This window comes from Pieris napi, chromosome 3, assembly GCF_905475465.1.
Source record: "Pieris napi chromosome 3, ilPieNapi1.2, whole genome shotgun sequence".
NCBI classification, from domain to species: Eukaryota; Metazoa; Arthropoda; class Insecta; order Lepidoptera; family Pieridae; genus Pieris; species Pieris napi.
In genome coordinates this window covers 12852448-12924069 of record NC_062236.1, presented here as the reverse complement: position 1 = coordinate 12924069, position 71622 = coordinate 12852448, and the positions used below count along the sequence as shown (strand labels likewise).

The 71622-nt window shown below is 35.5% G+C and overlaps 6 protein-coding genes and 1 long non-coding RNA gene across 10 annotated transcripts in view; 3 read left to right on the top strand and 4 right to left on the bottom strand.

The window, feature by feature from the left end:
- Positions 1 to 5546: 5546 nt before the first annotated feature.
- LOC125063826 (chymotrypsin-1-like) lies at positions 5547 to 9564 on the bottom strand. The gene is made up of 4 exons (XM_047670475.1): positions 9414 to 9564; positions 9016 to 9265; positions 6282 to 6443; positions 5547 to 5861 (listed from the first exon to the last, which is right to left on the bottom strand). The coding sequence occupies exons 1-4, from the start codon at positions 9527 to 9529 to the stop codon at positions 5706 to 5708; spliced, it is 684 nt and encodes a 227-aa protein (XP_047526431.1). The 5' UTR covers positions 9530 to 9564; the 3' UTR covers positions 5547 to 5705.
- Positions 9565 to 21792: 12228 nt separating this feature from the next.
- Positions 21793 to 23542, bottom strand: LOC125048462. Its single transcript, XR_007116821.1, has 2 exons — positions 23335 to 23542; positions 21793 to 21901 (listed from the first exon to the last, which is right to left on the bottom strand). It is a non-coding gene; the product is annotated as an uncharacterized LOC125048462 (long non-coding RNA).
- Positions 23543 to 30524: 6982 nt separating this feature from the next.
- On the top strand, positions 30525 to 38021 carry LOC125063822 (chymotrypsin-2-like). Of its 3 annotated transcripts, none has more exons than XM_047670469.1 (5): positions 30525 to 30654; positions 33563 to 33731; positions 34603 to 34849; positions 36970 to 37119; positions 37841 to 38021. In XM_047670469.1, exons 1-5 carry the CDS (start codon positions 30603 to 30605, stop codon positions 37994 to 37996), a joined length of 774 nt encoding a protein of 257 aa, XP_047526425.1. In that variant the 5' UTR covers positions 30525 to 30602; the 3' UTR covers positions 37997 to 38021. The 3 variants fall into 3 exon arrangements, with proteins under 3 accessions (XP_047526425.1, XP_047526427.1, XP_047526426.1); XM_047670470.1 differs by lacking the exon at positions 30525 to 30654 and adding an exon at positions 32857 to 33105; XM_047670471.1 differs by lacking the exon at positions 36970 to 37119.
- Positions 38022 to 43957: 5936 nt separating this feature from the next.
- On the bottom strand, positions 43958 to 48100 carry LOC125063437 (chymotrypsin-2-like). Its single transcript, XM_047669865.1, has 5 exons — positions 48020 to 48100; positions 47471 to 47657; positions 47006 to 47255; positions 46628 to 46778; positions 43958 to 44058 (listed from the first exon to the last, which is right to left on the bottom strand). Exons 1-5 carry the CDS (start codon positions 48066 to 48068, stop codon positions 43958 to 43960), a joined length of 738 nt encoding a protein of 245 aa, XP_047525821.1. The 5' UTR covers positions 48069 to 48100.
- Positions 48101 to 51511: 3411 nt separating this feature from the next.
- Positions 51512 to 53622, bottom strand: LOC125063436 (chymotrypsin-2-like). Its single transcript, XM_047669864.1, has 4 exons — positions 53379 to 53622; positions 52163 to 52269; positions 51927 to 51936; positions 51512 to 51708 (listed from the first exon to the last, which is right to left on the bottom strand). The coding sequence occupies exons 1-4, from the start codon at positions 53619 to 53621 to the stop codon at positions 51553 to 51555; spliced, it is 516 nt and encodes a 171-aa protein (XP_047525820.1). The 5' UTR covers position 53622; the 3' UTR covers positions 51512 to 51552.
- A 7848-nt stretch (positions 53623 to 61470) lies between these two features.
- Positions 61471 to 64998, top strand: LOC125063817 (chymotrypsin-2-like). The gene is made up of 5 exons (XM_047670463.1): positions 61471 to 61543; positions 61905 to 62091; positions 62284 to 62533; positions 64265 to 64405; positions 64821 to 64998. Exons 1-5 carry the CDS (start codon positions 61495 to 61497, stop codon positions 64977 to 64979), a joined length of 786 nt encoding a protein of 261 aa, XP_047526419.1. The 5' UTR covers positions 61471 to 61494; the 3' UTR covers positions 64980 to 64998.
- A 3129-nt stretch (positions 64999 to 68127) lies between these two features.
- LOC125063821 (chymotrypsin-2-like) overlaps positions 68128 to 71622 on the top strand; it is a 6003-nt gene continuing 2508 nt past the window's right edge. The window contains exons 1-3 of one of the 2 annotated variants that reach the window (XM_047670466.1): positions 68128 to 68225; positions 70151 to 70319; positions 71568 to 71622. The exon at positions 71568 to 71622 is cut by the window's right edge and continues 192 nt beyond it. In XM_047670466.1, coding sequence (XP_047526422.1) covers positions 68168 to 68225; positions 70151 to 70319; positions 71568 to 71622 — 282 coding nt within the window. In that variant the 5' untranslated portion in view covers positions 68128 to 68167. Of the gene's footprint in view, positions 68226 to 69073; positions 69205 to 70150; positions 70320 to 71567 lie in introns of those variants that run through there. The other variant, XM_047670467.1, reaches the window with a different exon arrangement.

Sequence of the window (71622 nt, the reverse complement as noted above, 5' to 3'; positions counted from 1 at the left end):
TAACCATCTCAAACATATATGAAATGAAATGAAATGAAATGAAATGAAATGAAATAGTTTATTCTTGCAAGTAGGACTATATAAATCACTTTTACAATGTCATCCTAAACTAGATGAAGTCGACATTTCCTAACTGACTGCCCTGAGAAGAAATGTCGAAACAAACTCGGGGGTCTTAGTCTCTTTTATAGTCCAGATAATACAATAATAAATTAATAAATTGGTGTAAACAAATGCAGAGTATTTACTGGACTGGTCTTTGGAAGAAAGAACCAGATCGATCTGAGCAAGCCTGTGCCAGCAGACGGCTAGCATGCCCCGAATAGCTCATGCAGCTCAACCATTTTTAAGGGAGCTGCACAACCCGGTACACAACAATACCGCCAGTGGCACCATAAAAATATGTGGGGCAACAACTCACTCAGATCGCCAGCCCAAAATAACTATAGACTAAAATGTATCAAATTATAAATCAAGCAAAAGAGTTTATGATATACCCGCATAATGTTTACACTTACAATGGATACAAAATGTATTTTTAAGGTGTACCTTAAAGCAAGGAAAAAATAATGAAATTGAAAAATATAATCGAAATATAATCATTATTCACTTGGCATGTCAAAGTGTAAAATATTGTATGCAAAAGCACAAAACATGTCAGTATTGTAGAAAAAGAAAAAATGAATATGCACTAAGCACAAAACATGTCAGTAATATAGAAAAAAAAAAAAAATGTAAAAAAATGAATATGCACTAAGCACAAACATGTCAATAGAATAAAATAAAATGCATATGCAAAAGCACAAGACATGTCAGATTGTAAATATGTACAACATGCAAAAAAAAAAAAAAAAAAAGAAGTGAAAGACAGCTTACAAAAACACAAGCGATAGCTGTATAAGCGAGCAGCTCAATCCCAGGCGTTTCTATCATTTAAATAATCGGATATCCTGTAATATCCTTTAGTTAATAATTTTGATTTAATAAAAAATTTAAATTTCTTAAGGGGAAGTTTACGAACATCCATAGGAAGTTTATTGTAAAAGCGTATACATTGACCCATGAACGAGTTGCTTATTCTATGAAGGCGAGTAGCATGAACTGTTAAATTATTTTTGTTCCTAGTATTTCGGGAGTGAAGATCAGACAATTTGACAAAATCCGGTTCGTTTTTGTAAACATAAAGTAAATTTTCAAAAATATATTGTGAAGTTACAGTCAGAATGTTTATCTCTTTGAATTTCTCTCGGAGAGAAACTCTAGGACCTAACTTATATATAGCGCGGACAGCCCTTTTTTGTAATAAGAAGATTGTATTAATATCCGCACAGTTTCCCCAAAGGAGAATGCCGTACGTCATCAAGCTATGAAAATAACTGAAATAAACAATTCTGGCAGTATCCACATCAGTAATTTGTCTAATTTTCCTTACAGCATAAGCAGCTGAACTGAGCCTTCCAGACAATTTGTTAATGTGTGGGCCCCACTGTAGTTTGGCGTCAACAGTAATGCCAAGAAAAACAGTTGACTCAACAGGGTCCAACTCTACTCCATTCAGTTGTACATTGGTGCTTAACTGCCTCACATTAGGCGTAGAAAATTTTATTAATTTAGTTTTACTTGAGTTCAAAAGCAGATTATTAACATTAAACCAATGGACAACCTTAGATAGTGCCAAATTAACTTGGTCAAAATTTTCAAGTTGACGCTTAACTTTAAAAACAAGCGAAGTGTCATCCGCAAATAATAGGATTTTGTGATCATCCCTTACACAAAAAGGTAAATCATTGATATAGATAAGGAATAAGAAAGGACCTAGAATTGAACCCTGCGGAACACCCATAGTTACCACAGATCCTTTTGATTTTTTGCCATTAATATCTACACTTTGTATTCTATTGTCTAAATATGAACTGAGAAGTCTAAGAGCCTTATTTCTAATGCCATAGTGGTGTAGTTTCTTGATAAGTGTGTCATGGCAAACACAGTCAAAAGCTTTGGACAAGTCACAGAATATGCCTAAAGCATCCTGTGAATTCTCCCAAGCCTCGAATACATTTTTGAGTAGTTCCACACCTGCATCAGCAGTAGACCGACCCTTAGTAAATCCAAATTGTTTGGAGTGAAAAAGATTCTGTTTGTTAAAATGCTTTAGCATTTGCTTTAAAATTATTTTCTCAAAAATTTTGCTCAGTGTAGGCAAAATTGAGATAGGGCGAAAATTCGTAGGATCGGTTGTACTACCAGATTTGAAGAGTGGAATCACCTTGCTTAACTTCATTAAGTCCGGAAACACACCAGATGCGACACAAGAGTTGAACACAATTGCCAGAAATGGGGAAATACATTCAATTATTGAGGATATTATTTGAACTGACAACCCCCAAAGATCGGTGGACTTTTTTACTTCCAAATCTTTAAATGCATCTAGAATGTCCTTAGCACTAACAACTGTAAATTCAAAACTTGTCCCACATTCTGCGACACAGTCTTTAAGTATGTTGTATGCGGAGCCGGAAGATGACAACAAAGTTTGAGTTGTTAATACAGGAATATTAGTGAAAAAAGATTCAAACTCGGTTGCTACCTCCAAATCCGCCCTAACATCTATATCATTAATTTTAAGATCAAAATCATTATTCTTGACTGTGGTTCTTCCTATTTCAGAATTAATAATATTCCAAGTAGTTTTAATTTTGTTTGCAGAAGATCGTATTTTGTTTTTAATGTGTAAAGATTTTGCGGCAGCACAGGCTCTCTTAAAAGTCTTAGAGTAATTTTTAACATACTCCCTAAACCTTTCACTATGATCATGGTTCCTTTCATTATATAATTCAAATAATCTTATTCTGCTTTTAAAAATACCTGGTGTTGCCCAGTCACTAAACAAAACTCGATCACTAACAGAAACTGATCTAGATGTAAAAACCTTCTTAAACTGAGAATTAATCATGTTAAATAATGAAGAGTAAGCTTGGTCAGGGTTATTGTGATAAGGCAAACCAGGCAGTTTTTCATTTAAATTATTTTTAAAAAGTTTTAAACGATAACTGGTTACTGGAACAAAATTAACATTTTTTCGATTTGCTTTAACAATGTCTTTAGTAAATGAAACCAACTGGCCACAGTGATCTGAATTGAATATTGAATATTGAGCCCCAGACAACATGGATTTGTTACCGGAAGGTCAACCAACTCTAATATATTATGCTAACTACTTATTTATGTTCATCGTTCAATAATAAAAAGCAGATGGACGCTATATATACCGATTTTTCAAAAGCTTTCGATAGAGTGGACCATTTTGTATTGCTTGTGAAGGCTCAACATGTGGGAATCCATGGAAACTTATATAGAAGGTAAACTTCTTACCTGTTGAACCGCACACAACTCGTGGCTCTTAGTGGATATGAATCTGTGCCATTTTTAGTAACATCGGGCGTGCCCCAGAGGTCCGGTCAGTTGGGTCCTTTATTGTTTTTATGATTTGTGAATGACTTGCTAAGCAAAATTAGTAGTGAATGTTTGGCATTACGACATAAAAGTCTTCAGACGTATATCTGATGAAAGAGATTGTGTGACCCTTCAATCGGATATTAATACTTTATCTGCTTGGTGCGATGAAAACTCTATGGCTCTGAATATTAAGAAGTGCCAGGTTATAACATTTACAAAAAGTAGGAGCCCTATCCAGTATAACTATAATGTGAAGGGTATTCTTGTGGATAGAGTTGAGGTGATTCGAGACTTGGGAGTAATATTTGACTCTGTTATGTCGTTTAGACCTCATTATGATCATATCTGTAGTAGAGCTAATCGGATGTTGTCCTTTATTCTTAGAACCGCTAAACCGTTCAGGCGAGCCGACTCCTTGATTGTCTTATACAGCTCTCTCGTGAGAACCATGGTTGAGCACTGCTTAGCTGTATGGGCCCCGATATACAAAATTCATACAGATAGATTAGAATCAATACAAAGGCGGTTTGTTAGAGCTTTATGCTCAAAGTATGGTCTTAGGCGCAAATTAAAGCAATATGACCAGCGTCTTGACCATTTTCAGATGGTAAGTCTTGAAAAGAGAAGATGGATGAGCGACCTGTGCACTTTACATAAAATAGCAAATGGCTCCCTTGACAGCTGTCTATTGGATAAACTTGACATCAAGGTACCGATGCGTTCTGTGCGTAACCCACAACTATTTATGATACCCACAAGTAACAACAATGGTCCCAGAATGGTCCGCTCGCTAGAATGTGCAAGTATTATAATTATGTGTGTTCTCATTATGATATTTTTCACAATAGTAGTTATGAATTTAGAAAGATTATTTGCGGTGCAGACTTGCAACCAGAATAACTTAATTTTTTTTTTGGCATTGAATTTTTCTATTTCCTATTTTTTGTTGTCATTAAGTTTAATATAATATGTACATATTATATACTGTATGTAATTGTTAGTATTTGGTAAACCAGCACTGAAGATTCCACTAAAACGCTGTGTACAGATCTAATTGGAAGATAAACCACTCCTTACATGGAAATTGTTTTCGTTTTTACAACAAACTCCCAAGAGAATAATCACTAACTAAATTCAAAGCCCTTGTTAAATGTAAATGAATCAATAACGTTTTTTATAAATTTGACGAATATTTAAATGATCCTAATCCTTGGGATTGATTTGCTCCAGTTCAAACAATTTGTATGTCTCAAAATTTAGCGATTACAAAGAGTTCTTCTTGCCCGCTCTACGCCCTTCACTTGCGAACTGGTAGCAAAATATATATACTATAAAGATATATACATTATAGAATACCCAAACAATGGGCACGCCCATTGTTTGGGTATTCTGACATATTCTGACATAATTTTACTATATAAAAAGGTCTCTTGTTCGGATGTCAAATTATTCCATAGCGTTCCTGTTCCATTTGTATCCATTGAAATTCACGCTATTCTTATAATATCAAAGACTTGGCTGTATCCAACCCTCTCCCCTCACAGCTGTTCTAGTCCCGGTTTTAAACCATATCCCTTTCTCTATTATCAATATGTCTCTACAACCACCACCACCTAATGCATGCGAGCATCTTCTGATCGAGATCATGCTGAGTTAAACTAAACCACTCCACTCCTTCCCTACCGGACCTTATTCTCTTCCTCTGATATAATATATATTGCTAGATCCAAAAAAAATCGTTGAATAAAATAATATCTTTTTCTAACTTTTTAAATAAACAAAAGAAAAATCTGAAAAAAAATTGTTAAATTTTTTGGACTTCAGGATCTCGAATTTGCAATAATATGAAAACTATGATAATAGCGGTTATCATTTTGTTCTTCGGAGCCGTCGTATTAATTACTTAAAGTCTTGTAGAACATGTTGTAATGGTAACAGTTCCTTACAAACATTTTGTAAAACAAAAAAAGTTGGCGATTAAAAAGAGCGGCGAAGAGTTTATTACCAGTTCTTCTTGTCCGTTCTGCGCACTTGAGTTGATAACTGGCAGTAAATTCAAAATGAAAAGCATTTAATATTTAATATGCATTTAATATTCATAAGTGTACATGGTGTACAAAACCTAATTATGTATAAACGATTTTGAATTTTAATTTTAATATTGCTTATAATAAAATATACTTTTATTTTTTCTGTCAAATAATATTTATTTTAATTAGATGTAACCATCTTGAATTTTAAAAAGTAATTTATTTAATTTTGCTCTGTATCCAATCGTAGTAACCGTGGACTGAATTAAAAACATCAGGATACTGTTCGGCGCAGGGAACTACCCAGGACACGACTCCTATTTGAACAGTTTTGTTCTTATCGTCCTGAATAACGAGAGGACCTCCAGAATCACCCTGCATGAGAAATAAAAACATTTAAAGGTTTTGATTTACAGGAATGTGTTATATTGTTAATGAACACTTATTGATCGGCTTCCCTTACAACAACAATAATCCAGAAGTGTGTGATTGTGGCGTTCGGTCTCAGATCGAAATTTGCTCAATTGTTTTCAAAGGTGTGTAGATGATCAGTATTTTGTTCCATTAGCATAAGAAATCATAATTCCCTCACGATGTTTTAACTTCACCATAACGCTTGCTCATATGCAAGAAAATTAAATGCAAACATAGATTTTCGGAACTTTTGAAGACATTCTCTATCCAGGTACTATGATTGATGTGAACTTATATTTAAAACCATTTGATAAATCCTGATTGTAACGTGAGACTATCATATCATATATTACAAATGTTGTAGCATATTTCATTACTTACATAGCATGCACCTTTGTTGTTCGGGCGCTTAGCGCAGAGTTGTCCGGCGTTTACGGGCACCAATTTTGGGTAAGGCGAGCTTTTTAATTGTTTAGTGCAGTCGTCATTGCTTATTGTTTCGAACTCCAACATTTGAAGATTGTTTGGTAAAGTTTTCCCTTTCTGTAATAATGATGTTAAAATAATGGAAATAAACATAACTAATGCCACCTCTCGTGATTGTCCTTTTGTAACCCATTCGGCTTACACAAATTAATATAAAAAATAACAATAAAAGGTACTTAAATCTTAAATATAATAACTAAAGTATTTTATAGACAGGAGTCCCTTTAGGCAAGGTTCCGAAGATACTGGCAGCGCTCCTTCTTTGAATAGCTAGCCAAATTCTTTGTCTGAGGTAGCTGCCAGTGCTTCGATCTTCTGTGATGTCGACTAAACTTCTTGCTATTTCCTTAACAGCCATATAGTGCTAGGACTCCACGAACCAAGGATCTCGACATCGAATGGGCAAAATCATATTCGGAGACTAGACCCCTGTATTTCCATGCTTTAGCATTTTCAGCTTCTACACAAGCCGCACCAGCTCTGTAGTTGGTTCCATGGAGATGGGAAGGGGCCAGCGTGTCTGAACAGGTTGCATCCCATACTATCACCCGGCCCATCTCCCATGAAATCTAACTCATACCGTCCGGTCTCTTGCCATCGTTTCTTGCAATACCAGTTGGCTCAAGTAGACTTGGCACGTTGACGGTGGCATCAGAGCGGCGTTTGATATCGTTAAGTGCGGCATGTCTCGAAAATGCACACAAAACACATTTTTGGCAGGACAGTCCATGATGTCGTAGCTTGTCGACATCACTGTCACAGGAACATTTATGTAAAGCGTAGATCGGAACCCCAGCCATAGACAGGTCGCAAATCGGAGCGTGTCAAAAAATGATCCTGTATTTGACGAAGAGTAAGCGTAATGCCAGTAGCCGGCATCAATTGTACCCACGGCCAAAAGCCCAGCGCGTGCCGAACCTATACTACAGCTCAAAATATTGTCATAAGTCGATTTGCAATTTATCGTCTTTCCAGGTCAATTTAGAGAAAACGGATAATTTTGACGAGGCCATGTAATTAAAAAAGCGTTTCTAGCTTCTTCCAAGCCGCCAGTAATCTCAAAGTTTTAAGGAGATGCCCTTAAAATTTTACTTATGAGATTTGGTGAACTATGGCAGAAAACAGGAAGGCTGGTAAAGCGACACTGGAAATTTAGCGAATCCCTACCTACCTAACTTTCGGTTTAGGAATGCTTGGGTCCAAGATTGCTTGTTAAGCTGCATATTAAGAATAGATTTTAAGCTAATTTTTACGTCGTCTACTTGTGTCAGAGATCTGGGTGATTCCCAGAGAGAACCTAAAAGGTAAAGGGAATTCCTGTTTTACGACATTTAAATTTAAGTCGCAGTTATTTGTAAAAAGTTCGCATTAGCTAAAATTAAGCAATGGCTTCAAATTTATTTTTGGTTAAAAAAAGGCCCGACAACACATTATCCTCCATAGTATATCACTTCCTAGGGTTCCGTCGTCCAAATACCAAACGTTGAAATTAGAATTTAAATAACAAACCAATAATTGCAGGCCTAAGCGGATATCTCTGTTGACAACCTCCTTCCGAGGACAGTTCATTAGAACGATATAAGAATTTTGTTGGGTCAGCGTAACTGAGAAGAAAATAATTATATATTTCCAGTATATGTTGTTTTATTTCCGTCAGCAGGGTATCCCTATTTACCGAATTGAAAGCATTTCTAACATCGATTTTGAGCAACACGCCAGGCTGTCCGTAAGTTAGGAAAGAGCGTGGGGCATGGACGGCTGCCTCGCACCCTCCTTTTACACTGAAGCCTAACTGCACGGATTCAAATTCCAAATTTAATTATGATAAAATATGACGAACAGCAATTTTGAAGGCCAGACGTCGTAGTGTTAATCCAACAGCAATTGGTCTCACCCCTACGTCCTTTTTGGAGAGGGCAATGAGGTTCGCGCCGAAAAGAATTGGAACAGTTTCTGGATTGATATTACATAAAGTTTATTAATTTAGTGATCGAATTTACAAGTTGCTCGCCTGCATCAACCACGTAATGCAATGCTTATCATCGCATCTTTCAAATGTTAGGGGTGAGATTCTATCCAACCCTGCAGCTGAACCTAGTCTAAAAAATAAAATGGCAACAAAAGACGAGCGTTATCTTTAAGGTCTTCATCCGCTACAACGCGAGGAGCTTATAGCTCAGTTATTCTTAATCTTTTGTGTCAAGGAAAATTCGGTTCATCATTTTATTATACGTCGTGTGCTGTATGAAAATAAAAATAGGTTCTGCAAGTCTTGAGTACTTTGATTGACTGAATTTGAATGACTTGTTGCACTGCTTTTCTTAATTCACATAAATAAAATATTTTTTTAATCTTGTATCCCGCCACCTTTAACGATCATGTGATTGCCAACGACTAGTAGTCAGACGTAGGCACTCTCTTCAACTATAACATTGCATTCATTCGTTACATAGCAACTAACATTTCATTATTTTGCTTATATTCTACTGTTGTGGGCGTTTTTAGAGCGAGATTAGAGCAAAAATAAAATCCTCTGTTACTTAAATATTATTTAAAGCACCCCGATGACCCAGGAACACTGATAAATTTCTAAAAACATTTAGTTAATCAAATATAATAATCTACTCACAAGGTCTGTATATCCCCAGCCAGTAAAGAGACATTTTTTTCCAATGGGTGCCATTTCTTTTAACAACTCAATTGGTTGAACCTTATCGTTGTATTTGATTTTGCCTTGGATCTGTACGATGCCTATGTCATTCTTTACAGTCGGCTTATAATAGTCCAGATGAGGGATCAATTTCTTAATCTTGTATCGGTTACCACCTTTATCGATCGTGTGACTGCCAACGACTATTGACATTTCTTTCATGTTTTTCCTAAAAAAAATTTGTAAATCAATAAACTATCATTAAAGTTCGTCGTGACTCGTAAAACTAAATTAGTTGTAAAAGGTCCCGTATGTCAATAATGATTAAAAATGGAGGTCATCAGTGATGGAAAACTTTTGTCGAAAAATATACTCACCGATAAATACAATGAGCTGCTGTTAACACGTACTCTTCGTTTATAATAGACCCTCCGCAGGTGTGAAAATCTTTCCTTCCTCTATGAACCCGAATTGAAACTTGGTAGTTAGCCATGCCTGGAAGGGCATCTTTGCCCTATAATTATTATTCTGTTGCGGAAACCAAAGAAAGAAAGAAGGAATTCATTGAATTCAAATGACGGTTCAGATGGTGCGAAATTAAATAATTCTCGTAAAGATTAAAATTATTTGGAAACAGTACCATCATCGCATTAAAAAAATTGCAAACAGTGCATACTTTACCAAAAAATTAAACCCTTATTTGACTCTTATTCGCTGTTCAAGGCGTGGGTAAGAGTTTTGAATTTAGTCGCACGAATTTGATGATACTGATTATGCAGGAGTCTCGGGGCCTAGACTAGTTAGGTTAGGTTAGCATATTAATATTTTTTTTAAATAACTGTTTAACTGAAACTGATCAACTATGATTGATTTTCAATTATTTTTAATATTAAAATCTATTACAAAAATCGATTTTCACTTTTAAAGATATCGATTATTTTTCACATCCCCATTAATTTTATAAACGCAAACGGCCATTTCGAATGTGGATTTTAGAGGCTAGAACAGTGTGTGTTACAGTGCAGAATATCCGTTAGAAATCGTTACCTAAAAAACGATTATTAACAATCGATTAATTAAAAAGACGATTTTTAAAGAGAATGTCATATCTCTTATAACCAATAGAAAAGTAGAAAATGACGGATTGTTTACAAATTTCAATACATTACACAAAACTAAATTACTTGGAGGTTTTCAATCAAGGTTCCCCGAGACTCCTGCATAATCAGTATCATCAAATTCGTGCGACGAAATTCAAAACCCAACCCAACGCGTGTTTAAATACTTTGTAAGACTACACAGAACTGGGTATAAATTAATTAAATTAAATTTATCTTACCAAGGAGTCCTTGGGACAGCAGAAGTAGTATTCCAAAATGGAGAAACATTTTCCTTGGAGTCCTGTCCTTTCTCTGAAATTTCTAATTTTCTACTCTATATTTATACTAGAAAATTTAATTAAAAAATTTTTTTATGGAAAATTATGCAAAAGACGGAAATTATTTAAAAAAACATAATTAGTATTGGTGCTTAATGATATTGGTAATTATTATTGATTTGTATGTTCGTTACTCAATGTTATTTTATTCGTTTTCATCAACCATCCTTTAACGGGGAGCTGAGCCCAGGGATTGTGTTAAGGGAATTGGGCCGGCGCGTGGGATTGGTCGTGGCACGCAAAAGCTGCAAGCGGTAGTAATGCTACGTAGATGAATGTTTGAGCGGGGTGTCGCCCCTAGTCCAGAGAGCTTACAGCTGTCTCAGGACTAAAATTCCTATTGCTGCTCGGAGTAGGGTCTAAGACCGCGCCTGCCATGTCGTACTTCTCCTGTCGCAAAAGTATCTAATACGGCTACGCACAAGGACGAAAGGGAATCGGACGAGGCGAATTGATACTCGATATTCTGTGTGACAGGTGCACGAGTTCGGACTGCCCGAGCCAAACGAGAGCGCTGAAGTAACGCGCTCCTAGCGGCAAAAGGCAAACGGAGAGAGAGAGCACCTCGCCCGCAGTCCCGCAGTCGAATGCAAAATGCCTATGTCTGTATCTTGCTGTTGACCTGACAGCTGAAATAACCATACTCGGCTTTTCGCACAAGGGCGTGTCCAAGACTCTTACCTCAGCTACCGCCGCCGCGCCGCTGTCAATCGCCTGAAGGGCACCAGGTTTATAATTGTAAATATAGTATAGCGCTACAAATTTATCTGATCACCCGGTGGTGAAAACAGGAACTGAAGTCGCCATCTTGAATAAATCATTATGTTTTTGACGTCTGTATATTTAGACGAACCGTTTATCATGACTTTGAACAGTGAAAGTGAAAATATAGATTCTGCAGATGTTGAAACTGATCATTGTCATGGGTCGGGTTTTAGAATTCCTGGGAGTCGACCCATAAATTATTTAATTAATCATAATTATAATATTAAACTATATTTTTATAACTATAACTATAAGTTTTGTTTGCAAATTAGATATAGTCACAATAATCAAAAGGTGAATCTTTGTTTTTTTTATGATAATTATAAAGAGAAGATAAATACAGAATCACAGATTTTATCTGCCATCATCTGTCATCTGATTTCAGCTGCCCACTGAAATACTTCAGTGGGCAGCTGAAATGATGATGATTCCACATAGTGCCGGCAAACTCTGCCTTAAGAAAAGAAAAGATTTTCTTGTTTTCTAGGGTGATCAGATGTGAACACAGGTGTATGGAGCTATGTCTCTTGGATTAAAGATAAGATAGAAAATTATTAAAGTGCATAATAAATCCCGTACAAAAAATGTATAGTTTTTTTATTAAAAAAAACAGATGGGCTGAAAAGTTCGTAGGATAACATAGAATTTTTATGATTTGATTTGATTATTCAATAGCATTTGAGTTATAATATAATTAATACAACGATTATAGCGGTCATACAAGATTTCCATACTTTTCTAACTAACTCTTCATCAGCGCAAAATTAGACACGTGTATTTTAACTAAAAATCATATTAGCGCGCATAATGGCGCGTGAAACTGACTTGAAAACGTACTGGAAAGGTGTTTTCTGGTGTAGATATATCCGTACAGTTGACTTCATCATCAGTTTCGATTTACTAAATAGTGCTTTGAGAAATGTTGAAGGCTGTAGTCACCAAGTGTGAGCTTAACGTAATATAAAAACTCCGACGAATTGAGAACCTCTTCTTTGCGTATTTTACCGCAACTAATGATTAAAATAAGCAGAACTTTAATTTCGTCGCATTGGCTTATTTCTTACTTACGAATATATACATTCACACTCAGCCCTTACTTCTGCCGCTGCCGAAAATATTTGACTAAATACTTCTTGCTGCAATATGCTGCAGTGAGAATTCACACTGACTTCAATCTTTTACCGAACTACTCAAAACAATAGCAGCAGCATGAGAAGGGGCAGCACTGGTGACCTGTACACTTATACACGCTGCCCACTTCCCTGCTTAGTTTCTAGTCCTACAGGGCAACTGTTTTACTACTTTCTGTTATAACTAAAGTATTTTTTTATCAATTATTCATTTTGTCTAAGTTGCAGTAGAATTCGATGCATCCTTAAATAAAGGTATATAATATAGAAACCATCTAATAAGTATATTATGAATTGGTAATACATAGGTAAAATATTACAATTCTCAGTTAAAATATTATGACTTACCATAGCTATATAGCCTAAAATTAGTATATATCTTATCTTAATATATATAAATTACGTGTCACGTTGTTTTTCCGCTATGGACTCCTAAACTACCGAACCAATATCAATCAAATTTGGACACCGTGTGTAGTTTGATCCAACTTAAAAGATAGGATAGCTTACATCTCAATTTATACCCGCAATATTATTTTATTGCAAATATTTGTTTATTATTTGATACAATTCTAACAGATGGCACTGTGTTAAAAGTACCAACGTTTCACATAAGTTCTCCTACCGTTTCCCTTGAATAGTTTACTACTATGTAATATAACAAAAACCTTAGCCACAGCAACGCTTGGCCGGTTTTCTAGTTACATTTAAATATATATTTAAGTTAATTATTTTTAGATCTTATTTTACAAACTACGAGAATGCTATTTAACAGATGCGAGAAACGCGTGGTTAGCATCCAACCCAGACTTGAGTTTGCTTTCTAGCATCAACTTTCAAAGGAGCTGGGATGATCCTCTTTATTATATTTATTTTATTTGCTCAACGGTATTCCTACAGTTACCTACTTAACAATATTCTAACAATTACACTGTACACAAAAGCCAAAAACGGAATACACATATAAACATACACAAAGCACAGTTTCACCTATACAAATACAAAAAATATACACAGAATATATGTATTTATAATAAATTCTAAGTTCTAAGATTCATTGTTCATTAATTAGGTCACATTTCAATAACGGACCGCGCAAGGTTGGTGGCTATGGGGTCTAGGGAAGCCGGTCATTGGCTTAATGCTTATCCTTCTAAATAAGTAAATAAAATATGTTTATTATGGAACATAAGATACAGGTATCACTTATTCCACGTCATTAAATTTGAATCTGTAGGCATGCCTACTCATCGGCAAAGAAGACAGAGACGCTTAGGAGTGCCCATATGTACTCCCAAATTGCCAAAAGAGTGCAGGTCGTTTTTCTCGCCATGCCGCGCTCAACGGCATTAATAATAATAATGATAATAATGATGATAATAATAATAACAATGATAATAATAATTTATTTATTGCAAGAATATGGTTCAGATATGTGTAAGGTGGTACAATCGTAAGTTCGCATATTTTGCCACACACAATGGCGCGCAAATTTGTCTTAAGGAATTTTTAATTTTACATTTTTAGTCAAAGTCAATTCTTATATTAATTGTATTGTAGGAGATGTAGGTGTTCGTGTGTATTTAGGAAACACAATTAAACTGTCCTGACACTTCTACCACTGTTTATTCATCAAACTAAACTAATATAATTTACATCAAGCGTAAGCAAAAATAAATATAACAGAAAAGATAATTAACAAAAGCGTAAGCAGAAAGATTAGCGAAGTAAAGCAAGCGTGTGTCTGCCGTGAGCGTGCGAGACGGACTGAGGACAGCGGGCGCGCGCGTCACTGCGCCGGCGATCATTCGAGGCTTCCTTTGTTCTCACAAGTAGCGGGACTTCGTGCGCGCTCACTCGGTGCGACACGACACAAGGACGATCCGACAATGCTCGGGGACCCGACGATGCGGCTATATGGAAATTATATGTTTGTTGGATGTATGTTATGTTATGTGTTATTATGCATGTTTATATTTGTGTAATTAGTATGTAAAGTATTTATATATTATATTATTGTATTTATATAGTAGTTAGTTTAATTAATGTATTATTATTATAAATGTATTGTGGCTACGCCACATGACTCCCCCCTTGAGACCATCCTAGGATGGGCGATAATAGTCAGGGAATCTCACTCTTCTTCCTGAGCGAGTAATTCTTACTTCTTTATCTGTGCTTACAGGGTTTGGAATTTCATCTTCAAACGAACGAGTCTCTGAACGAGTATCTGGTGTAAATATATAGGCTGGTTTTAACCTCTCTATCGATACTGTCTGTTCTTTTCCTTTAACAAGTAGCTTAAAGACTTTAGTGTCTCGTTGCAGGACTAAGTATGGCCCAGTGTATGCCGGCTGAAGGGATCCTCTCACGGTGTCATCTCGGACGTAAACGTGAGTAGCAGAAGGTAAATCTCGGTACACGAAGATGTTACGTTTGCTGTGTCTTGCGGCTGGCTGAGGGCGGATATTGTTCATGATAGAACGCAGTCGTGCTGAGTATTCGATGAGGTCACTGGTCGTATGCTGGTCGGTTGGTTGCAGAAACTCTCCGGGAAGTCTGAGGGGTTCGCCGTAGAGGAGTTCAGCGGGTGATGCTTGTATGTCCTCTTTGAAGGCGCTTCTCATTCCTAGTAGTACTAGAGGTAAGCTTTCCGTCCATTTAAGACTTCCATGGCATATTATGGCTGCCTTAAGTTGTCTGTGCATCCGTTCCACCATTCCGTTGCTTGCAGGATGATACGCAGTGGTTCTGTTGCGTTGAAATCCGGCAAGTTCTGATAACTGTTTCAGCAGTGCAGACTCGAATTGCTTCCCGCGATCTGTCACTACTTCAGTAGGGCAACCGTGACGTGATATCCAGTTGCAAACGAGAGCTTTGGCGACTGTTTCAGCGGTAATATCTTGCAAGGGGATTGCCTCGGGCCATCTAGTGAATCTATCTACGGCGGTTAGACAATAACGGTAGCCATCCGAGAGAGGTAGTGGTCCGATGAGATCAATATGTACGTAGGTAAATCTACCGTTTGGTAGCTTGAAGTTGCCCATCTGTGGAGTTACATGCCTAGTGACCTTTGAACGTTGACATGGGTGACAGAGCTTGGTCCAATCGCGACAATCTTTGTTTACTCCTGGCCATACGTAACGCTGAGCCACTAGTTTTGCAGAAGCTTTAGCGCCAGGATGGCTAAGTGAGTGCAGGCTGTCGAAGACTTGTCTTCTGAACTCTTTTGGTACGTAAGGTCGTGGGTTTGGCGTGCTGTCGTCACAGTAAAGTTCCAGTTTTGTTCCAGGTACAATTACTTTGACAAGTTTAAGCGAGGTTCCACTTTTTAGGAGTTGCCTTAGTTCTGGGTCTTTACCCTGTGAAATGGCCAAGTTCTTTGTTTCGACAGGTTGTACTATTTCCTCTATTCTTGAGAGAGTATCGGCAACTACATTATCCTTTCCTGATATGTGTTTGATGTCAGTTGTGAATTGAGCTATATAATCTAAATGCCGAAACTGACGTGGTGAACACTTTTCTTTGTGACTTTGAAATGCGAAGCAGATTGGCTTGTGGTCTGTAAATACTGTGAAGTGCCTTGCTTCCACCAGGTGTCGGAAATGTTTTATTGATTCGTAAATCGCAAGTAGTTCTCTGTCATACGGCGAGTATTTCTTTTGCGATGGACTCAATTTACGGCTAAAGAAGGCGAGGGGTTGCCATTCCCCGTCTTTCTGCTGCTGTATAACACCGCCGATTGCGACGTCGGATGCATCTGTGACCAACGCTAGTTTGGCGTCCATGTCTGGGTGCGCTAGGAGAGCTGCTTGGTATAGACTCTTCTTGCAGTCTTCGAATGCCTGGAGTGCTTCTCCGGTGACGTTTATGGGGTGATTGCCTTTTATGGATCCGGTAAGTAAGCTATGCAATGGCGTCTGGAACGAGGCAGCGTTTTTGATAAAACGACGGTAGAAATTAATCATCCCCAAAAATCTCCTTAATTCACGAACAGTTTTCGGGGTGGGGTAGTCCTTAATCACTTTGACTTTGGTATCTAGTGGTCTGATACCTTTGCTAGATACGCTACAGCCGAGGAACGTTACCTCTTGTGCCCCAAAAACACACTTGGATGTGTTTATGACCATACCGTACTCCTTCAATCGCTCGAAGAGGAGGCGTAAGTGACGGTAATGTGTCTCCTCGTCAGGGGAGGATATCAGAAAATCGTCTAAATATGTGTAGCAAAAGTTCAGGTTTTGAGTCATTTCATCAACAAATCTTTGAAACGTTTGACCTGCGTTTCTTAGGCCAAACGTCATATAAGGAAACTCGTACATTCCGAAGGGCGTGGTTATGGCCGTTTTCGGAATATCCTCGGGATTTACTGGAATTTGATTATACGCCTTGATTAAATCGATTTTTGAGAAGATTCGGCAGCCAGCTATGTTCTGGGTGAAGTCCTGGATGTGCCGGATAGGATATCGATCAGGAATCGTCCGTGCGTTTAACATCCTGTAATCGCCGCATGGTCGCCATCCGTTGTCCTTTTTTGCGGCGAGGTGAAGGGGCGACGACCATGGGCTCTCTGACGGTCGTGCTGTCCCTATTCTCAGCATTTCTTCGAATTCCTGTTTTGCAATCTTCAGTTTGTCTGGGGCAAGTCTTCGTGGAGTGCAATATACGGGCGGTCCGGCGGTTGTTCTTATGTGATGAACCGTATTGTGACGTATGACCCGATGTGTACTTGCTGGTCGAGTGATTTCTGGAAAATCTCGAAGAAGGTTCAAGTACTTGGACTCGCCTGTTATTGTTTTAACTGAAGTTATGGCATCAGATGCAGGAACTGGATTTGCGTTTGCTGACAGGCTGGTCTTGTTTTCGATCAGGCGTTTGTTACGACAGTCTACGATTAAGTCGTAGTACGATAAAAAATCGACTCCGATAATAGCCTTTGTAACGTCAGCTATTATGAACTGCCAGGAAAATGCACGCCGAAGACCTAAGTCGAGTTCCATTTGTTGGACACCGTATATGGCGATTGGTGTTCCGTTCGCTGCGTAAACGTTGAGTTCGGTTGTGCGTGGTCGCCTTTGTTTCAGGGCGGAGCGGGGGAAAACGCAGATGTCACTCCCAGTGTCAACTAAAAACTGCGTTTTTGTCCTTCTGTCCGTTATGAATAAGCGACTAGTAGTAGGGCTACGGCAATCATGTGTCGCTACTGATGACTGCCTTTGGCATTTCCCGACCCTGATTTATAATCACAAGGTTTCAGGCATCTTCGTGCCTTGTCTCCATATCTGTGGTGGAAAATACAGGTAGGGAACTTCCTATAACTTGACTGGGAACGCGTGTTGCTTCTTTCCCGTTGACTTGTACTCCTCGACCTGGATCTCGAATCTCTTGCTGAGAGGGCCTGCACTTGGCGACTGAGTTCTGCAATCTCTCTTGACAGTTTCTCAATGATTGAATTTGGGACTGCATCCGTGGCGGCCACTTGTGGCGCGGGTGGTACAAGGTCGTGCACTTTATCTGCCAGATCTGCTAATGCTGAAAGTGATGACTCTGGCTGCGATGCTACTACAATTTGTATATTGCCCGGTAAGCGGCTAGTCCACACAGTCTTTATAAAATCATCCGGTATGCTCGGTCCTGCGAGATGCTGCAGGTGCCGAAGAAACGCGGATGGTCGCCTGTCTCCTAATTCCTCATGCATCAGCAATTGGGTTAATTCCTTCTCACGCGACGCTGATAACCTTTTGATAAGCTCGCTTTTGAGCTTTTCATATTTGCCACTTGTCGGAGGATGAATTAGAATATCTTTCACCTCAGCCGCGTAACGGTGTTCAAGCTGTGCACTAACGTAATTATATTTGGTGTCGTCATCTTTGACACCTGAGAGCGCAAAACTCCCTTCAATTTGCGCAAACCAGACTGCCGGTTCTTCCGGCCAGAAAGGCGGAAGTCGTACCCCAACACGACAAATGTCGGAAGGCATAAATGTCCTTTCTTTGGAATGCGAACTGCTTTCATCACTTTGTTCGTGGCTTTTAGGCATTTTAAAAAACTGATATTCACTAGCTTACGGTTTAAGTTGCGTACGTAATGTTGCTCCGTGATATGTTCTTGATTCGGGGTCACCAATGTAGGAGATGTAGGTGTTCGTGTGTATTTAGGAAACACAATTAAACTGTCCTGACACTTCTACCACTGTTTATTCATCAAACTAAACTAATATAATTTACATCAAGCGTAAGCAAAAATAAATATAACAGAAAAGATAATTAACAAAAGCGTAAGCAGAAAGATTAGCGAAGTAAAGCAAGCGTGTGTCTGCCGTGAGCGTGCGAGACGGACTGAGGACAGCGGGCGCGCGCGTCACTGCGCCGGCGATCATTCGAGGCTTCCTTTGTTCTCACAAGTAGCGGGACTTCGTGCGCGCTCACTCGGTGCGACACGACACAAGGACGATCCGACAATGCTCGGGGACCCGACGATGCGGCTATATGGAAATTATATGTTTGTTGGATGTATGTTATGTTATGTGTTATTATGCATGTTTATATTTGTGTAATTAGTATGTAAAGTATTTATATATTATATTATTGTATTTATATAGTAGTTAGTTTAATTAATGTATTATTATTATAAATGTATTGTGGCTACGCCACAGTATCGTACATATCATATCATACTTTATTAAATTTAATCCACTACAGTGTCTCACGCAAATAATATTTTTATTGAATAGTACATTCACATCAATGTTGCAACAATTTTGGAGCCAACAGGCATCGCTAGAGACGATGGCAAGCGGCCGGATGGGATGTCGTTGATCCCTTGGAAAATGGGACGGGCTTTAGTATGGGATGCTACTTGTGTGGACACGTTGGCCCCGTCTCACCTCCGTCGGACAAGCAAAAAAGCTGGGGCGGCCACAGAGCAGGCGGAAAATAATAAACGGCTTAATTATAAGTGTTTCCTCCAACATCGATTTTGTTCCCTTTGGAGTAGAGACTCTTTGTAGTAGCGTAGCTGGTGCTTTCCTCGCTCAACGAATAAGTATCGCAATACAGCGCGGAAATGCTGCCAGCGTTAAAGACACTGCCACAGAAACCAAATTTTTAAATTTGTTTTGAGTTTCTTTTTAATAATTTTTATTATTTCTTCGTAGGTTAGCAAATTGTAAATACCGTATACTTGATTGTTAATAATTATAAGCCTAAACAAAATGTAAGCAATCATCGCACATTTGAATCCAAAATGAGCTCTTTAGTTTTTACCACATTCATAAATTGAAACATTATCGCTTCCGATAATGTCCAATAACATGGTGTCACTTAGATTTACGAACTCTCGAAAGTCAAGTTAGTTTTTTGTTAATCCAGCGTCGCAACCCCACTAACCCTAATGTTTTTACCCAGCTTTGTTGTTACTTTGTTGTTACCCAGCTTCAAACAAAGTGTTTCTTATCTACAACAACCGCCACAGAATTTAATTCCTGTAAAGAACTTAAAACGGTAGTGCGTCACATTAATGTAATTGTTAGTTTTTTATAAATTGAATAAAATTAATATCTCTTTTGTGTTTCGTTAATTACTTTTCATTGACGTCATACATTACAATAAATAATTATTTATTGAAATTATTGTTAAGTAAATGGAAAGTTTAAATGATTAAGAGACAACCTTGAAATGAAAAAAAAACACATTAGTCGATATTATATATTATACGCGAAAAATAACACAAAAATGTTTTATTCTAGTTTCCAATGTTCTTCTTAATCCTGTCCACGCATGAATAAACTCTCGTGAAAACGTCAGGAACGCACACAGCACATGGAGCACCCCAAGAGACGAAACCCACCTGCTTTTGCTTTTACTAGAGGCCCACCCGAGTCTCCCTGCAAAGTTCAAAGCAAAATTGCTATTTAATTTGATTAATTAAGCTTTAGATTGATGCAAAACAGAGGTATACCGTATGATCATATTATGATCATTTTCAAACGAGCATGGGGAATTAGACAATGGAGTCTTTATTTATATATTTATATTTTTTCGTACGTTTAATGGGGTATGTTGGAAACATGACATTTTTGACGCAGACGAATTTGCTGACTCGAACCCAAGACATCTGGGTCTATATGCTTGTTTAGTTATAATATAGTTTTAGTTATAAGATAGTTTTTAGATCTAACGTGCAAGAGGTTATCTGGGACTGTGTTTTGGTTCTGAAAGTTAGAAAAAATACTTTGTTTGGGAGTGATTTTAGCTCGCAGGTCTCCGGTTTTATATAGTTAAAAGGCATTACTTGCTATTTAGCAATTTTTATCTAGAATATACTTGAAAATTTAAAATTGAATCTTTAAAAAAATTAAATCTATGATTATAAAAGATTACCATGTGGAAATCAATACCAAGCCTATAATTTATATTCGAAATCAAAGATATTTATTTTTAATATTATTTTATAGTAATTGTATAGAGTATTAATAATTGCGGATGTCTATGGTCAATTCACAATTGATTATTATTTTTAAATAATTATTTTAGTTATACATGAGAATGTAAATAGAATAGTTAGCTAATAAATGCTTATAAAACGATTTTATTTACAAAGTCGAAAGGCGTAATTTTAATTTCAGTTTTTTATAAATTATAGCAAAATATATATGTACATTGTACATACATCAGTGTCACCCCATCCTGTAACAGTGCACACCTCCCCAACACCGATGTCACTGGTAGGCAGTTCTATCGGTTGCACATTATCGCCGAATTTTATGGTGCCTTTCACTTTTAGTAAAGAAATATCGTGTTTTATGGTTTTGGGGTCGTAATCTGGATGATTTTGTATTGTTTCTATTTCATAAGAGTCTCCGCCAGTGGACAGTTTCATTGATCCTACAACTACTGTGAGTACCTATACCAGCTGGAACTCTAAAAATAATACCAAAAAGTTGGCAAGAAGACTAACAGCCTGCTGACGATTCCTTCGTTTTTGTATGACACGATTTAAAAATAAAATAAAAATAAATAAATCAGTGGCACTACGACGGTTTTAGGTCTGGGCCTCAGATTTCTGTATCTGTTTTATGATCATTTGTCAATCTAGTAGGCTAGAATTTTAAATGCGCACATAGAAAGAAAGTCCATTCGTAGCGTATTCGAAAACATCGTGAGGAATCCGGCTGGCAAAGACACAAACAGTCGACGGCGTGTGTCAGGCACAGAAGGCTGATAACTTACTTTCCTATTAGATTGACAAATAGATCATGGAACAGATTTATTATATTTTATACCTATATAGGAAGTCACAATAGCAATAGTCAGCCTAGAAAACGTTATTATCACACTTAAATATACGTACTGGTAAGTACAGTGCGCGGCGCTCAATATCCATTTGTCGTTCAATACAGAACCTCCACAGAAGTGTTTTTTCGGGACACCCTCGATGTAACCCAACCTGATCGATACATGATGAAGTGCTGACCCTTGGGCAGCGTCGTTTCCGCCAACTATACGAGCTCCTATATCAGGCTTTGCTTCTCCTACGAAGAAGGGTCACAAAAATTACTACAGTTTCCTATTATGCTTTTTTAGTCTATTTTAGACATAGATATAACATTTAACAGTAACAAAACACACACAGAAACACACCAAATAACGATAATCAAATAAAATATATAAAAATAATGAAAGGTAACATTCTTATTTCTTTTAAAGAACAAGGTACGTTTTGAGTGTGTAATGCGTGTGTTATTGTAATTGGCCTTAGCTCAGCATTATGCTGAGGAGCAGACTGTTCCACAGCGCTGGTCGTTCTCACAGAGACCATAGCAGCTAGTTTGCGCCTCAGTCGCAAAAAAAAGAAAAAGATTGTAATAATAATAATACTTAGAAAAAAATAATAATAGGTAAAATAATAATATTCGGTAGGCTTTAGGTAAACACATGTAACATGCGCGGACAGTGACGGTTGAAAATGTTTGCGAGGCGGTCATGAACAATAAAGATGGCGAAAAGGGGGAGCTTTATCCCTGAGCAAGTGGGCCGTCGCAAATGGGTTGCGACGGCGAAAGAAACCGCAACCTTGCGTAACTGTGAAAAAAGTGAAAAAGGGTTTTAGTGTGTATGCACAACAGCAAGTCCCACACAACCCTTCTGCACTGGTCAATCACGCCGGGGAATGCATTTTTTCTGTTATGAGATTTGGAATATAAATTGATACTTTATCGAGTAAATTAATTTTGTATGAAAGTATTGCAGGCAAATTAGCAGTGTATTTAAATATTATGTTCACACATGTACACGGACCTCTACACGGCCTACCCATTTAATGAAATATGTGGCTACATCACTACCGACTATATCTCGAAAATACAAAAAACATTTTAAGGCAGCACATGGTTGAACAATGTATATCTCGCAATATTTCTGCAACTGTGGACAAAAACTGCAACTGCAGCGTTTAAAAAGAAAAATTAAAACTAAAAAAACTAAGTAAAATGTAGATTCAATCTTATTTCAATACGCGTGAGAAGATATTTTAAGTCTGGAAATAAGAATCGATGAACAATTATTTATAAACTTTACACGAATTTCAATGACGAAATTAATTTAGATTTTAGACCAATGATACAAAGAAAAGATACTAACATGGGAAAAGCTATACCTGTTTTCACATAGCACGAAATAGGGACGCACTTAGAATGAAAAGCGAGACAGCAATAACATGGCTAAAAATATTGCAGTATTTTCAATTGCAAAGCGATCGTTCCTGCCATACGGCTGGGACAATAAACATTCATCGGACATACAAAAATATTTGGCAATATTTCCCGGCCATACTAAATATTGCCGAGTATTGCATAGTCTAGGCGTAAATGCTGGCTGATACTACCAGCCACACCATTGCAGCTATACATTTTCGTGAAAAAATAGCCTGTCTAGGAGCCCCTTAATAATATATTATTAAACTTACCCAAAATACCCACAGCAAGAATAATAAACGTCTCGTATGCATTTTAAATAGCCCAAATGAAATACTACCAATATTTTCTTGACGAATTTCTCTTTATAACATATTACAGTAACACAATTGATTGATTAAATAAGCAGAAAAAATTAATTATTAACAATATTAGTTTATAAAAATTAAAGATAGGTTATAACCGATTACTAAGTTGACCGTCTTTGTTCAGTAGTTTTTGGAAAATTTAATAATATCAAGACGGCAATTTTCGAACCGAATTTATTCTTAGGCCGAAAGACATACAAATTGTATTGAGGTATGTATTAGTGTTGCCCAAAATCGGTCTTGGTCTTGCAGTCTTGGTCTTGTTCTTGCGCTTTTGCAAGACCAAGACCAATACCAAGACCGCCTTATTATAGCAAGACCAATACCAAGACTGAACCCTGCAAGACTTGAGCAAGACAATACTTAAGCCTGCAAGACTCTTGCGTCTTGCAGTTAAGACAAACTGAGATTTGGGCGTTATTAAGTAGGTATTTGGTTTCAATCCCGATTTTGAGAAACGTTCCCCAGTATCAAAACCGTAGGTATCACAAATCATAACACTAAACTAAGGGCTGCAGTTGTATTTGTAAGTGGCAACGTGCCGCTCGTCTGAAAGCACCCTGAAACGTATTGTATATTGATTAGGTAGGTAAGTACTTATTATATTTCAACAATTTATTAAGTAGGTAGCGTGTTAATACTCACAAATCTGTTCCCTAATAACTTTCTAGCAAAGTTCATACCTTGTAGGTATCTACCTATAATAATATGTTATGCTTGTTTATGTCTAATGTGCAGATCTAACGTTAGTACTCGTAGGTTGGTATGTGCTTAAAATTATAGTTAACAAAATTATATAAACATCATGTAGGTGTGAAACTTATGTTTCAAAGTTTATATTATTCTTCTATTTAGCAAAATTTAAAACTAACAGCGAGTCGAGTAGGTCTAGTAACAGTTTCTACGGCAGCCAATACTATGGTACAGACGCCAGCACATCAAGCTACTACAATCTATCAAATTTCTTCAACAGATTTTCAAGTTTATCGCTAAAGAATTAAGGTTCAAAGTTGATTGGCGAAATGTGACGTTCTGCGAATAAACTGTTGGTCAGTCGGTGTATTAAATACCTACTTATTTGATAATTTACCGACAAAGACACCGCGGTTTGGAACAAGTGTAACACAGCATTTGACACTGAGCGCCGTATTCGCCGACAAAGAGTACGGACAGAGGCACACAAATTTTTACCTATTTTGGTAGGGTTGGTATAGGAGTATAAAATTAAATGACCTTGAAGATGTCCCAGCAGTATGTAGGTATATATTGAATGCTCTGAGTTTTTTTTATTTAAATACATTCTCAGACTGGCTTGAATTCGAACACTACAGCGTTAAAAGCTGTCGGGCGAGATGATAATTAATAACTAAGTAGGTATTGCATCTATTGAATTGCGAATATTTTGATTTCGAAATAATCATTGTTAATATCGGTAAATGATAGATAGTGAATGATACCTAGGTACTAAAATGTGAGCAGCAAGATTGAAAAGTGTATATGCCATGTCAGTGCTTTCAATAAGTTTATTTTAAAAAAGCTCTCTAGTAAGATTTAGAGTTTACCATTCAATTACACACAACATATTATTGAAAAACAAAAATTATGAAAAAGATATTTAGACTGAGTACTTAGGGTCGATTCGACCAAACAAGAGTAAATCTTAATCTTAGAATAAATCGTCAGTTAATCGAGAGTAAATAAATTTTACGTTTTACCAACTACAAATTCTAAGAATTCGAACCGTTTCGCACGGAATAACAGCTATTCCTAGAATAATTTAATGGCGTCAGTCAGTCCAATCAGCTGATTTCTGTCATTTCACAAATATGTATTCTGTGTTTTAATTTCAAGTCAACGCAACGCACTAAATTAATAGTCTGGCATTGTATAATGAAACGTTTAAACAATTTAGTATTTATTTATTTATTTTTAGATTTTTTATTTTCTATAATATTAGAATGAAATTCAACTAGGCTCAACAGAAGTTCCTTTTTAGACGAAAGCCTCAAACAAACAAGAAATAAAAACTTTTTGTTGTCGTTTAACACCTGTTAAAAGCTACTTTTTCACACTATAATACGGCAAAATCGAGTTGACATGATATATGCTCTTACACTGTCCCGTTGTAGAACAACATTTATTTGCCGAGTTTTATTTTCGTTCACCATTTTATTGCTATTCGCGTATTGTTATTCCTAGCGCAATTATACTATCGATTACGTGCACAAACGACTATGGATTTACTCGAGATTAAAATCATGGAATAGATTATTCTTGGTATAGTTACTCGTGTATAAATTGAAGTTTGGTCGAATCGACCCTTAGGAAATTAGTAGAAAAAATATTCTATCGTGGATACCTAGTTATTAAAAAGTGGATAAACGTTGTATTTACTTAATTTTATTTTTCTGTGCTAATGCCAACATTGACAACCCCACCAAAATAGGTAAACATTTAGTCCGCTTCTAGACTTTGTGTTGCCGCCGTCGCTTTCATGTCAAAGGTCGCCGCCACTGCCCATGTTCTAAACAATAAAATAAGTTTCCGGGTGCTCAGAACGGACGCAAATAGATTATGTTGTCCTCGCAAGGAAGAATGTAGTCGTAAGGATAGGTAGATTTTATAAAAATTGTTGTAAGTAATAAAAATATACCTAGTTTATATTATTACTAGCTGGCCTGGCGAACATCGTACCGCCTAACAGTCGATTCTTTATTTGTTTAAAATACTTATTCTGCTATTCGGGACACCGGTCTAGCTAGTAAGATAAAAAAAGAAAATTGATAAGACAACAAATACATTATGTCAAAAAATAAAAATTTACCTTCCCGGAACCCCTCCACTAACACTTGAACTTTATGCTATGGTATTAAAGTTCAAATTCACTTTTAAGTATTATTACGAATATTTTGTATGGGAATATAGAAAAGTGTTGTTTTTAGACTGATTCACTCAATTTTATTTTAATTTTTCTCCATAAGAACCATCTTCGTACTTCATGGTATATTATTTAAAAAAATCAGACAAATCGGTCAAACCGTTTTCATGTTATGTCGTGACAACGGAAAACGGGTTTCATTTTTATATATATAGATTACCTATTATACCTTTTTAAAGGACATTGCACTGCAAAATTGGAAGTGGGTGATTTTAACAAACTTGAAACGTGGAAAAGCTCCAAATATGAGCGACGTCATATTGCTTTACGCATTTTGTTTTAAAATCATCGAGAATTGCAGTGTCGGTTTATCAACTTCTATCGTACCTACTCTAGTAGCGACTATTGTCTTCAGCGATGATTTACTAAATAAATAAAAATAATCGTCGTGTAGGTACGACGATTATTTTTCTAAGGAATACAATTTTGTTGTAGTAGGTACCTACATCGTTTCTTACTTACACATACTTTAACGACAGTACCTACGTAGCAAAGCGCGACAGTCACGAGTACGACAAATTGCCTAAAAAATGTACCTACGCACACTGTAATGAAATCTGCTAATCTGAACACAATGCCTGTGGCCTGCCTGCTATTATTGGTTGATGTACAATACATTGCTGAATGCTCCAGGATAGCCCGCAAGCCCCCACAAATAGCAATAGGCAAATAGGTATTTGCAAGTCTTGCGAGACTTGCGAGACTCTTGCTGCAAGATCAAGACCAAGACCAAGACTGAGAGCGCAATACCAAGACCAAGACCAAGACCAGGTGTATTGACGCAAGACAATACCAAGACTGGCCTAAGTCTCGTCTTGGTCTTGCATTTGGGCAACACTAGTATGTATACTTAATATAAAAAAACTATTTATGAGATGTTCTACGATAAAACCAAACGTTTTTAATTATAAAATAATTTTAGAACAGTAACAAACATTCTTGGCTTACAGAGTTTTATTACAGTACAAAATATAAATGCTTTCTAAATAATAAAGATAAGATTCAAGATGACATTCGCTACGTATATACTTTTTTCCGCACGTTAATTAAAAATTCTACATAAAAAATGTTAGCGTCTCGCGACGCCCGACGGATCTGATAACTTATCATCTAAGTTGAACTATTTAATTCCTAATGTTCCTAGGATCATCTTCTGCTTCATTCGTCATATTTTTTATAATCACTTTCCAAATCGGTGATAGTTTAAGGTTACATTCTCACTGTTAACAGTAAATGTCTAACGCATAATAAACACTGGGTAGAGAGAGGGTAAAGCGTCTGTCCGAAATACAATGATCCTTTGGCGTTGCGTAGAGATGTGGGGTCGCTCTGCATCTTCTACCGCATTTACCATGGAGAGTGTTCAGAGGAGTTGTTCGGATTCTTACCTGCAGCTGAGTTTTATCATCGGGCGTCGAGGCAGAATACGAAATTCCACCTGTATCACCTCTACGTCCGCCGTTCCACAACACCACTTTGTGGAACCAGCTGCTCACTGAAGTATTTCCGAACCAATACGACTTAGGGTCGAGAAAAGAACGTACGAATTCTTAAAAGGCCGGCAACGCACTCGCGAGCCTTCTGGCATTGAGAGTGTCCATGGGCGGTGGTATCACAACATCAGGTGAGCCTCCTGCCCGTTAGCCCCCTGTTCTATAAAAACAAATACGGCTAGCACTGCGGGTTAAAGTGAGGGAGTAGGAGCCTGCCTACCACTACTGTATACGTGAGCGAAAATAATCTATTGTGACGTATCAATGTGTCAACTGTCCAAATCACAATCAAACAAACAGAATAAGCATTTTGTCTTTTGTTTTTAGATTTTCAACCTCGTCTGATCCTCTCGTCGATAACAACTGAAGCACTCGAATCATTAAGTAAATAATTAATTCAGGCTTAGTAACGTTAAAGATGAATATAAATTTATAGACTGATCAGATTGTTACTGTGTGACGTAGTCTGTAGCGCTACGTAGTTCGTAGAAATGCTACGCCGTAGACAGGAGGATAGTTAACTTTAAAATTATGACTACAATGCATACATGTTTGGACATAAGTCGATTAGTTAATATATGTAATATATTTGAACATATACGTTTTCAATAATTGTATCCTTTTTAATACATTTTGGCTTCTTTCTTAAATTGTTCACTATTAAAATAATATCTTTAAATTGATAGTAATGCTTCAAGTTTAAAATTTAAGACACTTTTTTAAAATAGCTTAATATGAACACTTAACGAATTAGTGTTTTTAAGTGCTAATCAGTAGTAAGTGAAAAAATAGAACATAAGAACAGAGTGTTCCTTAATAAAGACGGTAATTAGTGTTATGGGACATTTGTTTATGTTAATACCCTTACTAGTAAATAAGGTCAGGTTTGTATTAGATATTAGTCTTAAGTAAGGCTAAATCGTAATGTTCCATGATGTCTCAGTGATGACATTTATATTAAAAACAGTAAATAATCACAGTATCAGTACTCAAATGAAAAAAAATTACAAGTTCTCTTTGAAATACCATCCATTGCCTGTTGCCACCAGATTCTGTAAAGGCAAATAGATACAAAAATCTTAAATAATTTATTAATATTATCATAACTATATAAAAACTAACTTCCTTTGAAATTTTGTTTGTATAACATCTGCATATAACAAACAACGTGTCTGCTTACAAATATCGTAAAAGTAAAGGTTAATATTAATATATATTTTTTTATAACTTTTCGTGGATATTTATGTTCTGAAGTAATCTTTTAAGTGAATTGTTGATTGACTTAAAATACATTAGCTTAATTAAAATAAAAAAGGACAACTAGCGGCCTTATAGCTTTCGAGCGATCTCTTCCAGGCAAAAAACTTAGATAAGTAAGCACAATAAGATCTAAATTACATGAGATATGAACCAACATATTTAGAAAAAACTGTTATTATAATGATTAACAATACGCAATCTTTTTAAAAGAGTTGAAATGGCGCTTTAAATAAATTTAAATTCAAAATCTATATAGACCTTAGTAAAGAAATTTGGCCTTGAATAGATAGAAGTTTAACAAACATGTATAAGTATTATCATTGTGACAGTAATTTATGTATATATATTTAAAATAATAAGGCAATTGATCTAGAAATTACGATAATTAACTATAGTTATTTAAATATCAAAAATTGATGTTTAGTTGTCTCTCCCCACGAGTATGACATCAAAAATGTTACTTTATTTTTCGTTGCTGGCCTCTTTTGGACTAACCTACGGTGGGGTAAGTAAAATATATTAAGGTATAAAATGGTGTAGGTTTTAAGTTTATACTTGTAATGTTTATATTATGTTTTTAGTTTAGTTTTATATTATATTAAGTTACATTAAAAATAGAATATAAGGAAAAATAAATAAATAAATATTTTCTTCTTGTATTGAGAATTATTAATGTATAGGTTGTGTCAGATCTGTTTGGCATTAAATTTTTCGCTTAGTATAAATCAATCGAGCAGTAGTAGCCCAGTAGAATTCGAGTTTCATCCCGACGTTCGGAAGAAAATTTTTGCCGCGCACCACCACTGTATGGAACCAGTTGCCCAATTCGACTTTGGGTCCTTCAAGAAAAGTACCAATCCTTAAAAGGGCGGCAACGCACTTTCGAGCCCACTGGCAATTTGTGTGTCTATAGCGGTATCACTTAACATCAGGTAAGGATCCTGTCCGTTGGCCCCGTTCTTTGTTACATAAAAATACACTAAAAAAATTTTTTTCCAAGGACCTCTTACAGAGTATAGGCCTCCACCAACTGGCTCCATCTCTATTTATCTTGAGCATTTTTCTCTCAATCTTCCCCACCAACTTATTTAAGCTCATCAGCCCACCGTACGACCTCTCTTTTTCTCTTGTTACCCTGTTTGTCAATCTGCCATTTCATGCGAGCGAAGTGGTCCGCACATTTCCTCTTTTTGCAATGGGATAGTGCATTGTTTTCTTTCTTATGTCTTAGTGTGTCCTTTAGTTTTCAATTTAGTAGGTAGTGAAACCCAATAAGTAATATTATTAATAAAAATTTCTTATTACATATATTAAGGAAAGTAAGAATATTAATTTCTTTGATAAGAACTTAAAAACGTGTCACGTGTTGGGGATGTAATTAATTATATTGGTTTTTATCATTTTGGATTAATTGCCTTTTTCGTTTAATCACTTTTACTATTGACGTCAGAATAAAATAAATAAATGTACATTTTATTGCGATGTTTATATTTGAGATATACGTTTTCATTATATTATTTTATTCGTCCTCTGGTAAGTGTATTATAATTTTCGGTAAATCTGTCGTAGCCCGGCTCCAACTTAAAACAGCTCCTGTTTTTTCTGAGTATTAATAATAATAATAATCATTTATTTGCAAGAATATGGTATAAAAATCTTATGGTTGTACAATCTTAACTCCGCATATTCTGCCACATATAATGGCGTGCAAATTTATCTTACGTAATTAACAATTAGAATTTTACTATATTACAATCAAACCTTATGTGATTTTATAATCACATTATTTATTTTTTATATTAAAATCACTCTGCAATGGTGTACCATGCAATAATGTGGTAGCGCATGCTCTTTTACCCCATAGAAATTAATTAAAACATCATGATTTGTGAAAGAAGGTACAAATATTTAGGGGCCCCTTCCTTTATAACAAAATTTCCAAATCTATGGATTCTGAGATCGTAAAACTATCCAGATATAAACTAGCAAGTCACATAGAATTTACACTAGCCAAATTGGATTTCGAATCTACATATGCATTACTACATATCTTGGTATGACTTTGAGGTTTCATAAACTTACACAGACACAGTGCACGATCATATCAACTTTCAGCTACACTCTCAAAATTCAAATACATGCGCATACACACCTATTCACACACTCACTATTATTATTTTCTTTATTATCATCTTTTTTTAACTAATTTAAACATGTACCACGTGATAATTGTTTTCTAGTTACCCACAACACAGGGCCTCCCTAGTGTGGGGACTAGAGATATATGAATTCTGTCACAAACCCTTGTGTCATAAATAAAGTTTTTATTATTATTATATTTTTATTATATTTGGCTTTAATCTTACCAAACCCTATGTTGTATTCACTGGAATCCACTGGGAACTGAGACAATATCATTTACATTATGCATGTAATATTATCATTTTTTTTTCAAGGGCTAAAGCCATGCGCCTCCTTAATATTACTTGGTACATTCAAGTTGTAAAGAACGATAGTACAAAACATTGGAGCTATTTTAAGGCTTCCTGCCGCGACCACTTGCATGTCCATAGAGACCCAAAGTCCACAACTCCAAGTATAATGTTTCTTTTTAGTTTATATTATTGTTAAATCAATCAAAATTAAAATCAAAAATTTCTTCATTAAGTAAATAGTCTTAAATCTATATTTCGTCATAATCGTAGAACAATGTCGGATTTGAAAAAAATCCAAAATCCACTTTTTATCATATACCACATTGATACTACACTATATTGACTAAACGATACATGGATACTACATTGACTAAACATTACGGCAACATTTAAAACAAATTCCATGTGTTTTTGGTTTCAATTCAATCAGTCGGTAAAGTGAAGGATTTGATAGAAACATGTGATGTTTCTAGAAAACTGTGTAATTTAATGTTATTATTATTAATTTGTTTCAAAACAAACCCTTTTGTTTGCTTGTATGCCAATTTTCATACTAACAGAATATTCAGAATTAAAATAGTTATGACAAAAACTAACTTGATTATATTATTTTGAAGTGGCTGCCCTGTAAAGTTTACTATTTTTCAGATCCGTCACTATTCTACGACTATGACGATTTTACTACAGACCTTTTAAGTTCGAGAAGCTGTGTTAGGGATGATTGGTTAATATTTATTTGTCCATATTTTGTGTGATAATTCATGAGTATTTCTGGTATATTATCCATGTTCTTCTTAAGACGTCTGTAACTATAACACATCTTCGCGAGCATATGAAAATAATAATTTTGTCTCAATTTAATAAGTAATATCACTACATAGTATAAAACAAAGTCGCTTTCTCTGTCCCTATGTCCCTTTGTATGCTTAAATCTTTGTAACTACACAACGGATTTTTTTAATAGATAGAGTGATTCAAGAGGAAGGTTTATATGTATAATAACATCCATTAAATAGTGGAGAAGTACTGTTATTTTTGAGGTTTCTAATGTGATGTCGTAAATAATTACATTTTTTCCGCTTACATTGCAAACGCAGGCTGAACCCTACGAGTTTTATCAAAATAATGTACTAAGTATTGTACACATTGAAAAGGTCTACAGAAAAGTCCTTGATGGTATATGTCTATCTCTTATGGATAACCCACAATAACTTTTTTTTGTCATTTACTTTTTACGACAAATAATGGCTAATTTTCGAAGCGATTTTAACCAATACAGCATTAAGGCTGATTTACACAGGGTCAGTAGACCAGTCAGTCGCAGCGCCAATGTCGGCGCCGCGACTGACTTTAACTGTTTACATGAAGTAAGTAGTAGTGGTGCGTTTCTCACGATGAGCACACGTGTGTGAAGTCAGTGGGAAAAATGAATTCGCGAAAACAACTGAAACGACGATTTAATTATTTGTTGAAAAATTTATCAATTTTGCTGTTGAATGAGTTAATAGAAATGGTAGAAAATTAGATAACTAAAAATAAACGACAATGGGTAAGAAAATGGATTGACGATAGAAACGAAACTGGTGGCTCTGCTTTGTTGCTGAAGCAATTGCGATTTGAAGATCCTGCGGAGTACAAACTGGCCATATAATTGCACCAATTTTAAGGTTTCGTCTTCGCTAAGCTTCATTTTTATCGCCAGGGAAAAATCGTGGTCACTCTACAACGCAGCGGCAGTGACTAACCACGCACTGACTTGTCTGTTTACACGGGGTTTATTTGGCTGAATACATTGTTCATTTAATATAGATCTATATGGCCCTTTACAGCATATGATTTAAATGAATATTTCGAAGATATTACAAATTTAAAAATTGCGGGACGCAGCGCGTCGGAGGCGCGGTTCTCCCTATACTTTATAGCACTTTGAATTTAGTATCAGCATTGCATCCGTGCGAAGCCGGGGCGGGTCGCTAGTAATTAAATAAATGTTAATAATATTTTAGGTCTGAAGCTTGGGATTCATTCGGCTGATCCCAAAATTGTGGGAGGGGATGACGCACCAGATGGCGCTATAAAATATCAGGTGTCCCTCCAAAATGTGGGTAGTCACTTTTGTGGTGGATCCATCATAGATAAAAAATGGGTGGTCACGGCTGCTCATTGTACAATTGAGTAAGTTCAACGCAATAACGAACATATTATAACTCTTTGGGGTACCCACAAAAAACAAACGTAAATTATAAAAATAAAAAAATGTGTGTACTTATGTACACGCGTTAGATAAAAATATTTTCAAAATTTTTATCTTTCGCCTTATTCTACGTTTGTAGAAAAAACGACACTAACAATAGAAAAAACTAAAATGATGACTATAGCTAACTTCAGCGTGTCGGATTGTTGTGACGGGTTGCGCGCCACTTAAAAATTTACTCTCAACATTTTGCCCTAACGCGCCAAAAGTATAACTTCAAAATGATTAGAAAGTGTAGATTTATTACTCGTATAATAAAACTATCGCTATCTTTTATAAAAATAAATAAGTAAACTATAATTCTTAACTCTTATTACGAGTAATTCTTAACAAACTAATCAGTATTTCACAAGCGTTATTTGACCTAGTGCTGCACTAGCGTCTTTTGTTCTTTTTTAAAATCATATTTTTATTGCTTTATCCCAAACGTACATACTATATATATATATAACTGTATATTCAGTTACATAGTTATCTTGTGGGATTGGGACTTTAAAGCGTAAATTCCGATCGTCCGTTTAGCGTCGTGATCCACTTACAGTACAGTTTTTTAAACTATACATTGCGAAACACGCCGAAATTTCGTCTGTTGTCATTCTCACCATCCAACACAGGATACCTACTAAGAAATGGATGTTTTTCAATATTTTTTAACACAACCCATTAAGCATTCAGCAAAAAATATTAATAATAATATTAATATTATAATATATTAATATTTTTATTATATTTTTTTTTATTATATTAATATTATTCACATTATATTTTAACGATTCTCCTTTTTGTATACAGCCGTCCAACTAAATCTTTCAAAGTTGCGGTGGGAATCAATAAACTGTCAGACAAGGGTACAGAATATACACCTGATAAAGTGATAATCCACGAAAAGTTTGACAGGAAACTATTTACAAATGATATTAGCCTTGTGAAAATAGAGCCTGGGATAGAACTTAATGATAGAGTGAATCCAGTGGGTTTGCCTACTACTAACACCGATTCTGGAGCAACTTTGACATTAACAGGATGGGGCAGGATAAGTGTAAGTTAAAATACAAAATCTATATTTAAATCTTGAGGCTTTTTCAATCTCTTACCAATTTGTAGTTGGGAGCAGTGTTGGTCTAGTGACTTCAGCGTGCGACTCTCATCCCTGAGGTTCAACTATATCAACTGTTGATGCCAACCCCCACGACACCTCAGAGACTCGGGCCTGCACAGGATTATACGTTTAGATGTTCGTTTGAGAACACCCGTGCAGTAACCAAAGTAACCTCGGCGCGGCTTTGAATACCGGTGGGGTTTGACTACGTACGTTTTGTCGAGACGGTTTGACGTATCGCTGGCACCGCCTCAACCCACGCACCCTTGCTAGTGCGTAATTGTAGGATGTTGTCTTGAAATGAAACTGCGCCTTGTTCTTGTTTCTTGCTTCGCCGATTATTCGTAGGTCCCAGTTCGTTGTCGGAGGAAAGAGAATTTTGCGTAGATCTCGCCGAGCTTAAGTACTCCAACAGTATACCGCGACGAGAGCTGCGCTTACAGAAATCTGCGCGCGTATACTGCGACGAGAGCTACGCGACCCTTTTATTCGGCGAAGCATTTTATTAATTTATTTTACTGTATTTTTCCCTTAAATTATTTACATATTTTAATCTAACTTATTTATACTTAATTTCTACTTATGAGCTATCAACAATATTCTTATTTTACTTATACTTAAATACCACTTACGAGCTGCAAACAATATTCATATTTAACCTATAGCTCATACTTAATACTATTTAAATCTATGAGTCGCCAACATCAACTATATGTTTATGGCACCTGTATCCTTATTAAAAAAAATTAAAATAACTCTCTACATAGTAACTTATCATTTAATAAAATCAAATACACCACTACACGCAATACTCGTCGAGCGAGTTTGCTTATCTTGCCAAAGCCGCGCACAAATTATTTAAAGAGATCTATTAGGTGGTGCAATTGTTTAATCAGTTGCCGTCTAAGGTTCGTAACATTAGCGTGATTAATCAGTTCAAAAGGGCATTAAAGATACACATCAGAATGAGCCCATTAGACTAAAATTGGGCTAGCTGATGGCGACGTGTAGCTCGTTCGTATATAATATTAAATTTCTCATGAAATAAAAAATACTTTTTGTAATGAGAAATAAAGTTCTGTAAACATTAAACATTAGGTTCTATCCTCGGCTGTGCACCTATTAACTTTCTTTCTATGTGAACATTTAACAAAATACACATCAACAATCAAACAAACATCACACAAATGATCATGAAACAGATACAGAAATCTAAGACTCGGCCCAAAAAGGTTCTAGCGCCACTGATTTATTTTTTAACTGACATTCAAACTTTACTTACTGTGACTCGTCTCCGCTTTGGTGGAAGCACATGTATGAAAATCATCGTTACGAGTATAGCGGAGTCCGTAATGGATCCGTTCCGCTCGCAGTGGAAGGCGGGCATTTCGGTCAGACAGACTGTCAAAAGTTTTCGACGCTGCTTTATTTAAGGCCCTATCCCAGCACGAATTGCTGTGTCAGTGTCTCGGGGTGGACTGCGGTGCGCATTGGAGAGGCGCGTCCCGTTGGCCCGTAATAACAATTAGCTGTTATGTAAAACATTAAATTAATGTAATTTTATCATTGTTTTTTTCTGAAATGGATTACTTGGCTTGCGATTAAATATATCGTGTAAATTTCAAAGTGTTAAAAATTGGCTATGTTTGGATTTTTTGTCTATCGAGCGAAGTTATTTAAATCGTGTATCGTTCTTTTAAAATGGATACATAAACTACTCAACTCCACCATATATTTTTTCCATTCGCCCTACTTCAAGAAACGATGACGAAAAATGGAAAGAAACAATGTACTTTTTTGGAGTTTGGCGGATAGGATAGGTTTAGGATAGGTCCTTAAATCAAAACGTTAGCGAGTTGATTGAATATCGATCTTTAATTAACCGTCTAGAGATTCAATTAACTCTCTGATTTAACTGCTTTACTGCGACATATATACTATTAATGTGATCGATTCGGATTGTTTTTATAAAGCATTTGTTGATCTCCACGAAGATCTGCAATGGTGTCATACTATCTACGCTGGCGGTATCTTTCTAATATAAAGTGAAATATTTACAGAGCGATGGTCCACTACCAAATAAACTTCAGATTGTTGAAGTAACTTCGATAACAACTAAACAATGCAAGATGAAATATAAATCTTTCAAACAGCCAATTACGCCTTCACATCTTTGCACACACGCGCCACCTCGAGAAGGAAGCTGTCAGGTAAAATTTGTTATTACACAAAGTTCTTCGCTCTTCATGGGATAATATTTTATGATATCTAAATTCTTGAAATAAGTTTGGGAGCTTTTCATGTCATAAAAGCGTTCAGCCAATCCTCTTTGAAATTATTAACTGAGTTAGTTTTAATAATAATAGAATCTATATTCATGACAAATACGTTATGACAAAATTCATCTAACACTGAATCCCTATGTTGTGGATAACTTGTAATATATATCTAAATTGGCATCCATTTTGAGCAGGCCAACAGTGAGAACACAGTTAGACAGTCACAAGAACCTGAAATATTGTCTTCACAAAATGAATGTAGATATATTCTGATAAATGCAGACGTTCGCGACATCGTCGTCAGATATCCGTCCTATCGGATTAACAAGAGTTATGGAACAGTGAACACATACTTGTGCAGAATAATCTCCGACTGTTCATCGCAATAGAGCGTATCAAGACAGCCACCGTCATCATTAGAACTCGGGCTGGTAACGACAGCATTTTGAATGCCAGACTGTTTTGTGTCATGTCTGCCGTCTTTAAATTGCCCTTAAAAATGTTGTTAGTAAGTTATATTTATGAAGCCCTTTTTGGTATTTGATTTTGGAATAAAAAAATGAATATAGAAATTAGAATTATGATACTAAGCTGCGTTAAAATAAATGAAGAAATCGAAATATTTGAGTTTTTGACGACCACATTTTTACAGGGAGATTCTGGCGGTCCTTTAGTAACTAATGGAACTCTTGCTGCCCTGGTTTCCTGGGGGACAAGAAGTTGTGGTCACAGCCAAGTTCATCCCGATGTCAACACTAGAGTCTACTCTTTCGTAGATTGGATAAAAGATACGATGAGCAAGAATTGAAATGAATAAATATTTGCATTGAGTACATACGACTTTTAGTTCCCATTTATACTTACCAACATATTTAGGTACTGCTAAAAAAAATAAGATAGACTAAATCTAGTTCTAGTTTAAGACCAATAAGACAGAAGATTCTCTAAAACACGCCCTTTGTCGTTACTAATCTTTTCGATAACACTCTTCTTAAAGGCACAGACATAATCGGAATACTTGGCTTTAACATATCAAACCACGTCCAGCTTCGCGGTCATTTGGAAGGGAAGACTAAATTATCCTCCTAGAAACTTGGTGGGCTCAGCAAAGCGAGACGGTACTTCACTCCGGGCCATCGCAGCAACTCTATAAAGCGCAAATCGGCCTCACATGGAGTACTGTTCTCACGTCTGGGAGCTCTTCTGTACCAGCTCTTTCCACTTGACCTTCCTTCAACGAAGAACGGTTCGAATCATCGACGACCAATCCCTTTTCGAGCGGCTTGATCCTTTGGTGTAGGGATGTGGGGTCACTCTGCAACTTTTACTAAATTTACCTTTTTTTTTCATCATCATCATCAGTAGAATACAAAATTCAGTTAAGTTCCTATTTAACAGTTTCCATGGCCTTTTGAGTGGTTTCTTGAAAAGCCATCATTTGTAAATTGATCTCTAAAATTTGTCCATATCACGAGGTAAAGTGGCTTCAAACTATCCCGCTAAATTTCTGTAACTTTGAATAGCGGTAATACAGATTTTTGTAGGCAATTTATATGTAGTTCTCTCAATCAGAAATAAGGTAAGTGTTTTTTTTAATTATTATTATAAACAGAAAGTATAATTATATTCAATAAAGAAAATCTGCTACTTATGGTGTCGTACTCGTATTCGTGTATGCGGTGATGTTAGTTACTTAGAGACGCTCAGCGAGCATGGACTTTCGTGTAGAATATCTGACTATACTAGAATAGAAACAAAAAGTAATTTAATTACTCAACCTTGCATAGATCATATTATCTTCTTCCGCGTTCCCTCATTAGAACCGTACTCGGCGCCGTTAAACACCGTACTGGCCGACCACCGTGCTATTATTTTTGCCTGGTTAAGGTACATGCCCGTGCCTATTACGCCCACACAGGGACGTACTTGCAAACAAATTAATTACAAAACTTTATATAACGAATTAAAAAGGCTAATTGGTTTCAGACAAACACAATGAATTCTCCAAGAGAAATATATAATTTTATTCGCCTTTCCTTCGAAAACGCTAACAAAAACGCGACATGTAAAATCTCAAAAAAAATACCAAAGCAATCCCGAAAAGCTTAAGATACCTTGGATAGATGACAAAGTAAATAGCCTCTGCGACAAACGTAATAAATTATTTCAACAATGGAAGTTGTCACAGGACCCCGATATTAGGCTTAAGTATAATAGTAACAGGAATAAAATAGACAAAATTATAGAAAACGAAACAATTACTACAACAACCAAATATCAGAACACTTTAGAAATTCAAGAAAAGTTTATCAAATATTGAATCAAATGCTAGGACGAAGGACGCTATCTGTCGATGAGGCTATCGTGAAAGCTTTTGACTCGCAAGGTATCTCGGTTAAACAACTAGCTGACAATTTTGCCCTACATTTCAGCACTGCTGTTGAAAAAAGTGTCGTTGACTGTGATACAAAATTAGCAAACACGAAAATCATGTGTGACCACACGAACCAAAGCCTACGGTTCAAATACGCGACCGACGAACAAATTAATGAAATTATACTAACTCTAAATGCTCCGGGCCTTGATAGCATAAAAGTAACCGACCTAAAGTTAATAAAAACGAAGTTTCTCCTGCAATAAGAAATCTAATTAACCAAAGTATTAATTACGGGCTTTATCCAAACGATTTAAAACAAGGATGTGTAAGACCTGTCTTTGATAAAGGAAAGAAAGGTGAAATCATATAGGTAACATAATGTATACTTATCACTCGTCAGTAAAGAAATACATATTAATGCTTCTAATTTTACATTTACTGCCAGTTTTCAAATCAAGGGCGTAGAACGGAAGAGAAGAACTGGCAATGAACTCTCCGCCACTCTTTTTAATCGCCTTTTTTTTATACCACGTTTGTAAGCAGCTGCAACCATTTCACCATGTTCCACATGACATAATAATAATTAGAATGTTGTATACGCCTATAATTGGGGTAGCACTTGGCTTGTGTTTGTGTTTGTATTACATGCATGTTTTAGTGTCTACTTTGTTGGTGCAATAAATAAATATATAAAGATAAAATGTCGACCACTGAAAGGCCCTGGTTAGAATAGATATTCTCCACTTAGCTAATGCTCTGATCTGGTTTCATGGGATGATCATTGCCATCATCAGCCGTTCTGTGGTGTGATTACAATGATGATGTAAATGTCCGGTGTTGTGAATACCAAAACTGTTGGTCTTCTTATTCCAAACAACAGTTAAACTTTACGGTTATAATATACGAGATAGTTCGATAGCTACACTTAAAAAATCAAAGGCGCTACAACAATTTGGGCCTTAGATTACGATGTCTGTTTTGATTTATCTAAAAGGCAAGCGATCAGCAGGGCGATCAGCCTTCTGACTCTCCTAAGAGTCTTAAAGTTTCCTTCACCGTAAGAGCGAATGTTATTTAGACAGAACAGCCGTGAGGCCAACACTGCTCCTTATAATTAATTACACTTAGCCGCTTTTTAGCGCTAAGTTCCGAAAGTATTAATTGTGCTTTAAAATAGCTCACATTTTAAAGTACGACGTAATGTATGAAATTATCATCAATTTCTCTTTTATAATTTTCGATACAAATTTGAAAATTACCGATATATTAACGAAAAGTTATTGTGCTAGAATTTGGTCGCCATTTTGAAATTAGACTTTGACTACCTAAAAACCTCCTTGCATTGGGCCATTTTTAAGATTTGGCTTGTAGGCGTTGTTCCAAACTGTCATTATCTCCCCTTCATGTACAATCGTTGATGTTTTTTAAATTACGGGGTTAGTTGTATTTTTAAATGTTGCATATAATAAAATATACTTTTACTTTAAATGATATTTATTTTGATCAGATGTAACCATCTTGAATTATGTAATAATTCATTTAATTTTGCTCTGTATCCAATCGTAGTAACCATGGACTGAAGAAAATACATCAGGAAAGTCTTTGCCGCAGGGAACTATCCAGGACACGACTCCTATTTGAAGAGTTTTCTTCTTATCGTCCTGAATGACGAGAGGACCACCAGAATCACCCTGCATGAGAAATAATAACATTTTAGATTTACAAGAATGTATTATATTGTTTATGCAATTTTATTGATCTTCTTCTCTTAATAACAATATTATCCAGAAGTGTGTGATTGTAGGTTTTGGTCACAGATCGAAGAATTTGCTAATTTTTGAAGTGAAACTTCTTGAGGGTAAAATTTTTACGTTTCAAACTCAAAATATCTTTATTCAAGTAGGTAACTAAGTACACTTTTGAATAGTCAAGTTAAATTAATCGTAAATTTACATTTACTACCAGTTCGCAAGTCAAGGGCGTAGAGCGGGTAAGAAGAACTGGCAAGAAACTTTCCGCCACTCTTTTTAATCGCCAAGTATTGTCATACAAATTGTTTGAACTGGAGCAATTCAATCCCAAGGATTAGGATCATTTAAGTAGTCCTCAAATTTATAAAAAGCTTTGTTGATTAATTTTCGTTTAACGAGGACTTTGAATTTATTTAGTGATAATTCTCTAATTGCGCTTGGGAGTTTGTTGTAAAAACGAATACAATTTCCATATAAGGAGTGATTTATCTTTTGGAGCCTGGTTGGTCGTACACTCAAATTAGTTCTATTTCGCGTATTATACTGGTGAAAGTCACCATTTGTTTTAAAATCGTTTATATTTTTTTGGACATACAACAAGGCTTCAAGAATATATTGACCAGATAGTGTCATAATATTTAATTCCTTAAACTTATTCCGTACCGACTCCCTCGGAGAAACACAACAAATACCCCGAACAGCCCGCTTCTGCAGCACAAATATGGATTGAACCTCTGCAGCAGCACCCCACAATAAAATGCCGTACGACATAACGCTATGAAAGTAGCTATGATACACAATTTTAGCCGTGTCCTCATCAGTAAACTGTCGGATTTTCTTTACTGCATATGCTGCAGAGCTCAGCCTATTCGAAAGAGTCTCTATGTGTGGGCCCCATTGGAGTTTACTATCTATTGTTATGCCTAGAAAAACAGTTTTGTCAACAAAGTTTAGTTCACTGTCCTTAATTTTCAGGTTACCAATATCTCGTCTAGCATTATCTTTTCAAAAACTTTGCTCAACGCAGGGAGCACGGAAACAGGTCTGAAGTTTGACGGATCAGACTCACTACCTGCCTTGAACAACGGTGTAATCTTACTTAATTTCATTTCGTCCGGAAAGACTCCACAATCGATACAGCTGTTAAAAATTATAGACAATTCAGAGCTTATTACATTAATAACGGAATTTAAAATGACTGTTGACATACCCCATATATCTTTACTTTTTTTTAAATTAATAAGCTTAAAAGTTTTAACAATATCATTACAAGTTATATGTTTAAACTGAAATTTAATATTACATTCAGGTACACATTTTTCTAGCAATGAGATCGCAGCAGCAGGTGAAGAATCTAGGGACTTGGTCGTATTTAGCGGTACATTTGTAAAGAACTCTTCAAAAGAAGAAGCTACCTCTGGGTCAGATTTTATTAACTTCCCTTTAACTTTTAACATATAATCAGTTCGTTTGTCAGACGTTTTACCGGATTCTTCATTTATTATTTTCCAGGTAGCTTTTACTTTATCCATGCTATTTTTAATTTTTGAACTTAAATATTGAGACTTTGCAGTTTTGCAATCTTTTTTGAAATCATTTGAATACAACCTAACATATTCCCTAAATTCCACACTAGTGTTATATTGCATTTCGTCATAGATTTCATATAATTTTAACCTTTTCCTGTGTAACTCCTCATTTGCCCAGTCACAGAAACTTGTTTTCTCAGAGACCAATAAAGTCTTTTGAGTAAATACTTTCTTGAATTCATCAATAAATGATCCAAAAAAAGTATTGTATAAATTATTAGGGGATGAGTTGCCACACAGAAATGGCATTCTATAGACCAATGCTTCTCTAAATCTGTCCAAACGGTCATTTGTAATAGGAGTTATCACAATTTTCTTCTTTTTACATGTTTTTTGTTTCCTTAATTGGAATTCAAACCATTGACCAGTGTGATCAGATTTAAATCTATTGAAAATACAAACATTCAAAGGGGCTATGTCACTATATATGTTATCTATACAAGTTGCGGTGCTAGCTGTTATTCTTGTGGGTGAATGAAATTGATTTATTAAATTGTATGAACGAAAAAGACTAAGTATGCGTACACTTGAATTAGAATGACAAAGTAAATTGACATTAAAGTCCCCACACACAATTAGCCCTTTATTACACTTTACTAATTTACACAATATCTCCTCTAATACATTTTCAACATTATTATAGACAGCTGATGGAGGACAATATAGACATACAACAATGAATTGCTCCAGTTCCACACAGGAGATTTCAATAGTTAGTTCTACAGAGAGGCTGATAATATCCTTTCTTTCTTTGCATTTCAGTTTTTTACTTATTAGGATTAATGAGCCACCATGAATTGCATTTTCTCTGCAAAACACACTACCAACCCTGTGGTTACAAAAATTAAACAAAACTTCATATTTTTTTAGCCAGTGCTCTGTTATGCACAAAAAGTCTATTTTTTGACTATTCAAGAATAGTTCAATTTCTAATTCTTTATTTTTCATCCCCTGTATATTTTGATGAACCACAATAATTTTTTGGGAATGAATTTTATCACATAATATACTTACCTTATTATTGCAAGAGTGGTGCTCTGTTGTCCTATTATCTAATTTAAATAAATATTATTTGGAATTTCTTCCAAGGTCTTATAATCTAATGCTTGCTCAATAGAAGCAAGGGGTCTAGCCAAATTCTTGGCTGTCATCTCTATAAAATATGATAGCGAAACAGCTATCTGTCTTTTTAAGAAAGCAGGTAGGTAATAATATCTACCCTTTGTAATAAAAAACTTTTTTGTATACCTATTGGTATCTATGACACAAAATTTATCATTATACATTGCCAATGTATGCAATGTTTGATTAAGAATATATCTTGTGTCATTTTCTTCCTTAGGAAAGCTTTGGCTATAGGGAAATGTAAACATAACAATCCTCTTAGAGTCTAAACAACAAAGTTTTTCATATAATACTAAAAGATCATGTTTATTTACATTTCCCCTGTTCCCTATAAAAATTATTAAATTATTACATTTATCATTGTTTTTGATTATATGATTTTTCACAATGTTTTTAAATGTGGCATTGGGATAGCAGCTATTTATAAATGTTTGGCCGTCATTTAATTGTACAATAGTACCCATGTCCTTACCCATTTCATCGGAATACATTAAATTCCTTTCTTTTGCCTTAATTTTTTCCTTTAACTGAGTGTTTGTTGTGGTGTAGGTGAGGCTGTGAGTGTGTTGTGATGTCTGTGGTAATTGGAGGCTTTTATAATTGCAACCGTAAGTTTTATTCTGTAATTGCTCATAACATTCTGCGGTGTAATTAGAAATTTGAAGCAGATCTTCCATTGCAGAAGAATATTTTTCTACCATACATTGTGATTCTTCAAATTTAGAAGTGAGACTGTTTGTAAGTTCTTGTAATTTTAAAATTTCTGTTTTTAAATCTAACTAGCTGACCCGGCTAACTTCGTTCCGCCTTTCAGTTTAATAATATCGTTGTTACTTTAGTTAAATTTATTTTAGGATTTCATTAAGGTAATAACATCAATACAACTTTTTTTGCAAATACATAAATGTTTTAGTTCTTGCCAATGCGAAAGAAGATTGGCAGTTTTACACAATGGGCCTCTTCTCTCTAGCGCCAATATTGCGATTCTGCATGTTAAATTAATTTCTGATATACAAAATTTTTTGATGAGTTTAACAATCGTTTAATTATAAACACGATTTTTTAAAGTGAACGTCACATCTCTTATAACCAATAGATAAGTAGAAAATGGCGGATTGTTTACAAATTTCAATATATTACACATTTTTTTTTTTAAATACTTAGATCCGTTTCCGGCAGCAAAAATCACATGGATGTCCCCCGAGACTCCTGCATAATCAGTATCATCAAATTCGTGCGACGACATTTAAAACCCAACTCAAGATCAAAGCCTGGTTATGCATCTCCTCATTCATCAAGATCGGAATTTCTTGAACTGACACGAATTCGACGTCAAATGATGCGTAGTTTTGTCAACGGATGGCACCACATGCTGTTTGCATGCGTAAAATTAATTTACTTATTTATTGTTATTCAATAACTTATCCGATATTTTATTACTTATTCTGCTATTCGGAGCTGAGAAGAATCCACCTAAAAAGAGATAATTAACATCGGTCCAGCCGTTCTCGAGTTATAAGTGTTGTAACAAACACGACTTTGTTTTATATATATAGATGTGTCAGATTCATATTTTAATTTAGCATTTTCAGTTTCAATTAAATGCAAGTCAAGTTCATTTTGAAGTTTTGTGTTTTGAACTTTTAAATCCACACTGTTTAAATTTCTATATTGTTTTACTAGCTTCTGTGTCTTTTTAATGTATTTATTAATTTTAATATATTTTCTTATTTTGTTTTTACCTAAACTTTTTACATGATGAGTTGGTGTAGAACCTGAATCATGGATTAATGTATTGTATAAAATGTTTGTGTGTGTAGTTTGAAACGCAATAATAATAATATTAGCGTCACTAACATGTGCAGCATTTTTGTCGGAGAAATGGGAGAGAGCGATTGAGAGAGAGTGAGAAGGGCGAATTACCTTATAAAAATTATATTTTTAAAATTAAAATTTCGTAAAGAGTATCTATGAAATATTTGTATTTTATATTTTATGCAAATAAATTTATTGATTATTATATTTAAATATTATATTATATTTAAATCTCAAATGACGAATTGTAAATTAAAATGCGACGTGTTTTTATTATCGAAGAAATAAATACAATTTATAATTTGTATTAACTTTCGACACTTTTCATATTTGAATGACAGTTAAATTTATTAAATTCCTAACTTCCTTTTTCCCTCCCTCTAAGTCTCGAAAATCCAAAGTTTTAGATTTGTATAAATATGAACAAGACTTAAAAAATAAAAATTGGTTTGCCAAAGAAGTTTCACTTGTGACATGTGTACTTTGTACGCACGCAATTTTTTTTATAGGTGTGTAGGTGATCAGTATTTTTTATTTTTTTAGGACAGTCTTATTAGGATAAGAAATCATGATTCCTTCACGATGTTATAACTTCACCGTGTGAGCAAGTGTTAAATTAATGCGAACATAGAAATTCGGAACTTTTGAAGACATTCACTATCCAGGTACTATGATTGATGTGACCTTATATTTAAAACCATTTTGATAAAGCCCGATCGAAACATGAAACTATGATCAATTAAAAATTTTATAGCACATTTGATTGCTTACTTTGCATGCACCTTTGTCGTTCGGGCGCTTAACGCAGAGTTGTCCGGCGTCTACGGGCACCAATGTCGAGAAACGCGAGCGTTGTAATTGTTTAGTGCAGTCGTCGTTGCTTATTGTTTCAAACTCCAACATTTGAAGTTTGTTTGGTAGAATTTTCTTGTCCTGTAATAATAAGCAACATTTTTTTATCAAAGAGAGAATTACGCAAATGATGAAATTCAACGATATTTAAATAATGCAAGCCCTGATGAAAATCATTTTGTTACTCATTTATTTAGATTCCAGCGAAATGAGGGTCTCAGTGCAGAATATTACAAAACTGATAAATTTATAAAAACATTTAATTAGTCAAATATATTACTCTATTACTCTCTTACTACTCTACTCACATAGTCTACGAGTCCCCAGCCAGTCAAGAGACATTTCTTTCCAATGGGTGCCATTTCTTTTAACAACTCAATTGGTTGAACCTTATCGCTGAATTTGAATTTGCCTTCGATCTGTACGATGGCTATGTCATTCTTTAGAGTCCGTCTGTAATAGTTCTCATGAGGGACCAATTTCTTAATCTTGTAACGGTCGCCACCTTTATTGAGCGTGTGACTGCCAACTACTATAGACAACTCGTCAGGTCGTTTCCTATAAGTTATTTCAAGTATATCTATAACACATCATTAAAGTTCCAAATGTAATGATAAATTTTACACATATTAAAATATGATTAAATAGATGTGGTCACCAGGGTCGGGATCATCACGATTCGGTGTGAGCAAGCAAGGAGGAGAACTCATGATATATTTTTGCTATCCTATACAATGAAATAACATATTAATAGAAACGGAAAATATACTAACCCATGAATGCAATGAGCGGCTGTTAACACGTACTCTTCGTTTAAAATAGACCCTCCGCAAGTGTGCCATTCTTCCTTTCCGCTATGACCACGCATTGAAACTTGGTAGTTAGCCATGCCTGGGGTGGCATCTTTGACACCGACTATTCGGCTGTCTCCATCTATAGCTTCCGAAACGTCCACTTCGCCTGTGAACGTCCTTTATTTTATTCGGCTACATGTTATGTTAATAAAATAACAATTATTTTGTTGCGGAAGCCAAAGAAAGAAAGAAAAAGAAGAAATAAAGAAAGAAAGAATTCATTGAATTGAAATTAATTATGGTGCGAAATTAAATAATGCGAAAATAAATATTAAAATTATTTTGAAACAGTAACATCATCATTTAAAAAAATTGCAAATAGTGCATTAATTTACAACAAAGTTAAACGATACGGTATTTGACTATTATTGTTGTTGATTATTGAGTTGTGTTTGAACCCTTCGTAAGACTACATTATTACAGTATTGGGTATAAATATGTATTCTAATTAAATGAAATTTATCTTACCAAGGAGTCCATGGGACAGAAGAAGTAATATTCCAAAATGGAGAAACATGTTCCTTGGAGTCCTGTCCTTGCTTTGAAATTTATAATTCTCTACTCAATATTTATACTAAAAATCTACATAATTTTTTTAAAAGACGGAAATTATTTAAAAAAAAAACATAATTAGTATTGGTGTTTAATGATATCGATAAATGTTATTGAATTGTATGTGTGCTACTTACTCCTTAATGATATTTCTTTTATTGTAGTAGTTGATGCTGATGGTGCTTAACCTTGTCGAAGTTGCGTGTAGACGCCAACTTAATCCATTGGCCTATGGTAGAGAGCTCCAGGTCGTGGTGGAGATCCCACCTTCCCCGGTAAAGGTAGTTTTTCCCCTACTTTGACTAAATGTTATAACGGGTTTGAACTGATATACCTTTTTTTAAAGATGGACTTTTTAAAAAGTATCAAAAATAATATTATTTATGGTAAACAACGAAAAAATGCAACTATTAATACAGACGTCTTGTACCAATAAAAGGTACCTATATGGTAACGGATGGTACGAAACCTGAGCAATTTATGTAGAGAGAATTTAAAAACAATAAATTTGTAATTGTATTTTAAATAGTGATTATTTATTAAAATAAGAAAAGAGAAAAGCCACACGTTTTAAAAACATATTATCTAAATTAAAAGCTAAGTATCGAAAAATTAATTTTTATGTACTGCAAATTACCAGTTTCGATGGCCTTGGAGTGGTTTCTTGAAAATACATAATTTGTAAATTGATCTCTTGAATCCATATTATCATGATATAAGTAGGTTACACTAACGTTTGAAACTATCGGTTCTCTGTAACTTTGAATAGCGTTAGTACGGATTTTTGTATGCTATTTAGATGTAGTTCTCTCAATAATTAAAAAGGTAAGTGTTTCTTTTATAATTATTAAGAACAAATGGTATTATTATATCAAAGATTTCAATAAAGAGAAAATGTCGATCACTGAAAGGTCCTGGTAAGAATAGATATTCTCCACTCACCTTATGCTCTGATCTGGTTTCTTCGGATGGTCAGCCGTTAAAAAAATAAAATATGTTTATTATTGAACATAAGATACAGGTATCACTTATTCCACGTCATTAAATTTGAATCTGTAGGCATTCCTACTCATCGGCAAAGAAGACAGAGGGTGTAGGCCGAGAGAAAAAGCCGGCGTAAAAAAACTTTCGGTATTCTTTTAAAATAGCAAAACATCAAACAACACTTATTTTAAAACAAATATCGCAAATTATTTAGAAGTAGCCTGTCTAGCACTAGTCCCAGTCCAAGCCTTTTTACAAAGCGTTTCTTTAATATATTTCTTAAATTTATTAAAAGGCAGAGATAAAAGAGCCTCTGGGATTTTATTAAAGAAGAGTATCCCTTTTCTCAAAAGAGAATTACTAACTTTAGACAGTCTAGTACGGGAAAATTGCAACCTGCGTTTGTTCCGAGTATTAACATTGTATTATTATTTATTTATATTCTAGTAAACTTATCACTATTTTTGTATACATACATAATATTTTTCATAAATATATTGCACGATTACTGACAAATGCGTGCACTGACTTGACAGGTCCACTCAATCTGTGTGGTTTTTTCCTCAAAAGACCATTTCAGACTGCAATCTACATGGTCTTCACATAATCTTGTTATGTCTGGACTTTAAAAGAGACTGTGACCTCTGAGTTTGTTTCGGCGTTTCTTCTCAGAGTAGTCAGATAGGAAACGTCGAACTCATCTAGTTTAAAAAAAAATATGCTTGACGTGTAAAAGTGTTTGTACAAATCTACTTACAGAAAATAAATCATTTATCATTTATCTTTGGGCAGCAATCCAGCGAGGGCGGGAGATGATCAAAGAGACTTAGTAGTAGAAATTGGAATGTCAGAAAAGTACTTATCAAAAACAATCGATATCTCTTTGTTAGATTTGATAATAGTGTTATTGAGAACCAAGACCAAAGAAAAAAAGCAGAACTGACCGCTTTATATAAGCTTACAAATAAAATGATAAAATCCGACTATAAAAAATACAGTAGGGAAGGGAATTGAAAGGAACTTAATTAATACCGGCAGTCAAAAGCCTTCAAAGAACTTAACAAGGAAAAATACCAGAGATACTCAGACAAACATAAAATCGCGAAATGACATAATAAATACGGTTGCTACATCGATAGCTTTAACTCTCTCCATAAATTTAATCTTCTCAGCAGTTCTCGACAGAGCAATATCATTCTTATCGGGGTTTGGGGTATATTTTTCATGTCTAACAATTTTATCGATTTTATATCTAGTACCTCTTTTACTTAGCGAGTTTGTTCCAGCCAAAATGGTTTAAATCCTTTGGTGATTTACTAAATAAAAAATGATTGTTTCGAAATTAAATGTAAATTATTTTCTTTTCTTGCCATTTCATATTTTGCATGTAAAGTAAAGTAATCATTACTTCATTTTATTAAACAATTACAATTTTAGTTTTTCTTAATTGCAATAGAATTTGTTTACCTAATATAAATATAAATCTCATCAGAGTTGTAAGTACACTTACTCCTTGAGGCAATGTGCTGCAGTGAGTATCCATCTATCGGTGATGATGGCGCCACCGCAAATGTGGGAGTTTTAGAATTTACCTGCTGTAGAGATATTTGGTATGGGAAGGCACCGTCTGGTGCGTTATTCCCACCCACGACATGACCTGACGCGTCACCTGATTCATTTTCAGGTTTTGGGGCATCACTCTTTATGTTTGTTTGTGCGGCTTTAAAATGAAAAATATTTTTATAGTATTCGTATTGCATATCTCATATGCTCATGATTGCTATAATGTTAAGGATAGCGTTCTATTACAGTACATTTATCGGCCGCAGAATAATTAAGGCTCATTACATTACTGTGACAGAGGATCGAGCAGCTGTCATACATTGAGGTTTGACAGAACGGCGCGAACGGAGATTAGCAAAATATGTATAAAGTCAATGTTATTGTTATAAAATAAACTGTTTGTAAAGGAAATGGTAACTAAATGTTCTTTAAATTGTAGATAGTTCGATAGCTACACTTAAAAAATCAAAGGCGCTACAACCATTGATTAGTTGAGAAAATATTAATCGTACTTTACAATGCGCGCTATTTTACGTAGTGTATCAAATTATCATCAATTTCTCTTTTATAATTTTCGATACAAATTTAATAATTAGCGATTAATTAATGAAAAATTAGTTATTATGCTAGTATTTGGTTGCTATTTTGAAATTTAATTTTGACTACCTAAATTTAATAAATACAACTTGCATTGGGTCATTGTTTTTGAGTTAGCTCGTGGGCATCTCGTAGGTGTGGTTCCAACCGGTGATATCTCCCCTTAATGTAAAATAGTTAATGTTTTTTAAAATTAAGGGGTTTGTTGTATTTTTTTAAATATTGCATATAATGAAATATACTTTTATTTCAAACGATAGGTATATAATTTGAACAGATGTAACCATCTTGAATTATTCAATAATTCATTTAATTTTGCTCTGTATCCAATCGTGGAAACCATGGACTGAAGCAAATACATCAGGAAAGTCTTTGCCGCAGGGAACTATCCAGGACACGACTCCAATTTGAAGAGTTTTGTTCTTATCGTCCTGAATGACGAGAGGTCCACCGGAATCACCCTGCATGATAAATAAAAACATTTAAAGGTATTGATTTACAGGAATGTATCAATTACATGTTAATGCACTCTTATTAATCTGCTTCTATTCATTACAATAATCCAGAAGTGTGTGATTGTGGGTTTTGGCCTCAGATCGAAGAATTTGCTCATTATTTTGTAGGTGTGTAGATGATCAGTCTTTTTTTCCATCAGGATAAGAAATCAAGATTCCCTCACGTTGTTTGAACTTCACCGTATTACCAAGTATTAAATGCAAACATTGAAATTCGGAACTTTTGAAGACATTCACTATCCAGGTTCTATGATTGATGTGTCCTTATGATTAAAACCATTTGATAAATCCCGATTGTAACGTGAAACCATCATCTATTACAAATGTAGCACGTTTTATTACTTACACGGCATGCACCTTTGTTGTTCGGGCGCTTAGCGCAGAGTTGTCCGGCGTCTACGGGCACATATTTTGGGAAAGGCGAGCGTTCAATTGTTTAGTGCAGTCGTCATTGCTTATTGTTTCAAACTCCAACATTTGAAGATTGTTTGGTACAGTTTTCTTTTTCTGTAATAATACACAATATTTGTATATCAAGGAGAGAATTTAGTGTTTCTATATCTACTATACGACTTATTTTTAAGTCGGGTTTTCCTTCCTGACGCTATAACTCCAGAATGCTCGAACCGATTTTCACGGTTTTGCATTCGTTGGAAAGGTCTCGGGCTCCGTGAGGTTTATAGCAAAGAAAACTCAGGAAAAATTTCAACAGAAAAGTGGAATCACCAAACGAAATGTTACATATAACGAAGCCGAAACAGAGTTCGCCGAGTTTGCTAGTTTTTTATAAATAATGAATTGACGAAGCGATGTTAAAATAATGCCTTTTCACTCCTCCTACCTCTTCTGAATGTCATTTTGAAATAGTCACATTGAAGTGATAACTTCTTATGTAAACCGTTTCGTTACGTAACGCGTTACGGTCCCAGGACGCACACGTTTTTTTATTATTTAGTTTTTTGTATTCCATACATAAATTGGCTAAATAAAATATATTTTGATTTTTTTTAAATATATACCTATATATATAATAATATAACATATATATAAAATAATTTTTTAATAATTTTTAAAGACCCAAAGCATCTAGTCTAGAGGTCGCGAGATTACAGCGAAATCAGGTTCTCAGCCCTGCGATTCTGTAACTCACTTTTCGAACTCACACAGCGGTTTTCGCATCGGCGGTCGCTCTCAAATCAGTCGTGAAGCAGTCATTTTATGATTTGGCATTCTGAAAAGGTGGGAGCTTGTAGTTTATTGTTTATCAGAATGCCAAATCATAAAATGACTGCTTCACGACTGATTTGAGAGCGTCCGCCGATGCGAAAACCGCTGTGCGAGTTCGAAAAGTGAATTACAGAATCGCAGGGCTGTTCAGAATATTACAAAAGTGATTATACAGCAATTTTTCTCAGTTAAGTTGTTTTAGTTACACCCTGATAGTATAGCCAAACGTAGGCACTCTCTTTAACTGTTACATTGCATTCATTCGTTGCATAGCAATTAACATTTAATTATTGCTATTCTATTGTTAGTATCAGTTACCGAACTGGGTCATCGGGTCACTGATAAATTTCTAAAAATATTTAGTTAATCAAATATATTAATCTACTCACATAGTCTACGTGTCCCCAGCCAGTCAAGAGACATTTCTTTCCAATTGGCGCCATTTCTTTTAACAACTCAATGGGTTGAACTTTATCGCTGTATTTGATTTTGCCATTGACCTGTATGACGGCTATGTCATTCTTTAGATAGTTGTTATCATACTTCTCATAAGGGACCAATTTCTTAATCTTGTAACGGTCGCCGCCTATATTGAGCGTGTGACTGCCAACGACTATTGACATATCTTTCATGTTTTTCTATCTATCATTAAAGTTCATTTTTGTCATTTCCTGGATACCAGCCTTACGCTGGCAATAGATGGACCGCATGTTGCAGCCGAGACCGACTGCTCTAGAGCGGTCGCTGCACGGCGATCTGCGGTTTCCATACTAAATTCATATCCGTAATACACGGACCGCTCGATCAGTTCCTGAGCGGTCGGAGCAGTTGCTCTGCGGTCGGGTTTCGCCGTGCGGTCGACAGATTAGAGCTGCCGGACCCACCATACACGGACCGATACAAGCGGTTGCTGCCGACCGTGCGCCACTCCCTCCCCGCTCCCCGCTGAGTACCAATCCCTTCCTCATTTTGGAGTCTGTCCATTGTATTTTATGGCTTAAAATACTAACTAATTCATCAAATGAAACCACGGACATTCTATAGTAGTTGAAAAACTTTTTAGTGTGTTCTCTCAGCTGGGGATACAAAGTATGAAATATTCGATGCTGTTCTTTTGATAGTAGTACAAGAAGCAGTGTTTCTTCATCAAAATCGATCTTGTAAATGAACTCGCATCAGTATTATTTTGCGGTCGAACACAACTGCTCCAAGCATTATGCGGTCGTGTTGCAGTCGTGTACGACTTCAACGCGACCTCTCTACAGCTGTCGATCTTGACTGCAACATGTGGTCCGTCTATGGCCAGCTTAAGGCGCATCACGACTTTTGAGCAAGCATACGCGGGGAAGGAGCTTATATATTTAAGGAGTTAACTCATGTCTCATGCAACTAAATAATCTATTAAGAGAAAAGAAAAATATACTCACCGATAAACGCAATGAGCGGCTGTTAACACGTACTGTTCGTTTAAAATAGACCCTCCGCAACTGTGCCAATCTTCGTTTCCTCTATGAATACGTATTGAAACTTGGTAGTTAGCCATGCCTGGGGTGGCATCTTTGCCACCGATTATTCGGCTGTCTCCATCTATAGCTTCCGAAACGTCCACTTCGCCTGTGAACGTCCTTTATTTTATTCAGCTACGTGTTCATGTTTCGTTTAATATACTGTGCAGTTGTGCACGGGGCAACTCATAAAAAATTGTTTTGGAGCGGAAGCCAAATAAAAAAAGATTTCATTGAATTCAGATGGTGCGAAATTAAATAATTCTCGTAAAAATTAAAATTATTTGGAAACAGGAAACATCACATGAAATACTTAGTAAAGTTCATTATTTACCAAAAAAACACTATTTGACTCTTACTACATGTTCGAGTCGTGTTCGTATCCATTGTAAGACTACACAGAACTGGGTATAAATTAATTAAATTAAATTTATCTTACCAAGGAGTCCTTGGGACAGTAGAAGTAATATTCCAAAATGGAGAAACATTTTCCTTGGAGTCCTATTCTTGCTTTGAAATTTCTAATTTTCTACTCTATATTTATACTAAAAATCTACATATTTTAATGGAAAAAATATGTAGATTTTTAGTATAAGTCCGAATCGTTGTTGTTTTTTCGTCCTAGAAATATATTAGAACGACTCATGGCCATGTGTAATACCTTTTCAGAATCCATATTAAATGCGCCAAAACATGTAATACAGGGTCACTTTTCGGTAGAGTATTTTTCACAGTGGGGTCCGAAATAAACAAAAAGTTTTGATTTGAAAAAAATTTATATCGTATAACTTAATATTATCTTCAATACACTCAATAAACAACTATAAATAGTATGTCTAACGCAAGAACTCATCAGTACCAATCTAGTGGATATTATGAAAAAGAAACAGGATGTAGATTTTTTCGAATTTTAATAAGAATTAGTAAAAAAAAGTCAATTTTCATATAAAAACAAAAATAAATCATAACTCTGCAGGGGTTGACCTTAGAGACCTCCCGTAGAACAATTTTTTGCCGCTGATGACCTCATCTATCCTCTATTTGCGTTTGATCCACGACTTTTTGGCCACCCTGTATAAAAAAACGTAATTTGTATTGGTGTTTAATGATATCGGTAAATGTTATTGAATTGTATGTGTGTTACTACACTGTAGTAGTTGATGGTGTTTAACCTTGTCGAAGTTGCGTGTAGACGCCAACTTCATCCATTGGGCTATGGTAAAAAGCTCCAGGTCGTGGTGGAGATCGACGTTCGTTGTGCGAAGTAAAGGACTCCATCTTCCCCGGTAAAGGTAGTTTTTCCCCTTTGACCACATGTAACGGCTTTGAACTGATATGCCTTTTTTAAAGATGGACTTTTTAAAAAGTATAAAAAACTAGCAGACCTGCCAAGCGTTGCTGTGGTTAAGGTTTTTGTTATATTACATGGTAGTAAAGTATTCAAGGGTAACGGTAGAAGAACACCAGTCATGGGGACCACCATGCTTTTTTGGTGGTTATGCCATTAAATTGTAGCTTATGAGACACGTTGGTACTTTCAACACAGCGCCATCTGTTAGAATTGTGACTATCAAATAATAAACAAATATTTTGCAATAAAATAATATTGCGGGTATAAATTGAGATATAAGCTAAATCCTATCTTTTAAGTTAGATCAAACTGCACACGGTGTGCAAATTTGATTGAAATCGGTTTAGTAGTTTAAGAGTCCATAGCAGACAAACAACGTGACGCGTAATTTATATATATTAAGATAATGTTGATGATAATTAATATTGCCATACAACCAGGAAACAACGAAAAAATACAACTATTAAATATATAGACGCCTTGTACAAATAAAAGGTATTTGATAACGTATGGTACGATACTTGAGCGATTTATGTAGAGAGAATTTAAAAACTATAAGTTTATAATTGTATTTTATAAAATAAGAAAAGAGAAAAGCCACACGTTTTAAAAACATAAGTAAAAATGTTCGACCTTATTGTTTTCTACCAAAACCAGATTATTTAAATTAAAAGTTATGTATTGAAAAGAAAATAATTGTTATACGTACTGCGTATCAACAGTTTCGATGGCCTTGGAGTGGTTTCTAGAAAAGGCATAATTTGTAAATCGATTTCTTGAATTTGTCCATATCACGAGATAAGTAGATTACACTTTAACGTTTCAATCTATCGGTTATCTGTAACTTGAATAGCGTTAATACGAATTTTTGTATGCAATTTAGATCTAGTTCTTCCAATAATTAAGAAGGCAAGTGTTTCTTTTATAATCGCTGGTCGCTCAGCTGGTGACCTCCTTGTATACCTTACCCATAGGTGGGCAGAGGCAATTGAGTCCAAGGGGGAGGCGCTGGCGGTAAGTTTGGACATAGCGAAAGCTTTCGATCGGGTGTGGCACAGAGCACTGCTCTCGAAGCTTCCAGCCTATGGGCTTCCCGAGAAATTATGTGATTGGATCTCCAGCTTTCTGGCCGATCGGAGCATCAAGGTCGTCATCGACGGAGCATGTTCCGACCTTAAACCCGTGAACGCTGGGGTCCCACAAGGCTGTGTTCTATCCCCGACCCTATTTATTCTGCATATCAATGATATGTTGCAACTTAGCAACATTCACTGCTATGCGGATGACAGCACTGGGGATATTCTTTACACTGGCCGGGCAGGTATTTCTCGGGCAGTTATTGATGAGTACCGGAACAAACTTGTGTCTGAAGTCGAAACTCTACTACGTGGAGTCTCAGACTGGGGCAGACAAAACCTAGTTCAATTTAACCCCAAGAAGACACAAGTTTGCGCGTTTTCCGCTAAAAAAACACCCTTTGTCGCTACTCCTCTTTTCGAAAACACTCTTCTTAGAGCCACAGCCAGCATTGGAATACTTGGCGTTTACATATCGAACGACGTTCAGTTTCGCGGTCACTTGGAGGGAAAGGCTAAATTAGCCTCCAAAAAGCTTGGTGTGCTCAGCAAGGCGAGGCGGTACTTCACTCCGGGCCACCGCATGCAACTATATAAAGCGCAAATTCGGCCCCACATGGAGTACTGCTCTCACCTCTGGGCGGGGGCTCCCCAGTACCAGCTCTTTCCACTTGACCGTATACAACGCAGAGCGGTTCGAATCGTCGACGACCAATCCCTCTCCGAGCGGCTTGATCCTTTGGCGTTGCTTAGAGATGTGGGGTCACTCTGCATCTTCTACCGCATTTACCATGGAGAGTGTTCAGAGGAGTTGTTCGGATTAATACCTGCAGCTGAATTTCTTCATCGGACGTCGAGACATAATACGAAATTCCACCCGTATCACCTCGACGTCCGCCGTTCCACAACTGAGCGTTTTTCAAGGCAGTTTTTGCCGCGCACAACCACTATGTGGAACCAGCTGCCCACTGAAGTATTTCCGAACCAATTCGACTTAGGGTCCTTCAAGAAAAGAGCGTACCTATTCTTAAAAGGCCGGCAACGCACTCGCGAGCCCTCTGGCATTGAGAGTGTCCATGGGCGGCGGTATCACTTAACATCAGGTGAGCCTCCTGCCCGTTTGCCCCCCGTTCTATAAAAAAAAAAAAATATTAAAAACAAAATATGGTATTATTATATCAAAAATTTCAATTAAAAGAAAATGTCGGTCACTGAAAGGCCCTGGCAAGAATAGATATTCTTCACTCATCTTATGCTCTGATCTGGTTTCTTGGGATGGTCATTATTAGCAACAGCCGTTCTGTGATGTGATAATATGAATTTTCAGTGTTCAGTTGTCTTCTTATTCCAAACAACATTATATACAATTAAACTATACGGTTTTAATAAACGAGATGGTTCGATAGCTACACTTAAAAAATCAAATCATTTTGGCCTTAGATTTCGATGTCTATTTGGGGAGCATTTGAATGATCTAAAATTATAGGTGTTATCAGAGCCAAGCCAGTAGGCGCGGTGGGCGTTAAAGTCTCTTAGTATCACGATTCCCGGGGATGGGACCTTTTCGAGCAGGGAATCTGTAGCCATTTGGGTCTCAGGCAGGCCGGTTTCGTAACGAGGTTATCCTTCGCTGTTCGAGCGAAGGTAACATGCGCATATAGAAAGAAAGTCTATTGGTGGAAAGACGGGGATCGAACCTACGACCTTCAGGGATAAGAGTCGCACGCTGAAGCCACTTTTAATAAAATTAAGAGAAATAAATCCTGCAAAATAATCGAAAGTTTTTGCTTCTCTATGCCTTTTATATTTCAACTTCTTAATATAAAATAGGCTGGACTTATAAGGAAAATAACTCGAAATAAATTAAACGAAGCTGTCTTTAAAAAATATAGTAATGCGGGGTACAGCAGTAAATATTCCGTGTCCGACTCCATATATGTATCGCAATGGCCAGTCGCAGATCAGTTTGGATCAGTCTAGAGAAATAAAACAATATATTTTATAAAACGTATTATTCCGACGTTTTTATGTAATTTACACGTGTTTGTAAATTTTTAAGGCCATGGAAACTAAAAACCATTATATTATAAATTTCTCATTAATTTCAAGGTTGAGTTGTAATTATTTTTTAAAAACAATTAAGTTAAATCTGGCAAAAAAACAATTAAATAACTTTAATTCTCTGTCTTACTCATTTCTCGCTTCAAACGATTAGTTATCGGTGAGCCTGCCTGATAGCAGCTTGGTGCAGACATCCCGAACTTATTTATATAATATATATGTCAGGGAATGCTCCGATTATTATTATTATTTATTTATTTGTTCAGATAAAATAATCCATCATTATGTTAGTATAAACTTACGGACTAGTGTTAGTATATTATTATTATTAAAAAGCTAAACATAAAACCTATGAAAAATTGTATGCGTAAACTTGTCGGTTCAGATCGACGAGTGTATGCATAAAATTTTTCAAATGCCTCATGATAGACGAAGACAGGTTATCTGCCACAGTCTTCAAGATGCTGTTCCGACAGCCTCGTACCCGGCTCAACAGAGATATTGTTTTAATTCTAATAATAGCCCAGAAGTCATTTGTACATAGGGTGCACTAAAAGTAGCGGGAATGGAATAATACCACTCTTCCTGTCATATTTAAATCTTTTTAATTGAAAACTCTTTTTTTTAAATCGAATACCATTTATTTATTTTAAAAAAGATTCTCGGTCTAATGTCACATAGTTTTGTCAAACTTGTTTAGTCGTTGAGAAAATGGAATTGACTCTAGAAAATTCAAGAGCGATGCTTTATTATGACTTTCGAAGTGGTTTATCACAGAAACAGTGTGTTGACCGGATGATTTCTGCATTTGGTGATGAAGCCCCATCCAAAACCACAATTTATCACTGGTTTGCTGAATTTCAACGTGGACGTGACGATGATCCCTGTTTAGGTTAGGCTATTAATGTAGCATTAAACGCTCGCATTCTTGATACACAGAACTGAGAGAGAGTAATGCCTAAGTTCGGTGATGGGTTTTCAATTTGCCTGTACATGTAGTGAGCAGAAGTTAAAAGCCATCTTTCGTTGAGGACACTAGCGCCGCAATTGTTTTGCCAATAACCGAATCTTATAGAGGCCTGCCACTTAGCTATTCCTTAGGGAGCATCTTGACCGCCAAGGATTGTTTGTTCTAAATCGCTTTTGCCTTAAAAAAACAATTGTTTATAAGAAAATCATTACGCCGACTTTTGTAATTAGACGATAATGTCAGCCACTCAGTGCTATGGTACACTGGTTATGCAAAATTAATATTTTTAACTCGAAGTGATCTTAAAAGTGTATGAAATTGACATACAAGGAACAACGTTAAGAATATCCAAATAATAATCATGTTGGCTCTCCCACAGTCACTCCAATGAGGACCAAAAATAGGAAGATTTCTTTCATGTTTTTGCTCCCTTGGTGATGATCGTCTTGAGAATGCTTTGAATTGAATTGCAAATTTTGCAAAATAATATTATATTGTCTGGCGATTGAAGAAATAGATAAAACATTAAGTATTTACGTAAAACGTGACGCATTTTATTGGTTGTAATAATTTCGATTTAAATATTAATTGTTTTTTTTACAAAATTTAAATTAATTTTGTAAAAAAAAAGCAATCAATATTTAAATTTTAAATTTTTCGTTTACGTAAGTCATTTTTAATTAATGTTAAAATTGCTTTCTATATGAACAGGAAAGAGACATTTTTCTTATATTTATATCATTTTCTTTCCCTTAGAATATTTCATAAAATTTATCGCGGTCAGCGCTGAGATGGGAAGGCGATGCGGATGACGATTTGGTTGGTAGAGGCACTCACTACACGTAGGCTTTGCACGCTTTGCTTGGCACACATTCGCTGCCAAAGTGTTAGCTTCCCGCCTTCAGGATAGCGTCCGAGGATCAGCCCCTGACCTCTGCGGATTATATTAAAACCTATGTATCTAGGAGCGCGTCCTCGAAATAGTTATCCGAAGCATCCTGAAGGAGATAGCCGTGATCGACCAGACCGACCAGGCTGAGGGACGACAGGAGAATATCGAACATGTGGCACTCGCGTTCTTTGATTCTACTCCGAGCATCAAAACGACTTTTAGCTCTGAGACAGCTGTAAGCTCTCTGGGCTAGGGGTGACACCCCACTCAAACATTCATCTACGTAGCATTGCCACCGCTGCCAGCTTTTAATTAAAATGCCTCGGTGCACGGTGGGGCGTGACACGACCTATTGCATCGTGCCGCGAGAACCAGTCCATCCCACACGCCGGCCCACTTCCCTAAACACAGCTCCCCGTTAAAGGATGGATGAAGTTGGCGTAAAAGCAACAACTACTATAACGAATGAAATAACATTGAGTAACAAACATACAAATCAATAATAATTAGCAATATCATTAAGCACCAATACTAATTATGTTGTCTTTAAATAATTTCCGTCTTTTGCATAATTTTCCATTAACTTATGTATATTTTCTAGTATAAATATATAGTTGAAATTTCAGAGCAAGGACAGGACTCGAAGGAAAATGTTTCTCCATTTTGGAATACTACTTCTTCTGTCCCAAGGACTCCTTGGTAAGATAAATTTAATTTAATTAATTTATACCCAGTTCTGTGTAGTCTTACGAAGGATACTAACACGACTCGAACAGCAAATAAGAGTCAAATACATTAGGGCTTAATTTTGTTGTAAAATAATGCCCTATTCGCATTTTTTTTTAACTGATGATGCACATGTTACCAAAATATAATTTTAATCTTTACGAGAGTTATTTAATTGCGCACAATCTGGACCGTCATTTGAATTCAATCAGTTCCTTTTTTTTTCTTTGGCTTCCGCACCAAAATAATTGTTATGCCGTGGCCCATGCACAACTGCACAGTATATTAGACTAAACATGAACATGTAGCCGATTAAAATAAAGTACGTTCACAGGCGAAGTGGACGTTTCGGAAGCTATTGATGGAGACAGCCGAATAATCGGTGGCCAAGATGCCACTCCAGGCACGGCTAACTACCAAGTTTCAATACGTAGTCATATAGGAAACAAAGATTGGCACAGTTGCGGAGGGTCTATATTAAACGAAGAGTACGTGTTAACAGCAGCTCATTGCATTTATCAGTGAGTATGTTTTCGACAAAAGTTTTCCATCACTGATGACCTCCACTTATAATCATTATTGACATACAGAACCTTTTACAACTTATTTAGTTTCACGAGTCACGACGAACTTTAATGATAATTATTTGTAATAATAATAATTATAATAATAATAATAGTAATAATAATTTATTGATTTAAAAAAACTTTTAGGGAAAACATGAAAGAAATGTCAATAATCGTTGGCACTCACATGATCAATAAAGGCGGCGACCGATACAAGATTAAGAAATTGATCCCTCATGAGAAGTATTCAAGGCAGACTCTAAAGAATGACATAGGCATCGTACAGATACAAGGCAAATTCAAATACAGCGATAAGGTTCAACCCATTGAGTTGTTAAATGAAATGGTACCCATTGGAAAGAAATGTCTCTTGACTGGCTGGGGATTAATAAACTATGTGAGTAGATTAATTTCTAAATTTTTTTAGAAATTTATCAGTTTTCCTAGGTCATTGTCTTGTCATAGGCTTGAGAAATGATGCAATCCGCTTTGAAATTTTTTTATTTTTCATTTTAGAATAGCACTGTTTTCAAAACCGAGAACCAAAATTGTCACGAATGACTGTGTATAATGATTTTTTGAATTAATTTTATATATTTAGAACTTTTTTACCATGTAACACCTATTTTTAAACATAAATAAATTTGAAGCCATTGGTGCTTAATTTTAGCTAATGCGAACTTTTGATAAATAACTGCGACTTAAATGTAAATGTCGTAAAACAAATATTGAATATTTTTGCTCCAAATATTAAAATAGTTAACAGTATTTTCCTTTATCTTTTAGGTTCTCCAACTTTTTATGAATTACTAAATTTCAAAATTCTGCTAACCGTCTACTTGAAAAGTCCACATTATGCACTTCCTAAAGTTAACGTTTTTGCTCCGTTGCTGCTCCATTTGAATCACCCAGATCTCTGACTCAAGTAGACGACGTAATCAAAATTAGCTTAGAATCTATTATTAACAAGAAACAGCTTAACAAGAAATCTTGGACTCAAGCATTTGTAAAGCGAAAGTTAGGTAGGTAGGGATTCGCAAAATTTCTATCGTCGCTTTACCAGCCTTGCTGTTTTCTGTCATTGTTCAGCAAATCTCATAAGTAACATTTTAAGGATGCCCTTCAAACTTTGAGATTGCTGGAGGTTTGGAAGAAGCTAGAAACGCTGTCCTAATTGCATGCACTGGTCAAAATTTTCCATTTTCTCTAAATTCACAGAGGAGCTGGGAAGACATAAATTACAAATTGACCTATATCAATCTTTTGAGCTGTAGTACAGGTTCGGCACGCGCTGGGCTTTTGGGCGTGGGTACGATTGAGGCTGGCTACTGGCATTACGCATACTCTTAGTCAAATCCAGGAACATTTTTTGAGAATTGCGACCTGTCTATGACTTGGGGTTCCGGTATGCGCTCTACATAAATGTCCCTGTGGCAGTGATGTTGATAAGCTACGAAATCATGGACTGTCATGCCAAAAAAGTGTAGGCCGCATTTACGAGACCGCGCTTAACGATATCAAACGCCGCTCCGCTGCCATCGTCAACGTGCCGAGCCGACTGGTATTGCAAGAAACGATGGCAAGAGTTAGATTTCATGATAGTATGGGGTGCAACCTGTTCAGACACGCTGGCCCCTTCCCATCTCCATGGAACCAACTACAGAGCTGGTGCGGCTTGTGAAGTAGCTGAAAAGGCTAAAGCATGAAAATACAGGGGTCTAGTCTCCGAAAATGATTTTTCCCATTCGATGTCGAGATCCTTGGTTCGTGGGGTCCTAGCGCTATAAGGCTGTTAAGGAAATAGCAAGAATGTAGGGTAGTCGACATCACAGAAGACCGAAATACTGGCAGCTACCTCAGACAAAGAATTTGGCTAGCTATTCAAAGAAGGAACGCTGCCAGTATCTTCGGAACCTTGCCTAAAGGGACTCCTTTTAATTAAATATTTTAGTTATTATATTTAAGGGTTATTGGTTGTTGATCTTTGTTACATTAATGTGAGTAAGCCGAATGGGTAACAACATGGAAATTCACGAGAGGTGGTTCACGATTTTACCATCGTTACGATAATATCCATTATTTTAAAATAGAAATGTTTATTTCCATTATTTTAACATCATTATTACAGACAAAGCAAACTTCACCAAACAATCTTCAAATGTTGGAGTACGAAACAATAAGCAATGACGCCTGCTCTAAACGAATAAAAAGCTCACTTTACGCGGGACAACTCTGCGCTAAGCGCCCGAACCATAAAGGTGCATGCTCTGTGAGTATTCAAATGTGCTACAACATTTGCAATAGATGATAGTTTCACGTTACAATCAGGATTTATCAAATGGTTTTAAATATAAGTTCACATCAATCATAGTATCTGGATAGAGAATGTCTTCAAAAGTTCCGAAAATCTATGTTTGCATTTAATTTTCTTGCATATGAGCAAGCGTTATGGTGAAGTTAAAACATCGTGAGGGAATTATGATTTCATATGCTGATGGAAAAAAATACTGATCATCTACACACCTTTGAAAACAAATGAGCAAATTTCGTTCTGAGACCGAACGCCACAATCACACACTTCTGGATTATTGTTGTTGTAAGGGAAGCCGATCAATAAGTGTTCATTAACAATATAACACATTCCTGTAAATCAAAACCTTTAAATGTTATTATTTCTCATGCAGGGTGATTCTGGAGGTCCTCTCGTTATTCAGGACGATAAGAACAAAACTGTTCAAATAGGAGTCGCGTCCGGGGTAGTAAATCCCTGCGCCAGCAACTATCCTGATCTTTTTGATTCAGTCCACAGTTTCTACGATTGGATACAGAGCAATATTAAATAAATTACTTTTTAAAATTCAAGATGGTTATATCTAATCAAAATAAATATTATTTGAAAGAAGAATTAAAAGTATAATTTTATTATAAGCAATATTAAAATTCAAATTCAAAATCATGTATGCATAAAATAAAATATGTTTATTATGGAACGTAAGATGCAGGCATCATTTATTCCACGTCATTAAATTTGAAACTGTAGGCATCCCTACTCATCGGCAAAGAAGACAGAGGTTGTAGGCCGAGAGAAAAAGCCGGCGTATAAAACTCTCGGTACTCTTTTAAAATAGCAAAATCATCAAACAACATTTTTATTTTAAAACAAATATCGCAAATGAATTAGAATTAGCCTATCTAGCACTAGTCCCTGGCCTTTTTATCAACTAAATAATCGTTAACTTTATAGTAAGGCTTTTTTACACAGCTTTTCTTTAATACATTTCTTAAATTGATTAAAAGGCAGAGATAAAAAAAGCCTCTGGGATTTCATTAAAGAAGAGTATCCCTTTTCCCAAAAAATAATTACTAAGTTTAGATAGCCTAGTACGGATAAATTGCAGCCTGCGTTTGTTCCGAGTATTCACATTGTGCGTATGTTCTATTCTAGTAAACTTATAACTATTTTTAAATACATACATAATATTTTCATAAATATATTGCGAGGTAAAGGGAAGTTGTATATTAATTTTCTTGAATTTATCTCTCAGAGATTCCCTACATTTTAAATTATAGATTGCACGAATACCAGGATGTCTCTCTCTCTCTCTTTTCTGCAGGATGAAAATAGTTTCGACATCAGCAGCATGACCCCATACAACTAAAATAAACAAGTCTAGCTGTATCGACATCAGTTAGTGAGCGAATTTTTTTAACCGCGTAAGCTGCAGAACTAAGTCTCTTCGCCAATCCGTTAATATGAGGGGACCACTGAAGTTTTGAATCCATGGTGATTCCGAGAAATACAGTTGTATCATCCAGATTCAATTCCTCATCTTTATATAATTGGTCTTGTATCCAAAACCCTAGCAGTTTTTGCACAAAATTTAATGCATTTCGTTTTTTTTAATTAAGTACGTTATTCATACTAAACCAAAGAGAGAGCGTTGTTCACATCGTCAAAATTTGTTATTTGTCGTTGGATTTTAAAAATTAAGGACGTATCATCAGCAAACAAAACTATCTGATGTTTTATCTCTACCATGAAAGGTAGATCATTTATTTAAACAGAAAAGAGGAAAGGGCCAAAAATTGAGCCCTGTGGTTCCCCCATATCTACTACCGACCCAGAGGACCTCTTACCATTCACTTCAACCTTCTGAGTTCTACCGTGTAAATAGGAAGTCAGAAGATTCAGTGCTGTATTCTTGATGCCATAGTGGCGGAGTTGCCCGATTGAGGTCTCGTGTTGGACACAATCAAATGCTTTGGATAAGTCGCAGAAAATACCTAAAGCGTCACGCGACTCCTCCCAAGCCTTAACTATTTATCTATATAACTCAACACCGGCATCGGCTGTCGAGCGACCCTTGGTAAAACCGAACTGATTTTTATTTAATTTTGTTATGTTAAAATTTGGTTATGTTAAAATGACTTACCAGTTGATTTAATATAATTTTTTCAAATATTTTACTACAAGTAGGTAGTACGGAAATTTGTTTAAAGTTACTGGGGTCGGACATACTACCTGCTTTAAATAATCGAATTACTTTACTATGTTTCATTAGATCGGGAAACTCGCCACTTTCAATACAATTGTTGAAAATTAAAGCTAGATGGGGAGCAATTACATCAATTATCCTACTAATTATTTTTACAGAAATACCCCAAAGATCGGTAGTGTTCTTAATGTCTATGGTTCTAAATATCCTTACTATATCGTCGTGTCGTTTATCGTGTTACTTAAAAGAGACTGTAAGTAGTGTTATTGGACACTTTCTTATGTTAAAAATCCTTATTAGTAAATTAGCTTAGACTTAAATTACTTATTAGTCATAAGTTCGGCTAGATCGTAATGTTCCGTGATGTCTCTATGTAGACACTTTTATTTTTAAAAAATACGAACAATATCAGTAGGTACTCAAATGTAAAATTATTTTTAATTTAATCTTAACTATGGCCAAGGGTTTTTCAAATATAACAGCGGTAATGGCATTGTATAATGCACTTGTTAGGAGCCACTTGGAATGTAACTCTATGATTTGGGCACAAGAAAAAAAAAACTCTAATGGTTGAGCGTATTCAAAATAAATTTGTGAGATACATTTACATGAGGTTGTATGGAGTGTACACATTCTACAGTAAATATGTGAGGAACATGGATACTAACTTTTTTAGTATAGTAGTTTATTCTAAGAGTACATTGTCTTCACATATAATTATTTAACAAATGTAACAAAATATTGTAAACCTATTTTAAAAGAGTAAGTGTGGAGTTTCTTGCCCATTCTTCTCCACACGAAACTACTTTTTGAAAGGGGCAACTAGAATCTTCTTTATATTTTTTTTTGACGTTCAAAAGTGCCATTTTAGATGGTCTAATTGAAATAAATGATTTGACTTTGACTTTGACTTTACCCAGTAATGTATCCAACTTTGTTTGTCTTGGGTATGGTAGGATACAACAAGTTAGTAGTAAGGAGGGACCTTACTATTTTAGTTTAGTTTTCTATTGTATTAGTTAAGTTACTGTAAAAAACCTGGTGGTGTAACGTGTTAAATTTCGAATTAATTAATTATTTTTTAAAATGATATTTACGTTCTGAAATAATCTGTTAATCGAATTGTTTCTTAAAACTTCGTTGCAAGTATACAGATATATTATATTACAATTAACCTAATTAAATAAAAAAGGGCTACTGGCGGCCTTATCGCTTTCGATCGATCTCTTCCGTGCAACCACTGCGAGAATTTTTTTTATTATAAAATGATTACAAATACACAATCTTTGTAAAAGAGTATTGAAATGGCGCTTTAAAAAAACTAAATTCAAAATCTATGTAGATAGACATTTTTAGTCAAGAAATTTGCCCTTGAATAGAATTTTAACAAGTATGTCTATTACCATTGAGACAGTAATTTATGTATATATGTATTTAAAATAATAGGGCAATTGATCTAGAAATTATGATAATTAACTATTGTAATTTAAATATCAAAAATTGATATTTAGTTGTTTATACTGTCACCCACGAGTATGAATTCAAAAATGTTACTTTATTTTTCGTTGCTGGCCTCGATTGAACTAACTTGGGGTAAGTAAAAATATTTTTTTCTTGTATTGAGAAATAGGTATTAATTTTTAGGTTATGTCAGATCAGGTGTCTGTTTGGCTGACAAGACTGCGTAATCACAAAATAAGAAATCGGAACCAGCTATAGGATGCTGGTGCTGGTAGAATACGAAATACCACCTTTATCAACTCGACGTCCGTCGTTCGAAAGGTAATTTTTGCCGTGCACCACAATTATATGGAACCAGTTGCCCTGTTCGACTTGGGATCCTTCAAGAAAAGAGCGTACCAATTCTTAAAACCGGCAACGCACTTTCGAGCTCTCTGGCAATGTGTGTGTCTATGGGCGGCGGTATCACTTAACATCAGGTAAGGATTCTGTCCGCTGACCCCCTGTTTCTTTGTTACATAAAAATACACATAATTTTTTTTATTTAAATAATTATATTTTTTTTCCAAGGACCTCTTATAGAGTATAGGCCTCCTCCAAATAGCTCCATCTCTATCTATCTTGAGCATTGTGCACCCAATATTCCCCACCAACTTCTTTAAGCTCTCATCTCACCATCATCTCTTTTTTTCTTGTTACCCTGTTCGTCAATCTGCCATTGTTCATACGAGCGGTGTGGGTGTGGTCCATTACCACTTTTTGCAATGGGATAGTGCATCAACTACTTTTAATTTCTTTCTTATTTCTGTACGTCTTAACTTGTTCTTTAGTTTTCAATTTAGTAGATAGTGAAATCGAATACTATTATTAATTAAAATTTCTAATTACATATATTAAGGAAAAACGTAAGAACATAAATTTCTTTGATAAGAACTTAAAAATGTGTCACGTGTTGGGGATGCAATTAATTCTATTGGTTTTTATCATTTTGGATTAATTGCCTTTTTCATTTAATCACTTTTACAATTAACGTCAGAATTAAATGTACATTTTATTGCGATGTTTCTATTTGAGGTCTATGTTTTACTTGTATTATTTTATTCCTCCTCTGGTAAGTGTATTATAATTTTTGGTAAATTTATCGAATCACGACTCCACTTTAAAACAGCTAAAATTTTTGTCTATCCAATTAAAACATCATGATTTGTGAAATGAATGAAAGAAGGTAATTTTTTTTGGCTTTATCCAAACCTAACCTAACCTGATCACAAACGCCACTTAGAATAAAAAAATAAATAGAACCTTTCCTAACCTAATGTAATTAACTGGGAACTGAGACAGTATAATTAACATCATGCATGTAATATTATCAGTTTATTAAATTTGAAGGATTCAAAGCCATGCGCCTCTAATATTACTTATGGTACAATATACATGTAAAGAATAAACATACTCGTATATGATAGACATAAAATTGGATCTGTTTTAAGTGATTCGACAAATTTACATAATTTTCAATGGCTTAATTAAAGCTTTATAGATTTAGTTAATATGGTTTTTATTCAATAATATGATTTATATATTATATACACCGGTTCCTAAAAGTTTACTGGATTTACTCATCGAATACGCTATAATGCCATTATTATAACTTGCAATTTTCCATGCACATAAAATTTCTGACTTTCCTAGTATTTTGGATCCACATGAACATTGAACACTTCCCCTTGCTTGTCCATAAGCCATTTTATTTTTAGTTTATATTATTGTCATTGTTTTTAAGATTTATTTGTGCATTTTATTAACAGTGAATACTAATATTGATGAGTATTTTGGTCTTTTAGATATTCTCATATTCTCCATATTACGATGTCGGTACTAGCATAATTTGATATATTATAAGTAACGCAAGGTATGTTTCAAAAATTCGTGTATATACCTTGGTGATATCCTTGAAAATTATAATTTTGTCTCAATACAACAAGCACATTATTACAAACATTTATTCTCAGTCTCAATCAAACAAAGTAATCAAATAAATGTTAATAATATTTTAGGTCTGAAGCTTGCGATTGCATCGGCTAATCCCAAAATTCTGGGAGGTGACGACGCACCGGATGGCGCTATAAAATATCAGGTGTCCCTCCAAAATGTGGGTAGTCACTTTTGTGGTGGATCCATCATAGATAAAGAATGGGTGGTCACGGCTGCTCATTGTACATATAAGTAAGTTCAACACAATAACGAACATATTACAACTATTTAGGTAACGCACAAAACAAATAAGTGTACAAAATTATTAGAAGTATGTATTACTCGAATAATACAACTATCGCCATCTATTGGAATGATTAACAGTGAATACTATTATTCTTATGTACTATTACAAGTAAGGCTTAACAATAGAAAAACACTTTTATAACGGATTTGAAGTTATGTTTTGTTATAAATTTACAATTATTTTGCATAATTTTAAATTTAACCGACGTTTTGTGTGCTTTACAGCGTGCGTGGTCACGGTGACTGAAGACAAAAGGTGTTGAATGTCAAAAAGTATCACAGCTGTAGAATAAGTTGTGTTATCTGTATTTATTTCCCCGGAGTTGGTATCGACTTGGAATACTACTAACTAAATTTATGATAAAACATATCCGTTAAAAAAGTGTTTTTCTATGTCTAAAAGTTATGTCAATAAAATACAATACTAAATGCTTAACAAATTGAGCAGTGTTGGCCTAGTGGCTTCAGCGTGCGACTCTCATACCTGAGGTTGTCGGTGCGATCCCCGGCTGTGCACCAAAGGACTTTCTTTCTATGTGCGCATTTTACATTTGCTCGAACGGTGAAGGAAAACATCGTGAGGAAACCGACATGTCTTAGACCCAAAAAGTCGACGGCGTGTGTCTGGTTTTTAATGATCATGAAACAAATTCAGAAATCTGAGGCCAAGACCTAAAGAGGTTATAGCGCCACTATAAACACAAATTAATCAGTATTTAACAATAAATTATTGTACTGCACAAGTCTCTCTTGTCCGTTTTTAAAAGCTCAGTTCTAAAGCATTTGAACCCAAAAGTACAAACATATTTTTACTAGTTACTTAGGCATCTTGAAAAGTGGTATTGGGACTTTAAAGCTTAATTTCCCGTCGATGTTTTAGCCGCGTGATACACCCAATACAGTTGACGGTGTTACTAAGATAATTTACAACGTTTAAACTAAAGATTGAGAAGCGAAATTAAAACGAAACGTAATGCTTTAGTGATTGGATAAACGATCGCAATCAGAGGTGCTGTGGAAAGAATCGGAATGCGCCGAAATTTCATCTTTTAGGATCATTAGGATACTAATATAAATTTTGTAAAGCTTTAATTATACCGTCAAAATAGGTTTTTTCCTATAATTTTTTAACATATTAACCCATAAGCAATTCATGATATTTTAAGCATTAATGTTCTTAATTTTTAATTACAGTCGACCAGCGCAATCATTCAAAGTTGCGGTGGGAATCAATAAACTGTCAGACGAG

What these genes read in the sequence shown, in the direction of transcription:
- LOC125063817 (XM_047670463.1), top strand. Translation starts at nt 61,495, where the DNA reads ATGTTTCTCCATTTTGGAATACTACTTCTTCTGTCCCAAGGACTCCTT. An exon ending in GCAGCTCATTGCATTTATCA is followed by an intron (nt 62,092 to 62,283) that starts GTGAGTATGTTT and finishes AAAAACTTTTAG; the next exon opens with GGAAAACATGAAAGAAATGT. An exon ending in GCTGGGGATTAATAAACTAT is followed by an intron (nt 62,534 to 64,264) that starts GTGAGTAGATTA and finishes TCATTATTACAG; the next exon opens with ACAAAGCAAACTTCACCAAA.
- LOC125063437 (XM_047669865.1), bottom strand. Translation starts at nt 48,068, where the DNA reads ATGTTTCTCCATTTTGGAATATTACTTCTTCTGTCCCATGGACTCCTT. An exon ending in TCTGTCCCATGGACTCCTTG is followed by an intron (nt 47,658 to 48,019) that starts GTAAGATAAATT and finishes GGACGTTCACAG; the next exon opens with GCGAAGTGGACGTTTCGGAA. An exon ending in GCTGGGGACTCGTAGACTAT is followed by an intron (nt 46,779 to 47,005) that starts GTGAGTAGAGTA and finishes TTATTATTACAG; the next exon opens with GACAAGAAAATTCTACCAAA.
- LOC125063826 (XM_047670475.1), bottom strand. Translation starts at nt 9,529, where the DNA reads ATGGCTAACTACCAAGTTTCAATTCGGGTTCATAGAGGAAGGAAAGAT. An exon ending in GCAGCTCATTGTATTTATCG is followed by an intron (nt 9,266 to 9,413) that starts GTGAGTATATTT and finishes AATTTTTTTTAG; the next exon opens with GAAAAACATGAAAGAAATGT. An exon ending in ACAACAAAGGTGCATGCTAT is followed by an intron (nt 5,862 to 6,281) that starts GTAAGTAATGAA and finishes TTTCTCATGCAG; the next exon opens with GGTGATTCTGGAGGTCCTCT.
- LOC125063822 (XM_047670469.1), top strand. Translation starts at nt 30,603, where the DNA reads ATGTTTATATTTGAGATATACGTTTTCATTATATTATTTTATTCGTCC. An exon ending in ATTATTTTATTCGTCCTCTG is followed by an intron (nt 30,655 to 33,562) that starts GTAAGTGTATTA and finishes ATAATATTTTAG; the next exon opens with GTCTGAAGCTTGGGATTCAT. An exon ending in GCTGCTCATTGTACAATTGA is followed by an intron (nt 33,732 to 34,602) that starts GTAAGTTCAACG and finishes TTTTGTATACAG; the next exon opens with CCGTCCAACTAAATCTTTCA.
- LOC125063436 (XM_047669864.1), bottom strand. Translation starts at nt 53,621, where the DNA reads ATGAAAGATATGTCAATAGTCGTTGGCAGTCACACGCTCAATATAGGC. An exon ending in GCTGGGGACACGTAGACTAT is followed by an intron (nt 52,270 to 53,378) that starts GTGAGTAGATTA and finishes GTATTATTACAG; the next exon opens with AAAAAGAAAACTGTACCAAA.